The 72,089-nt window shown below is 44.6% G+C and overlaps 1 long non-coding RNA gene across 1 annotated transcript; it reads left to right on the top strand.

Annotated features, from left to right (window-relative positions):
• The first annotated feature begins 41,033 nt into the window (after positions 1–41,033).
• LOC116970927 lies at positions 41,034–58,952 on the top strand. The gene is made up of 4 exons (XR_004411359.1): positions 41,034–41,142; positions 51,658–51,768; positions 53,235–53,368; positions 58,842–58,952. It is a non-coding gene; the product is annotated as an uncharacterized LOC116970927 (long non-coding RNA).
• Positions 58,953–72,089: the final 13,137 nt, after the last annotated feature.

Below are 72,089 nucleotides of genomic sequence, written 5' to 3'. Positions count from 1 at the left end.
TCTCCTTCCAGTGAAGGAACCACGTCTGGCGCCCGCGGATCCTGATGCCCCACCGCTCGTGTTTCCACCCTCGCCTGTTGCAGCCGTCCCATCACCTGTTGCAACTAAAGCCCCTGTCCCACTTACGTGTCCTTGGCACGCAAATTACGCGACCTCGTAGTCGCGTTGAGGAGCGATAGTCCCGCGCGACTTCATTCGCCCGCACAGCCGTTTGGAGCACGTGACGTCATATGAAGATAGACACAAAATGCAGGAGTAACTCAGCGGGACTGGTAGCATTCCTTGGAGAGAAGCAATGGGTGATGTTTCGTGTCGAGACTCTTCTTCAGTCTGAAAGAAGGGTCTTGACCCGAAACGTCATCCATTGCATCTCTCCAGAGATGCTGCCAGTCCCGCTGAGTTACTCCAGCATTTTGTGTCTATCTTCAATTTTCTTGGCCCCGCTCTGGGAGTAGAAGTGGGGGCGGATCCAGACGGCAACGGCTGTGAGCCCCAGGCCGAGTTCGGCGATCGTTTGCCTGCTTCTGCTGCTGTTGGAGGTGAGACGTTGCGTCACGCCAGGGTCTTGGGCCTGTCCCACTTTGGCCATCAGTTACGCGACAGGCCGGTGGCGCGCGAAGATTTTGTTCACTACAAAAATTTCGGAGCCCCTCGCGATGTTGTGCACAACTAAATACCCCTCCGTGCTTCTCAGTGGGACCGGCACCGCGCGGCCACACGATGCCCGTGCGCCTCAACGCGACTGCGAGGTCGCGTCATTTGCGTGCCAAGGACACGTAAGTGGGACAGGCCCTTAAGACAACACACTCCCCGCGTCAGTCTGCCCCTGCGTCTCCCATTGTAACCGGTGCCCCGGGCTCCCCGCGTTGGTCTACCCCCGGTTCCTCCCTGTGGCGACCTCTCCCTATAAGCCCATCGGGTCACCAGCGGTATCACCAACCCCAGTCCCCATCTTTTTGGAAGGATAGGGGGAGGAGATGGCTCCCTACCGCACCTGGACCGGGCGGGCTAGCAGACCACCCAATAGATATAGCGATTTTGTTTAATCTCACTATATTCCCTCAGCATATTGTTTAAATGTCATAGTTGCTTTTCATTTCTACGAGAAGAGATGTAGATTGGCTATTGCATGTTAGATTATCAGAATTCTTAGTAGTGATAACCCCACCTATTGCATGCTTCATAGTGTTAAGAACTCATTTATTATATTCAGTAGATGCCGCAGATTGAACATACAATGTACTGCAGATCTGACACTGGAATGTTTATTAAAGATGCTTACACCTTTACCTCTGTGTGAGTCACGTAATTACAGGTTCAACAAGATTGAACAAAACTGGATATGACTAACGTGGAACTTCCACCGTTAGCCTCTGATGCATCAAAAAGGAAAAAAAAAGTGTGAAAAATTAAGCTGCGTTAATCATGAAAAAGATAAGGGCAAGTCCCTAAGTTTTGATCCATCTGCATATATCTTGACGGCCCTTCAACACCTGAGTTTTACGCACACTTTGATAGGGAGAATACTGATGTGCCTTCCCGAGCCCTCATTCGCTGTGATGGTATTTCAGTCTCAGTCACAGAGGCCGACGTCAGGAAATCCTTCGGAGGGGTGCACCCTCTAAAAGCGCCTGGACCTGATGGTATACCCGGTCGTGTTCTAAAAACCTGTGCGGACCAACTGGCTGGAGTTTTTACGGACATTTTCAACCTCTCACTTCTGAGGTCTGAGGTCCCCACCTGCTTTAAAAGGGCATCAATTATACCAGTGCCCAAGAAGAGTAAGGTGACGTGCCTCAATGACCATCGACCAGCGGCACTAATGCCTGTGGTGATTGTGCTTTGAGAGGTTGATCATGGCGCAAATCAACTCCTACCTCGACAAAAACCTGGACCCATTGGCGGCGCTGTTAACAGCTGTGGCTCGCCTGCAGTCCGTCTGTCTTTACTTTTTTCTGTTGTTTTTTTTGTCTTGTTTTGGTTAAGTTTTAGTTTGTTGGGTTGTGTTAGAGGGGGTGAAACATGTTCTCTGTCTGTTCCTTCGGGGGAATGCGACTTTTTCGTGTCGTATCCCCCTTTTCTGCCTCCGTCTGCGCTGAGGCCTAATGGCGGAGCTGGCGGCCTCCAACCTGTGACCGACCCTGAGGCTCCGGAGGCAGAGCCAGCCAGGACTCACCAACGAGAGGCTGGCCGTCTTTGGGGCTAAGGCAGCGGTGGCCCGACTTGTTGGTGCGGCGTACTGGCTTTCGGCGGCGGCCTGGAGCTGATGCTGGGGCGGCGGCCCGGAGCGGAGACTGCGGGACCTGGAACGGCGACTGCGGGACCCGGAGCTGGGGCGGCGGCCCGGAGCTGGGGCAGCGGCCCGGAGCGGAGACTGCGGAACCCGGAGTTGGGGCGGCGGCCGGAGCAGAGACTGTGGGACCTGGAGCTGGGGCAGCGGCCCGGAGCGGAGACTGCGGGACCCGGAGCTGGGGCGGCGGCCCGGAGCTGATGCTGTGGCGGGCCGTCTCGGAGCGCAGACGGCGTTCCGGCTTTCGGCGGCGGCGACATCACCACGGAGGTCCGCTGGACTGGAGAGCGGCATCTTTGGCCTGGATCGATCGCCTCAGCGCAGAGGGAGAACAAGGAGGGAAGAGACGGAGACTAAGACTTTGCCTCCATCACAGTGAGGATGTGCTTGGTGAACTCACTGTGGTGGATGTTTAATTTGTGTTTATTGTATGTTTTGTTATTATTGATTCTGTGTATGACTGCAGGCAACATAATTTCGTTCAGACCAAAAGGTCTGAGTGACAATAAAGGATCTATCTATCTATCTATCTATCTATCTATCTATCTATCTATCTATCTATCTATCTATCTATCTCAACAGATCAACGGTGGATGCGATCTCACTGGCCCTCCACTCCGCTCTGGACCACTTGGACAACAAAAACTCATATGTCAGGCTGTTATTCATTGATTACAGCTCGGCATTTAACACAATCATCCCCTCCAAGCTGGTTACCAAACTCGCAGAACTGGGTCTCTGCGCATCACTCTGCAATTGGATCCTCGACTTCCTCATTCACAGACCACAGTCTGATCGTATTGGTGGAAATGTGTCAGCCTCGATAACAATCAGCACGGGAGCACCTCAAGGCTGAGTGCTCAGCCCTCTGCTGTACTCACTCTATACTCATGATTGTGTAGCCGGTCACAGTGCGAACTCCATCATCAAGTTCCCTGATGACACCACTGTTGTGGGACGTATCACTGATGGGGATGAGTCAGAGTATAGAAGAGAGATCGAGCGACTGTCCATATGGTGCCAGCACAACAACCTGGCCCTCAACACCAGCAAAACTAAGAAACTGATTGTGGACTTTGGAAGGAGTAGGATGGGGACCCACAGTCCAGTTTATATCAACGGGTCGATGGTTGAAAGGGTCAAGAGCTTCAAATTCCTGGGTATGCACATCTCTGAAGATCTTTCCTGGTCCGAGAAGACTGATGCTATTATTAAGAAAGCACATCAGCGCCTCTGCTTCCTGAGAAGATTACAGAGTCAGTTTGTCAAGGAGGACTCTCTCTAACCTCTACAGGTGTACAGTAGAGAGCATGCTGACCGGTTGCATCGTGGCTTGGTTCGGCAACTTGTGCGCCTTGGAGAGGAAAAGACTACAAAAAGTAGTAAACACTGCCCAGTCCATCATTGGTTCTGACCTCCCTTCCATCGAGGGGATCTATCACAGTCGCTGCCTCAAAAAGGCTGGCAGCATCATTAAGGACCCACATCATCTTGGCCACACACTCATCACCCAGTTACCTTCAGGTAGAAGGTATAGGAGCCTGAAGACTGCAACAACCAGGTTCAGGAATAGCTGCTTCCCCACAGCTATCAGGTTATTAAACTTGGCTCGGACAAAACTCTGAACAATAATAATCTATTTTCTGTTATTTGCACTTTACCAGTTTATTTATTCATGTGTGTATATATTTATACTATTGTATCTGGACACTGATCTGTTCTGTAGTCGTGCCTACTATGTTCTGTTGTGCTGATGCAAAGCAAGAATTTCATTGTCTGATCAGGGACACATGACAATAAACTCTCTTGAATCTTGACTCTTGAGTCTTTGATGAAGGGAATGGAAAGGTGCTTTGGCCATTGACAAGCTTCATGGAATCATTTGTGCTTTAATGATGCCAGCTACCGTAAAACCTAAGGGAATGATGCAAGTTCGAGTGAGAAAGAGTGTTTTGTTGGATGCATAAGTAATGTGTGCCTGGATCTGTCTGATTGTGTGTGCGCATACTTACCTGTTAGATTTGTAATTGTTTTAGAATCTAAGAATAGGTATTGGCTTGATTCCACTGGGTGGATGCGAATCTTCAGAAGGTTTACAGATATAGGAAGTGTATTCAGGAAACCCTGGGCAACTAGCTACAAGAAACATTTTTTGCTATTCACATTTGGCAGCTTATGGCTTTCATTGTTTAAGAGCAATAAAACAGCATCCTGGATCAAAGGTTGGTTCTTGTAAATAAAGTGAGTTATTTCAAATTCTCATATTGCTACTAAAGCCACACCTCCAATGGATGACTGCTGTAAAGTGATGGTGATCGTGACTGTGAAATGTTTCTGGTGAAGGTAAGCAAAGGCATTGGAGAAAGGTAAATAATGTATATATGAAGGACATAGTGAATGCATGTCAGGGCTTAATTGCAGCATTGCAACCAGGTCAAATTATGAGCAAGTCAAATGGATAGAAAGGGTGGTGGAATGAGCAGATAATTGGCAGATGAAATTTAATGCTGAGAAATGAGATGGATTATATTTTGGTGGGAAGAATCAAAAGAGATAATAAAAATTAGATGGCATAATTCTAAAATAAGTAGGACAGAGAGATCTGGGGATGTAGCTGCATTGCTCGTTGGAAGTAATAGGTCAAAATGAGAGGATGGTTACAAATAGGATATCGGATCCTGTGATTTATAAATAGAAGCATAATAGACCTAGGCATATAAAATTAACTTTTACAAAACACCCGTTCAGCCACAACTAGAATATAGTATCAGTGGCTATGCCCTAGGCACCATATATCATACGTGTATAAAAGCATTGGTGCGAGTTCTGATGGTAGTAGCAAAATCTTTTCCAGGTATGACGAACTTTAGTTATGTGGATATACTGAATGTTTTCTCCATGGGACAGAGAAGGTTGCAAGGAGATCTGATGTTTAATAAAGACAGAGTGGACGAAGGGAAACTGTTCCCATGTGGGAGAGATCAAGTTGTAGAGGACAAAGATTGAAGGTGATTGTCAAAAGAGCCTAAAGTCACAAGAGGAACATTCTTGCTTTGAATATTTAGGATCTGAAAAACACAGCCAGGGATAATAATGATGCCATATCCAATTAAAGTTGTTCAAAAGGGAGTTGAATAAATATCCAAAAGCATGGAATTTGTAGAGCTGTGGGTAGAGGATAGGGGTCCTACTAGCTGGATTGATCATGCATGGAATTGGCACAGTCGATGAGTTGAATATCCTCGTGCTGTATTCATTCAGTAAATCTGTAACACCGAGGATAATTAGAAAAATATTCTCATCCAATATATGTTGGACTTTTATCAAAATCTGAATGCAATTGAGTACAGTGTACTTTCAGATACTTTAAATTTGGACAAACACCTACATGCACACCACTGGACATCTGCAACCATGCAAAATAATTTGACAAGACTCTTCCAAATTTGTTCTGTGAATGTGCTCCTTGTGAATGGCTTAGGCTTTGCACACATAAGTAGGCCTTAACCAGATGGCCAAGGCTTGCTTCTGAGTTAGTTAATGAAAACAAGGGATCTGTACCAAGGAGTCCATCCAATCCCTCTGGGTAAGTTTCCCTTTAAGTAGTTTTCTTCATTATTCCCACTATCCATCCCCACTCATTGCTATCCTCTGGCATTCCTGTTTCCCCAAAGTTTGCTAGCCACACTTCAATCCTAATCTCTGATTGCCCTCCCCTGACTGATTCCCCCCATGTCCTTAATTATCCTTTCCCTGCATGGGGATAATTCCCCGCAATGATCTGTTTTTATCCAAAAACAGATAATTGTTGGGTGGAAATCTTGAAAGAATCGTTGTATAGAATTTTAATGTGGAACGATTTAATCGCATTAATATCTTTAATCAATTACTAGATTGTTTTCCCTCCTTTGGTTTTACAGAGGGAGTTTATGGATACATGATTTTCGTGCAGTGGAAATTAAAGTTAATAATTTAATATAAAGGTTTAATTTTCACATGGTTTTGATTAGTTGCCCATCTTAGGCTAAAGCTTTATTTAATTGCTTTCATTAATTTTAATCTTATGTTTTATGGTAGGTTTGGTGCTGTATCAAATGAAAATATATTTCAGAGTCTGAAAGGTTTTCTTCCACTATAGAATAAAACTTGATATGGTGGACCTTACATTGTGTATGAATTTAACTTCTGCTGATAAACTTTCATGATGATCTTCCAGGACACTGATTTATTGTATTGTATTGTATTCAAATTTATTGTCATTGTCTCAATTAGAGACAACAAAATGAATTTCCCTTTACAGTCAGTATCATAAAAATAAATAAATAATAAATAATAAAACATATTAAAAATAAAATAGAATTAAAAAAAAAGCACAAACACAGAAAGTTGGTGAGGAAGGCACCATAGTCCAGCCAGCCTCCCCTCCGATCTTCCCAGATGTTCACCCGTGGTCGGGGCCTTCCGAGCACCCGCAGTCACCACCCCGGGCGGCCCGATGCTCAGGCCCTCTCGCCGGGCTGATGGAACGCCGACGCCGAACCCCAACGGTGAAAATCCTCCTCAGCGGCCCGGACCTCCCAATCAGCCGCCTCCCACCGGAGTCCGCAGCTCCCGAATTTGTAGCCTTTATTTGTGGCATTTAAATATGAAAATTTGATATTGTTCGGGTCCTAATTGTGGTTCCAATACTAGTAAGTCATTTTCAAAGTATTATCTTAACTTGCAAAGGGCATTTGCAGTAACAATTATGGGTGCTTCTTAAAAACTTGTCCCTTGGAATCGAGGATAACCTGCTCCCATTGGCATTTAATTGGCTTTTAGATAGGCATATGGATATGCAAGGAATGAAGAGACATGGAACATATACAGGCAGAGGTGGTTAGTTTATCGGCATTATGTTCAGCAGGGAAATTATGGGCTGAAGGGCCTGTTCCTGTGCTATACTGTTCTATGTTCTCTGCTGGTTTTGTGGCTTCTGGTGTGGCTAATGGGGCTACTCTGGGAACGGCAGACACTTCTACAGATAGGATGAATCGGGAGTTAGTTTGTAAGCTGCTCCATTCCTTATACTGCTGATTCAGGAATTCCTTATGCTTCTCTTGAATGGGTTCAGTAGGAATGCTACTTTGAGTAGTTATAAACCAGAAATGTCCAAGAGTTGGTGAGGATGTATAATATCTTCATGGAGACCCTGGATCTTCTCCTCAGTCCACCTAGTAATCTCCTCTCGTGACACAGCTTGGAATAGTGGGTTTTTATCTAGAACTTGGTGTTATACATGTGACCTGTCCAACATGGGTGACTGAGTATTACTAGGTGGTCAAAATTGGGAGAGCACATTGGTTTACTTGTTCTTCCAGGAAATTTGGAAGAATTTACGGAGACAATGTTGGTGGCACTTTACTAGCATCTTGAGATGCTTGTTGTAGGTAGTCCAGGCCTCAGAAGCATAAATAAGGTCAGGGACCACTGCTACACGATATCCATGAGTTTTGAGCAAAATGTTGGTTTTGATCCTTCTCTTCAATAAGGAAAGGCTGTGCTGGTGCATTGAAGATGATGGTGAATTTCATCATTGTCGTCTGCCTTGTTCACGGGTGGTTACCACAATATGGAAAGTGGTCCATTTTGTCCAAGGACTCGCATTGAACTATGATTGTCCAAAAGTAATGTGGCGCTGCAGGGGAAGTTGAGGGTCTTTGTCTTGTGGATGTTGAGTGTACAGCCCAACATTTGCTTCAGGAAAAGCTTTAGAAATGGCTTTGAGATTAGCCAACAAGCATCTGCAAACAGACGCATTGTTTGCTAGGCTGCAGAAGCATGTTTTACAAAAGAAAAATAATAAATTCATATCCCATTTGCTGCATTAGTTAATTTTGGTGGATTCACTTTTATTCCCCTTCTTGCCCTGATCTCCCGGAGAAAACTGTGGCAGAGTTATTCTATCTGCTGTGCAATTAATTAGTTGCAACATCAGCATGAGGGGAAGCCTTTTCCGTCAAAGTACTGCAGCAGGAAGCCTTGACTTATATTATCAGCCAGGCAGTGTGCAATATATGCAGGGAAATAATAACCGTTGGTTTTATGGGACAACATCTTTTCTTACTTATGCAAAAAGCCTATACTAAATAGGATTTACAATTTTTAATGTTCAATTGCATTTCCTTGAGAGCTTAAAGCGATAGGTGGCTTTTAAATGGGCATCAAGACACCCAATATTATTGTTGGGAACCAGATCAATTTGTGCCTATTTTATGTGCAAATCATGTATTTAGTCCGGGTTAGTTCCTGGTATAAATAATTTCAGGGAGAAATCACTCCCATTCAGAAAATGGCCTGGGTACTTCCATGCACAATTGACCTTATTGATTACCTTATTTTTTGCAGTATCACAAATGCAACCAATTACATTACAAGGCATACAGTACTTATCGCTTACCAGTATAAATTTCAGCTTTCGAGTGAAACCTGCAACCTTAATTGAAAAGTCACAGTATAGATAGGGAAAGATAGTGGTACATTCATACATTTTATGAGTATTTTACAGAGATGCTTTGCTTACAGTGTGAGACTTGACGAAGTAGCTTCCAAACTCACTTAAGATTGCTCAAAAATCTTACCTAGAGTTCATAGTGTAAGCCTAATCTGACAGGGAGTGCTTCCAACATGTAATTGTTGACCTACTCATTCAATGAATACCCTTGGCAATACTCTGGAGGAATCCTTCATAAATGAAGCACGTCAAGGTGAGCAACTGCCAGACCTGTTATTTATTATAAACTTTCGGTAAAAATTACACACCTTTGCGCCTTTCCCTGCTCACTAACTTATTAGTGTGATTTGAAGTCTTATATGTCATGATGTCCCCTACATGTTTGCAATCTGGCCTATCACTTACTGATATCATTCGTGACCTTTGAGAAACCCTTGATTAGATGGGGACCAGATGATTGCACATGATAAATTGATGGAGCAATCTGGTATAGCTGGATGTGGGCACAGCTGAGACTTTTGCTCATAGAATAATGGGGCTTTTTCACGGGGCGACTTGACGCAAGAGTTAACCAGAGTTTAACATCGTGGGAACCTCGTGCGATAACAGTACGGCATTCGTGGACCACCGTGGACCACCGTGGCGCTAACGGCAGGTAATCGTGTAACTTGGTGACTCGGGAGAAAATTCAAGCAAGTTTGAATTTCTCCAAGAGTGACTTGTACACTTGTGGTTGAGCATTGCAACATTATATGAACGTAGTGGCCAGTGCGATATCCATGCGATATCCGTAATAACTCTTGCGGTTACCGTGGGAACTCCTGCGAACGGTAAACCCGGAAGCTGGACAGAGGGGACAAAAGGTGAGTAAAAGTTGTCTTCTGTGGGATTGAATTTAAAAAATAAAGATTTGCATCCGCATATGGACATCAACTTATTCATGAGTTATGTTAATGAGATTCAAGAATCTTTAAAAGGGACTTTACTGAAAGGTCCCGCATTTTTAGGGTCCGTGAGAAATTTTTCACATGTACTTCTTTGAGAGATACAGCTCAGAGTCCTCGCCGACTAGCGATCGATGCCTTTCCGAAGCAGGGTCCGGAACGCTACCAATCAATGTTCTCCAGAGACCCGTGTAAGGAGTGAACTGCACATGCTGGTTTAAATCGAAGACGGACACAAAAAGCTGGAGTAACTCAGCGAGTCAAGCAGCATCTCTGGAGAAAAATAGGTGATGTTTCGGGACGAGACACATCTTCAGACTCAATTCCCCCCCCCCCCCCAAACTCCCACCCACACACACAAATGCTGGAGAAACTCAGCGGGTGCAGCAGCATCTATGGAACGAAGGAAATAGGCAACGTTTCGGCCCGAAAAGTTGCCTATTTGTTGTGCATGTGTCGGAAGGAACAGCAGATGCCGGTTTAAAGAGAATGCTGGAGTAACTCGACGGCAGGCAGCATCTCTGGCGAGAAGGAATGGGTGACATTTCGGGTCGAGACCCTTCTGATATGCTGCTTGTCCCGCTGAGCTACATGTTGTGTCTATCTTCGTTTTAATCCAGCATCTGCAGTTCCTTCCTGGCCGAACCCGATTGAAAGATGCGAGGCTGGGCGATAGAGCACTGGGTGTGACAAGGATTAGGCTTCAGTAAGCAAAGTAAAGAGAGGTGGCAACGTCATGGAAATGAAGCGGGTAATCCGAGTGATGGCGAGACGGTATCCTCTAATGTGTCGGGAAGAACTGTAGATGTTGGTTTGCGCCGATGATAGACACAGTAATACTGGAGACAGACATAAAATACTGGACGGGCAGCATCTGGATAAAAGGAATGGGTGACGTTTCGGGACGAGACTCTGAAGAAGGGTCTCGAACCGAAACGTCACATATTCCTTCTCTCCAGAGATGCTGCCCGTCCCGCTGTGTTACTCCAGCATTTCGTGTCTATCTTCCGTATGCTCTGTGATGGTCATCTCGGAGTCAAGTGGCAACTCTGGTCTGTAGACACGAGGAACTGCAGATGCAGGAATCACGAGCAAAACACAGAGCGTTGGACGAGCCTGACCCTTTGAGTTCCTCCATCACTTTGTGTTGAAGTCAGGTCTGGACATTGCTTGGCTCAGTCTCAGGCGCCGGCTAACTAGGAAGGTCGAGTCAAAGTCCAGCACTAACACTCAAGAAATAACGTTTGCGGCCTGATGTTCACAATATTTAATTGAAATCATTAATAAAGTAAATAAATAGATACCGGTCTAATCAGTATCTACGGGATTGGACAGGCTAGATGCAGGAAGAATGTTCCCGATGTTGGGGGAGTCCAGAACCAGGGTCCCAGTTTTACAGTCTACCGTGGGAACTCTTTAACTCAGTAAAGTAAAGTAGCCTTTATTGTCATATCAGCGCACAGGCAGCAGTTGATTGTTGCTCTATTCAGTTTCCCAGGGGGTCGGGACGGGACTGGAGTTGGGAGGGAAAGGTGGGGGAGTCGAGGGAGAGGAGGTGGGAGACAGATGGGGGTGTCTTCATTTACTGGCGGCGGGTGTCTGTCACTGAAACTGGCAGGTGAGATTTCACATCCACCTTGTGTGTGCCTCTCTCTCTCTCTCCCTCCCTCTTACACAGGCTGAGAGACTCTGCCTCTGTGAGTGTACGTCTCTTTCTCCCCCTCTCCCACACAGTAAGACCGAGGTACTGTGCTCAGTCCATCTGTGTCTCCCACATACACAGTAAAACATGTCTCCAAATGAGCCAATTCAACCAAGGGAGGATATTTATAGTGTGTGAAAAAAAAGTGACATCATTTGTGCCACGTGATGATTTGACAACACTTCACAATGTTCATTCAAGATTTAACGGGAAAGCTCGGGAGACGGACAAGTCACTCGCACAAATAACAGAAATGCCGAGTACCCGTGGGAACTCTTTATCTACCCGCCGTTATATCGTGTGATATCGTGCTAGAACACGACCACTTCACTCTGGTTACATCTTGCGTCAAGTCGCCCCGTGAAAAAGCCGCATTAGGGTTGGAGGTGAGCTAAAGCATGCACACCCTTATCAAGGCTGCTGCTTATATTTGAGGCTGCAGAATGTCTGTCCCCCCCCCCCCCCCTCATATGTTGTTTGTTGTCATGGTCTACAGGTTTTGTTGCAATACTCAATTGGATATTCCCATTCACGGTCTGCAGCTTATCTGGGACTAATTCAGTTCAGTTCACTGTGGCCACTTTGTCCCAGCCTTAATTTGATACAAATACATCGATAGATGCTCCTGAACACATCATCAGTGATGTAACCTAGGGTCATTGGGTGTTTCGGGTCTTTCAACATCAGACACCCTCACCCAGGCGACCCAGCCGTGGTTGATCAGACCACGACTTGTGTTCAGGTGGCATTCGCTCCTCCCCATGGACCTCCTCTCTTGATCCAGAGCCATCTTGATGCCTTCTCCGCTGTCTCTGTGGTGTTCTTGATGGCCCTTCGCCTTGCCACTCCGTTGATGCCCAGTGCATTCAAGGCTTTGTAGAGCGATTGCCCTGCAAAACCTCTGCAGCCAACCTCGATGGGCATACACATTGCCTTCCAGCCCTGCTTACGGCAGTCTATGACCAGCTCTTCATACTTGGCCATCTTCCTCTCGTGGGCCTCCTCCAGACGGTCCTCCCACGGCACTGTCAGTTCCAACAAGACAATGTTTTTGGTCGCCTCTGAGACCAGGAAGATATCTGGCCTCAGGGTGATCGTGGCAATGTGCTGTGGAAACTTCAGCTGTTTCACCAGGTCTACGGGAAGCTGCCAGTCCTGCGCAGTCGCCAGGATTCCTGACTGATTCCTGGCTGCTGTGGTTCTTGGCAGCTGCACTCCGGCCTTCACGAAGGTGATCATCTGGGTGGTGGGGCGTTCTCGTCTGCAGCTGCTGATTCCCATGCTGATGGTTTCTGCAATGGGTTTGAGAACCTGGTCGTGATGCCATGTGTACCGGCCCTGCCCAACAGACTTTGGGCAACAGCTCAGGATGTGTTCCAACGTCCCCTTGCCTGAGCATTGCGGGCAATCTGGAGATTCCGCTTTGCCCCAGATGAAGAGGTTCGATGGGCTGGGCAGGACATCATACACTGCCTGGACCAGGAACTTGATGCGCTGTGGTTCAGCCTGCCAGAGCTCAGTCCATGTGACTTTTCGGTCCATGGCCTGCTCCCACCTTGTCCAGGCTCCCTGCTGCCTCAATCCAACTGCTCTGGTACACCTCTCCTCCTCCACCACTGCCCTCACTTGCTCCTGGACCAGCCTGCACCTCTCCTTCCCCTTGGCCTTGTCAAACTGGGGAGATGGGAAGATTCCCAGGCCTGCTCTTCCCCGAGTCACTGCTCCCACCAGGACTCTGTGGCGTATCCGAGACTCTGCTTGCAGCACGGCTTCGCCGGCTCTTCACTTCCTCCCAGTTTTCACCTCCACCCCTGCTTGAGCCACCTTGGGGTCGCTGGAGTCCCTGTACATCATCACCTCTCTGGCCCGAGTCACCTTGAACTCCTCCTCCAGGGACTTCAGGGGCAGCTGGAGCTTGGTGTTATTTCCGTAAAGGGCGATGCTGCTAAGGCTCCTGGGCAGTCCCAGCTACCTTCTGAGAAAGCTGCTGACTTTCCTCTCCAATCTCTCTACGATGGAGATTGGGACTTCGTAGACAAGCAGTGGCCAGAGCATCCTTGGCAGGATACCATGCTGGTAAATCCATGCCTTGAACTTGCCGGGAAGCCCCGACTGGTCCACTGCTCTCAACCAGCTCTCCAGCTCCTGACAGGTTGCCTGGACAGATGCCGTATCCTTCAGGCTGCTGTTAAACACATTGCCAAGACTCTTCACTGGCTTTTAGGAGACAGTTGGGATTGGTGACCCTTCGATGCTGAAGCGGAACCTGATGGAGCAATCTGGTTGCTGGAGCAATCTGGTATAGCTGGATGTGGGCACAGCTGAGACTTTTGCTCATAGAATAAGGGTTGGAGGTGAGCTAAAGCATTCACACCCTTATCAAGGCTGCTGCTTGTATTTGAGGCTGCAGAATGTCTGTCTGTCCCCCCCCCTCCTCATATGTTGTTTGTTGTCATGGTCTTGCCAAATTGCACAAGTGGAGCATTCTTTTCCTACAGGTTTTGTTGCAATACTCAATTGGATATTCCCATTCACGGTCTGCAGCTTATCTGGGACTAATTTAGTTCAGTTCACTGTGGCCACTTTGTCCCAGCCTTAATTAATTCAGAACATGGCATCTATTCATTCCTTCTCCCTCTCTGGCCATCAGTTATACTTTCAAGATGAAATCAGGTTACTTATCATTACATTAAATTTGCTGTTTACTAATTAATCATGAAGTAAATATGTTTACAATTTCCATAGCTGCTTAGTGGAGTGACGTATTGTCCTTACCAGTATAATTGGATATTTGAATGAAATTACCTCAGGATTTATAACAGAATCAGTGCCACTTGACTAGTAGAAATGACCTCTTTGGAAAGTAACCCTACAGTATGTGGTATGTGACATCACAGGGTTGTTATTTCCTTCTGTTTACAAACAACCTTTAGTTGTAGTCTTAATTAAATTTGAAAGAGTCAGTTGTATTTAATTTTTGTAAATATATATAACGAGACTAAGTGCAGACCCATTGGGTCAGCTCCCCAATGCAATATTCCACCACTCACCTGTTCCCCCAACGCAACCCGTTCCCCAAACGCAATATTCCACCACTCACCCATAGCCCCAACTGCACTGCGCAGCTCATTTATCTTCATCCCCAGCACCCCCTCCCCTTCCTCTTCACCCCCCCCCACTTCTTTCCCCTCTCCTCCTCCTCTCCCTAAATCCCTCCATCTCCTTTTCCCTACCCTCAGTCACTCCCTCCCTCCCACCATAACCCCTCTTTCCTTCCTACCAACTCCTATCCCTCTATCCTCCACCTCCCCCCACTCCTTACCTCCCCTACCCCCCCCCCCCCCCACTATCCCTCCTGACCTGGGGGGGGGGGGGGGGTATTGGCACACCAACTGCACACAAAGGTAGCCAGGGTTCACATTCCCACTATCACCCTTTCCATTACCCCTCCCTCCCCATCTCTCCCTCTATCACCCTCCCTTATCCCACATCTCTCCACCTTCAACCCTAGCCCCCCCCTCTCCCTCACCTCACCTCTCCATCTCCACTCTTCACACCCTACCTCCACCTGTCCTCCCTCCCTTACCCCACATCTCTCCAGCAGCACCACCCATCTCTCCCATTACCCCTTATCCCAAACCTCCCTCTCATTCTCCCTCTCCACAGATGCTGCCTGACCCGCTGAGCATTTTCTGTTTTTATTTTAGGTTGCCAACCTTCATAGATGTTTTTAAATGTTCACATTCCACTCTCCCTGTGTTTCCCTACTCCTTCTTTCACCACACTCTGCCGCCCCACCTGCCTCCTCTAGCATTTTGCTCCTCCACCACACTCCATCCTCCACACCACTTCCCCTCTCATCTACCTCTTCCACCCAACTCCCCCACCCCATCTTCATCTTGTTCCCTCACCCCCCACTCCCTCATCCACCTCACACTCTCACCCCTCTCCACCAACTCCTCCGTCCCATCCCCCTCTCCAATCCACTCCACACCATTTTCCTCCCCCCATCCCTCCCCATCACCCTCATCCACTCCACTCTATTCCTCACCTCCTTCATTCATCCCACACTCTAGCCCCATCTCCATCCCCATCTCCCTTCTCCGCCCACTCTCCTGCCCACTCTCCTGCCACAATTCCCTCCCACCCCATAGTTCTCCTCCACCATCACCTCTTTTCCATCTCCCTCCTCCACTCCACATCCACTCCCTCCTCCACTCCACATCCACTCCCCCACCCCTATTCCCTCCACTACATCTCCAACCCTCACCTCATCCCCATCTCCTTCCTCCACCCCACTCCCCCCACCACCCCTCCCCATCTTCCTCATTCACCACTCTTGACCCATCTCCCTTCCCCCCCCCCCCCATCGCCCTCTACCACCCCACTCCCCACCACATCTCCCTCCACCCTATTCCCTCATCCTCCTCCCCTCACTCCCATTCCCTGCCCCAACACTTACCCAGGTCGTAGAGCAGCGCCAGGGCCTGGAACTTGGCCTGGTTCTTGTACTCGGCCCGGCCCTGGCTGTAGGTGGCTAGCAGGCGGCCGAAGCATTTGCAGACCTGGGCCTCGATGGAGCCGGGCTCGCTGTGCCGGGGGCGGGGTGAGGATGGCGGGCGGCCGAGCCAGAGCTGCCCGCAGAGCAGGACGCGGAGGTTGTGCTCCAGGATGGCGGCGGCCGGGCAGCCCCCGAGGCGCTGGGACACCATGTCCTGGCAGACGCTATGCAGCCGGTCCATCATGGACTACGGGCCACGGATCGGGTTCAGGCATAACTCCAGCCCTCAGCTCGGCTGCCACCTGGGCTCCAGTCCAGGCCCTGACTTCATCTCTGGGCTCGTCCCTGATCCAGGACCCAGGCTCGTCCTTCGTTCCAGCCCATTATTTCTCGGCCCCGGTCACGGTCCCATCCCAAGCTCCAGGCTTGGCCCTCACTCCAGCTCCAGCTCCAGCCCCAGGCTCGGCTCCTGCCCAGGCCCAGTCCCCGGGCTTGTCCTTGGCTCCAGCCCGGGCCCAGGCCCTGTCCCCGGGCTCGGCCTGCGCACCACTTTCCCCACTAGGTACCGCACAGCCCGCAGCAACAAGTCGGGCAGCCGCAGCAACAAGTCGGGTGGTGCAGCAGCACATCGGGTGCCGCCACCTCGCCGACCGCCGCCACTCCTTCACCGCCGTGCTGGTGGCGACCTCCAGGTGACTGACAGCGGACGCAGCCAATCAGTGCAGCGATGGTGCGATGGAGCAGGAAGGGACGTTGCTGTCCCGGCTGTGGAATTGACTGTAAGGAGAGGAGACCAATCTGCATGGCGCTGACTGACAGGAGAGGAGACCAATCTGCGCCTGTGTGGTTTTTAAGAATTTTAAACCGTAATAACGTTTTAAATATACCATCGATCAGAACAATACTTGTTGCACTCGAGCACAGGAGAATGGTGAGTAAGGTGGTGAAAAATCGTAGCACTATCGTGTACCATTTTTGTGCAAATAGATATAAACCACGCAAACTGAAAGAGCACAAGATCAGAGTTTTAATTATGTATTATGTATAGATAGATAACAAATATATCATAATGAAACCTCAACATCCAGAAAAACACAATTTCCTCGTTCTCAGAATGTGCTTTCCAGAATACGTCCATTCATTGCAATGAACTTGAGGCAGGTAAGTGAAACACTGTGCAGGAAGGAAATGCAGATGCTGGTTTAAACCAAAGATAGACACAAAATGCTGGAGTAACTCAGCGGGACAGGCAGCATCTCTGGAGAGAAAGAATAGGTGATGTTTTGGGTCGAGACCCTTCTTCAGACTGATGTCAAGGGAGAAGGAGATACATAGATAAAATGTAGAATAGATCATCGTTAGCTGGGAGAAAGTAACAACAAAGCAAACAGAGATAAAATTTAGTTGGACACCGTAAGCCTTGTCGGAGAACTGGGAAGGGGGAGAGATGCAGAGAGAGGGAAAGCAAGGGTTACTTGAAGTTAAAGACGTCAATGTTCATACTGCTGGGGTGTAAATTGCCCAAGCGAAATATGAGGTGCTGTTCCTCCAATTTGCGCTGGGCCTCACTCTGACAATGGAGGAGGCCCAGGACAGAAAGGTCAGTGTGGGAATGGGAGGGTGAGTTAAAGTGTTTAACAAGCGGGAGATCAGGTAGGTTTAGGCAGACTGAGAGGAGGTGTTCAGCGAAACGATTACTGAGCCTGCGCTTGGTCTCGCCGATATATAGGAGTCCACACCTGGAACAGCGAATACAGTAGATGAGGTTGGAGGAGGTGCAAGTGAACCTCTGCCTCGCCTGAAAAGACTGCCGGGGTCCTTCGACGGAGTCGAGGGGGAATGTATAGGAACAGATGTTGCATCTCCTGCGGTTGCAGGCGATAAAACCTGGGGAGGGACTGGTTTAGGTGAGAAGGGACGGGTTTACCAGGATTTGCGGAGGGAACAGTCTCTGCAGAAAATGGAAAGGGGTGGAGATGGGAAGATGTGGCTAATGGTGGGATCTCGTTGGAGGCGGCGAATATATCGGTGGATTATGTGCTGTATGCGACGGCTGATGGGGTGGAAGGTGAGGACTAGGGGAACTCTGTCCCTGTTATGACTGGGGGAGGGGGAGCAAGAGCGGAGCTGCAGGATATGGAGGAGACCCTAGTGAGGCCTCATCTGGGATGGAACCTATAAAACATATATATGTCCAATATGAGCAAATCTATACAAAAATACTTTTTCAACATGAAAACTTTGAATACCATGTTGATTCTGTTCCTATTTTAAAAGTAAAATTTCCCAATAAACAGGAACTCTACGTTACATGCTGCAGTGGACCTAAGCTGACAGGGGACTCAATTCTACTCCATGCAAGTGCAGTTTGTCACAAGCTAACTTCTGTGGATGTCAGTTGGACAGCAGCTACAGATACTGGAATTATAGCACTCGCTCATTCATCTTCATGGTATGTCCCATGTACTTTGTTACAGTTGTATTATGAACTCTGCTTGTAATAGGTGGAAATAGCAGTTATTACTGAAATTCTTCATTGTTCAATAAAATAACGTTGTTTATATGCAGTACATAACAAAAATTATGTGAATGAAAATATTTTTTGGTATAGTTCTGTATGCATTTTGTATAGTTTTGCATAAATTAGTATAGTTAATATGTGAATTATGGTGCCCATAATTTTCTACTGTGTTTGCTGTGGGCCTGCTATATTGATACAGGGACATATACCATCAGATTCAACAGCATGTAATTTTTGTCTGGACATCATGGTGATTTTCATCCACAAATGAAAGTAATTTGAGAAAGGACATTCTTGCTATTGAGGGAGTGCAGCGTAGGTTCACAAGATTAATTCCTGGGATGGTGGGACTGTCATATGATGAAAGAATGAAGCGACTGGGCTTGTATTCATTGGAATTTAGAAGGATGAGAGGGTATCTTATATCAGATTACTATCTAACTGGAGTCAAGTTGGGAAAAGGGGAAGTACAACGGGATCTGGGGGTCCTTGGACATCAGTCTATGAAAGTAAACATGCAGGTACAGCAGGCAGTGAAGAAAGCGAATGGCATGTTGGCCTTTATAATAAGAGGAATCAAATACAGGAGCAAAGAGGTATTTCTGCAGTTGTACAGAGCCCTAGTGAGACCACACCTGGAGTATTGTGTGCAGTTTTGGTCCCCTAATTTGAGGAAGGACATTCTTGCTATTGAGGGAGTGCAGCGTAGGTTTACAAGGTTAATTCCCGGGATGGCGGGACTGTCATATGCTGAGAGAATGGAGAAGCTGGGCTTGTACACTCTGGAGTTTAGAAGGATGAGAGGATATCTCATTGAAACATATAAGATTGTTAAGGGCTTGGACATGCTAGAGGCAGGAAACATGTTCCCGATGTTGGGGGAGTCCAGAATCAGGGGCCACAGTTTAAGAATAAGGAGTAAGCCATTTAGAACGGAGACGAGGAAACACTTTTTCTCGCAGAGAGTGGTGAGTCTGTGCCTCAGAGGACGGTGGAGGCAGGTTCTCTGGATGCTTTCAAGAGGGAGCTAGATAGGGCTCTTAAAATTAGTGGAGTCAGGGGATCTGGGGAGAAGGCAGGAATGGGGTACTGATTGGGGATGATCAGCCATGATCACATTGAATGGCGGTGCTGGCTCGAAGGGCTGAATGGCCTACTCCTGCACCTATTGTCTATTGTCTATTATAGAAACATGTAACATTATTAAGGGATTGGACATGCTAGACCATGTGAGCAGATCATTTATGGTAATCTGCTGCAGTTATATCCTTTAAGTTAAATGCCCACCCTTGCAATGGTTCTTCCTCAGTTTCCTCAACTTCAATCCCCCCCCATGCCCTGTACCTCAGGGATTGGCAATGAGACCCTTACTGTTAGTCATAAACATGAACAATTTGGAAAAAGAGACACAAAGTGCTGGAGTAACTCAGCAGGTCAGGCAGCATTTCTGGAGAACATGGAGAGGTGATGTTTTGGATCGAGACCCTTCTTCAGACTCTGGACCTGAAAAAATGTCCTGACTCAAAATGTCAGCTATCCATGATCTCCAAAAGTACTGCCTGATCCACTGAGTTACTCCAGCACTTTGTCTCTCTTATTGTAAACCCGCATCAGCAGTTCCTTGTTTCTACATTAACAATTTGGACGTGAATTAAGGATATATAATTAGTACGTTTGCAGAAGACACAAAAAATGGCGATGTTGGTAATAGAAAGGAAGATAGTCTTAGTTACAGGAAGAGATCAATCAGTGTACAATATGGGTGGAACAATATGCAGATGAAATGTAATCCCAACAAATGTGAGACGATACACTTTGGGAGAAATAATAAAGATGGTCTCTCGGGGGTATTGACAAACAGATGGTGTATATATCCATGAATCCCTGAAGTGAAGGTGGCAGCACAGGTCAATAAGGTGTGAAAAAGGTATATGGATATTAACCTTCATTTGCAAGGGTATAGAATTTAAGCTCAGGGAGATTTCTAAAATATTGGTTAGACCCACAGCTGGAATACTGCATGTGTTTGTAGTCACTACACAACAAGAAGGATATAGTGTTTAAGAAGGAACTGCAGATGCTGGAATATCGAAGGTAGACAAAAGTGCTGGAGAAACTCAGCGGGTGCAACAGCATCTATGGAGTGAAGGAAATAGGCAATATTTCGGGCTGAAACGTTGCCTTTTTCCTTCGCTTCATAGATGCTGCTGCACCCGCTGAGTTTCACCAGCACTTTTGTCTACCAACAAGAAGGATATGATTGCACTGGAGAGGGTTCAGAGGAGATTCACCAGGGTATTGAGGAATTATTGGGAGATTTGAAGGTTTTCAACAGGGGGAAATCCTCAGCTAGTGCACGGCAAAGTGATCTGGCGTATAGAGGGACTCCGCTGAGCACTTTCCTAATGCTGTCTTTATAGTAAAAGATCTGCATTAGTTAGGTTTGTGAAATCACTTAAGCGATATCATGTTAATAAAATCTATATCCTTCTGTTAGTTCCTGCCAAATGTAATACAGCAGCTGTCACATCCTCAAGGCTATGTTATAATTGGATAGAATAGGAGGCACATTTTGAAGAACTCCAATGGCTAATAGCTGTGAGGGCCATTCCTACACTACTGCTGGAATGGGCTTTGGCAGCTGGTTTGTTTAGGATTGAATAGCATCTGTGGGTGCTGTAAAGCTATATTAATTTGCCAGTGATGGAGCGTTTTAATTATGAGGTGCAGTTGGATAGGCAGAGCTTGTTTTCCTTGGACTAGAGGTGGCTGAGGTGATCATGTTTGAGCTTTATAAAAGTAGATACGTATAGTGAAGTTACACAGTAGGGAAATGTTCTTGAGAATAGAGGTGTCAAAAACACCTAGGGTAAATGAGAAGAGGTTTAGAGGGGACCTGAGGATATTTTGGAATCTGGAATGTTTTTTCTGAGTGAGTGGTGGAGAAAGACACTCTTATACTATTACAGAAGATATTTAGGCAACCAATTGAATTGCTAAGACATACAAGGCTACTGACCATGTGCTGATACATGGGATTAACATAGATGGTAATTAATGATCAACATAGAGACGGTGGGCTGATGGGCTAGTTTCTATTCTGTTTGATTCTGTGGCTACAATTTTCTTGCCCAAAGTGGGTGACTTTTCAAAGGTTGGATATTTACATTAGTTTATACGTTTGTCTTTTAGCATTTGAAATGACAGAAAGACAATGGTTAAAATATCAGTTAGCTGACCTTGCATCTTGGAAAGGATTCTGATGTCAATTTATTGCTGGAGATATTTAATGTTAGCTTTAAAATATGGTGAGAATTTGTTAATGAAAGATCTGTAGAAAAGCTCAGGGAAACTCCGCATTTCCGCAAATTATTAAAATCTGTGCTTTCTGTCATTGTGGAGAGGTAATACATTCAAATAATTACATAGTGTTTAAACTTATAATTTCAATATTTCAGATTGCACTTCAAAGTTAAATTTATTTCCAGATTTTTGTTATTTTAATTAAAATCTAAAGTAAATATAACTGACTTCCACAAAGAAATCAAAAATAACATAATAATTGTACAAATAATGTGCGTGAGTGTTGTGTTTATATCTCACCCCAAAATATCATTTATTGTAGTCTTTACAGACTCCTCGTCAATGGATGCCATCTCACAGATGAAAGTATCAATATTTTGATTAAAAAGCATGGAAAAAGGTAATGCATTTCCTTCATTGATTTCAGTGCAGAAATAGAAGCAGTACAAGTTTTTCTGGATTTTTTTCCCTGTGTAAAAACATAAGTGAATGAGCAGAGATTATCAGATTATACTTTGTTTTGCAATTGGGCATATTGGACCACCTGGGCTCAGCACAGTTGGAAAGTTCAAGAAGGAATAATTGTAGAAACATAACAAAACACATTAATTTCTTAAGGAGAATGCTTTCATGCAAGCATATAAATTAGGAGTAAAGGGCCTGTCCCACGAGCATGCGACTACATGCGGCGAGCGCGACCTAATGTGGTCGCTTGAGCAGTACGGCCTCGCGGGGCCGGTCCCACTTCGATCGCCGGAGCCGTATGGAGTTGTGTGGGGCTGGTCCCAACATCGCGCGGGGCTCCGAAAAACTGACACTGTCCAAAAATTCCGCACGGCAACGGCCTGTCGGCCCGCAGCCGCATTGAGGCCGTACGCAGCGCCTCGACGGGCGTATGCAGCGTCTCGATGCCGTACGCATTGTCTTGACGGCATACGCCTAGCGCGTGGCGTTGCGGGATGACGTCACCGCCTGCCGTGCCGTTGCGTGATGACGTAACCGCCCGACGCCGTGCGACGTCCAAATTCAGTCGGCCCGCCTCCTGCCCAGCTGATTGGTGAGTATGATGTCAGGATCGGCCCCGCACAACTCCAGACGGCTCCGTGGTTGGAAGTGGGACCAGCCCTGCGAGGCCGTACGCCTCAAGCCACCACATGTAGTCGCGCTAGACGCATGCAATCGCATGCTGGTGGGACAGGCCCTTAAGAGTGAGCCACTCAGCTGTTTGAACCCGTTTCAACATCCAAGAAGGTCATGGGTGATATGACTGTAGTCTCAACCCTCATTTCTGCCTATACATGATAACCTTTCACCCTTTGCTTATCAAGAATCAATCGAACTCTTTTTTAACTTTTCAAAATCTGCTATGACTATCTTTGCAGAAGAGAATTCCAAAGAAGTTCACATCAATCTGACTTAAATGGATGACTTTTTATTTTAAATAATAACCACTAGTTTGTCACTCTTCACTTCTCTTCACACCCACCCTTTCAAGATGTTTCATGATCTTCATCATTTTAAATTTCAGTGAATACAAATCTTGCCTGTATAACCTTTCTTCAAAAAAGGGGCTTCCATTCCAGGTAATAGTCTAGTAAACCATTTCTGAGCTACTTCCACACATTAACATCCTTCTTTAAAGAAAGGAATCATCTGATGATTAAAGTGAGATTACCTGGATTTTTTTCCAAAGCAGATTTTTTTCTGCTTGCCAATTTCCAAAAGTATTTTTTCAAGGATTTTCTGATTCATGACTGAAATTGCATTATAACTAGTTCATCCCTTGTTATACAAATATCGTGTTCTATCCAAATTGCTTTCGTATTGGTTTATTACTATTGTCATGTTTACTGAGAACCTGTGAAAACTTTGTTTTGCATGTTATCCAGGCAAATCATGCCACACACAAGTACATCAGATGAAGTAGAGTGCAGGATATAGTGTTACAATTACAGAAAAACACAGGCCAATAATCTTTCAGGAGATTGCAGAATATATGAGGATTTCCTCAATACAAGGGTAAATCTTCCATTGTAATTACAACCATGCATCTCAGAACACTACTCTCAATTAGACAGAACAAGACAGGTCTTCCTCATTGACAGCTATTCGCTGGGTGTTCTAATGCACTTTTCCATTGTTTCTTAACACTTCACATGGATGTGGAGAGGATGTTTCCACTAGTGGGAGAGTCTAGGAATAGAGGTCACAGCCTCAGAATTAAAGGACGTTCTTTTAAGAAGGAGATAAGGAAACGTTTCTTTAGTCAGAGGGCAGTGAATCTGTGGAATTCTTTGCCACAGAAGGCTCTGGAGGCCAAATCAGTGGCTATATTTAAGGCAGAGATAGATAGATTCTTGACTAGTACAGGTGTCAGAGGTTATGGGGGGAAGGCAGGAGAAAGGGATTAGGAGGGAGAGATAGATCAGCCATGATTGAATGGTGGAGTAGACTTGATGGGCCGAATGGTCTAGTGCTACTCCTATCACTTATGACCTTATGACCACAAACCCCGTTGAGATTAATGGAGAATTAAGCCTTTGTTCCAGATCAAACAGTAAGTGGCACTGAGGAGCAACAGAGTGTTCTTGAAGAAACAACATCAAGCAGCTCTCAGCAATTTTTGGATTTTTCTGTTCGTGCATTCTCAAAATCAAACACGTTCTGATATTTACATGAGAAAATACAGAAGTTTCATGCAGAATTACTGCCATTTTCCTGGTAAATCCAACCCAATATGTTTTAAGCCAATGGAGTTGTTTCGGTATCAGGAAACATACGTATGATGCAATGCCTTTCCTAGGACTAGAATGGTTAATGAGGCATTGTTCAGAAGGAAAACGATAGGAAACCAGCGAGGTGTGGGGCAGGTTGTTTACATGGAGGGTGGTGGGAGCCTGGCATTTAAGATGCTTTTAGATGGGCACATGAAAGTGCAGGGAATAGAGGGATATGGATCATGTGCAGGCAGATGAGATCAGTTCAGCTGGACATTATGTTCGGCACAAACATCGTGGGCTGTAGAGCCCGTTCCTGTGCTGTACTGTTCTATTTTGTATTCTATAAAATTAACTTGATGGTAACAATCAGAGGGTGGTGGAGGATGGTCATTTTTCAGATTGGAACCTTGTGACCAATGATGCATTGCAGGGATTGGCGCTCAACCATTTGTTATTTGTGATATATGTGAATGACTTGGACACAAATATAAGTGACATGATTAGTAAGTTTGCAGATAACACTAAAATCGAGGTATAGTGGACAGTGAAGTAAGTTGTCTAAAGTTCCGTGGCTATTTATTTATTGCTAAATTGGGCAAAGGAATGGTAGATGGAATTTAACTCGGACAAGTGCAAAGTGACATACCTAGAGAATGGCAGGGTTCAGGGATGTGTTGTTGAAGAGACCTTGGTGTACAAGGTGTATGAAATGCACATGGCACGTGTGTCCTCATCACCCGAGGTACTGAATATAAGAGTTGGGATGTAATGTTATAGTTGTACAAAACATTGGGTAGATTGCCCATGGAGTTCGGTCACTGCACTGTAGCATGCACATGATCAAATTAAAGGGTGCAGTAAAGATTCATAAGGGTGTTGCTAGGATGGAGGACTTATCTGAAGAGATTGGATCGGGTATGCTTTCCCTCAGGAAGTGACATGATAGGGGTATATAAAATCATGGGTGACACAAATTGGGTAAGTAGCCAGTGTCTGTCTCCCATGACAGGGGAGTCTAAGTCCAGAAACTAGAGGTTTAACATGTGAAGGAGGAAGTTTAAGGGGGATCTGAAGGGTAGTTTTTTAATGCAAAGAGTAATTGATGCCTGGAATAAACTACAAGGTTGGTGATGATGGTAGGAACAGTAACAACAAGTTAGAAGCATGGACATGTACTTGAATGATCTAAACTGAGTGATATGGAATTAGATTTATGTTTAGGTTTATTATTGTCCCGTGTACCGAGATACAGTGAAAAGCTTTGTTTTGCATGCCGTCGAACAGATCAGATATAAGTATGACATAAAACATTAATGTAGGCAAGTGTGATTCGGAACCACAGAAAAAGCGAAGAAAATCAATTAAATTCAGAAGAATTAACTTCTGTTACTGATGAAAATGATAACTATACAAGCTTCCTTGTATTTCTATTCCAAAATCCTGAACTTCTATTCAGTCATTATGCAGTGGATGTTTGATGTCAAACTGTGACTATGCTTTATAGAACCAAAGTAGTCCAAGTATAAGAGAACAGGCTTAAACCAGCTCACTATGACATTACTTGAATCCTTGTGTGGGAGTCCATTCCATATGGCATTGATAGGATCACCTCTGTTGCAAAACTGGACAAACTACTGATCAATATTCATAGAAGGCTTTCCCTTTTTACCCAGGTTCTGTGTTCTGTGTGCTTAAGCAAAGCAAGAATTTCATTGTCCTATACAGGGACACATGACAATAAACTCACTTGAACTTGAACTTGAACTTGTATGCTAGTCCTCTTTTTTTGCATCCATATTTGCCATCAAATTACTGTTTGAGAAGTGGGATGCACGCTCCAGTATTTATCTTGGCATCCTTTATACCAGTTCACCCGATACCATCCTATGTCCCCACCCTTATACCAATTGTGGTAGTAAGATTTATTTTTGGTTTGCATGTGATTCTCAACGTCATGCGCAGTCAATGCACAGTCAATACACGCAAGCATTCAAAAGATTGTGACTAACATTGCTTAATTCCTTGCACAATGTGCGTTACCAAAAGATGTTCAAATGGCACAGGAACAAACTAGCGCAGATTTTATTATAGTATTATTTTATCATCTGTTTCCAAGTGAATGTCAGCATCTTGGCTATTCCCGTTCTTCACCTATGATGGATCAGATAAAATAAGTAATGTCAAAGTAATGTTTTCTCTTTTGCAAACTGAGGACTTGGAACATGCAAATCAGCCGTCGCAATGAATGAGCATAAACAATAGAGCATGTGCTTTTGTAGCTGTACTGCTTGTACGGTACGTTTTGTAAAGCCAGTCAGTTCAAAGCTACACTCTTCATGAAGTAAAATTGGTTATATACACTATAATGGCATAATCACTTTACAGTCTACCATGGGTGGATTTGACAAAGCAGTCCACAAGTCAGAACAAGGGTGTGCATGCCATAATTGTGATCAGGGGGTCAACAGATCTTGTAAGAATCTTCTCTTCATTGTGCAAATATAGATAATCTTACAAATTGTTGCTACTACAACGGACTGCAACAAAAAAATCTAAGAACGAAGTGGAGGACCACAGAAGGGGACTAAATTCCCTGGTAATCCTAAAATAAGCTAATTTCCAGTTCAGCAACTTTGAGTCAAATGGCATCTGATGAGTTTGTCCATGTGGTTTTCCATAATCTTTATTGTCCATGACAAGAGAGAGTCAAGAGTGTTTTATTGTCATATGTCCCAGATAGAACAATAAAATTCTTACTTGCTGTCGCACAACAGAATATGTAAACAGTACACTGTAAACAATATATTAAACGAGAGAGAAAAAAAAGTTCAGTGTGTATATATACACACTCACAAGTACACACACACACACACACACACACACACACACACACACACACACACACACACACACACACACACACACACACACACACACACACACACACATATATATATATATATATACTAGACCAAGTGCAGACCCGTTGGGTCCGTTCCCTCAACGCGCGGTTGCGAGGGGATGGGGCGGCCTGAGGCGTCACACACACACACACACACACTAACCAACCTCTCTCACACACACACACACACACACACTAACCACCCATCACACACACACTAACCACCCCCATTGATAATATCTAAATATTATTAATTCCCTCCTTTTACCCCATGCCCTGCCCTATCCACTCACACATAGCCCCCAATTCTCAGGCACGGAGGGGGAGACGGAGGCACAGAGAGGGAGACAGAGGCACAGAGAGGGAGACAGAGGCACAGAGGGAGACACAGAGGCGCAGAGAGAGACACGGAGTCACAGAGGGACACCGAGGCACAGAGAGGGACACGGAGGCACAGAGAAGGACACCGAGGCACAGAGAGGGACACCGAGGCACAGAGAGGGACACGGAGGCACAGAGAAGGACACCGAGGCACAGAGAGGGACACCGAGGCACAGAGAGGGACACGGAGGCACAGAGAGGGACACGGAGGCACACAGAGAGGGGCACAGAGGCACAGAGAGGGGCACAGAGGCACAGAGAGGGACACGGAGGCACAGAGAGGGACACGGAGGCACACAGAGAGGGGCACGAGGCACTCACAGAGAGGGCCACACAGAGAGGGACACACAGAGAGGGACACACAGAAAGAGACAGTGCCAGGGGAGTTTCCTGCCTTTTGGAGCTGGGGATTCCGGGTATCCGCTGCCTTTTGGAGCTGGGGTTTCCGATTTGTGACGTGTTTTGAGCGGGCGACCCTGCTGCTGCGAGCGGGCGGACGATCAAAAGCAGCAGAGGGCCGGCCGATCGTGGCTTCCGCAACGGGAAGACTTTACTCACTGCGCCGGGGAGAGAGAGAGAAAGGGGGAGAGAGAGAACAGGGCCCGCCTGCTGCTGCTGCGAGCGGGCGGACGGTCAAAAGCAGCAGAGGGTTGGCCGATCGAGAGAAGGGGGTTGGGGGGGAAGAAGGGGGGAGGTGGGAAGAAGGGGGGGGGTGAGAGTGGAAGAAGGGAGGGAGGAGAGGGGTAGGGCCGCCCAGCAGCTGTCGGCCTCAGAGTGAGCCTCAGCTCCATGGCCTCGCATCCTCGGCGCTTCAGACCCCGAGTACGGGGAGGGGGGGGGGGGGAGAGGGCGGAGTGGGGGTGAAGGGGGGGAGAGGAGGGGGAAAGGAAGGAGAGGATGGGGGAGAGAGGTGAAGTGGGGGGGGGGGGGGGTGTTGGAGTGTGCGGGCAGGCAGGCGGGTTGGAGTCCAGCAGCGGGAGCCATGGCGCGAGCGTACTTGGAGGCATACTGATTTCCTCATCTCAGTCCTAAATGGCTTACCCCTTATTCTTAAACTCTGGTTCCTGGTTCTGGATTCCCCCAACATCGGGAACATGTTTCCTGCATCTAACGTGTCCAAACCCTTAACAATCATATATGTTTCCATGAGATTGCCTCTCATCCTTCTAAACTCCAGAGTGTATAAGCCCAGCCGCTCCATTCTCTCAGCATATGACAATCTTGCCATCCCAGGAATTAACCTCGTAAACCTACGCTGCACTCGCTCAATAGCAAGAATGTTCTTCCTCAAATTAGGGGACCAAAACTGCACACAATACTCCAGGTGTGGTCTCACTAGGGCTCTGTACAACTGCAGAAAGACCTCTTTGCTCCTATATTTGATTCCTCTTATTATAAAGGCCTGCTGTACCTGCATGCTTACTTTCATAGATGTACAAGGACCCACAGATCCCGTTGTACTTCCCCTTTTCCCAACTTGACGCCATTTAGATAGTAATCTGCCTTCCTGTTTTTGCTACCAAAGTGGATAACCTCACATTTATCCACATTAAACTTCTGCCCACTCCCCCAAACTGTCCAATTCACCCTGCATTCTCAGAGTATCCTCCTCACAGTTCACACTGCCACCCAGCTTTGTGTCATCTGCAAATTTGCTAATGTTACTTTGAATCCCTTCATCCAAATCATTGATATATATCGTAAATAGCTGCGGTCCCAGCACCAAGCCTTGCGGTACCCCACTAGTCACTGCCTGCCATTCTGAAAGGGACCCGTTAATCCCTACTCTTTGTTTCCTGTCTGCTAACCACTTCTCTATCCATGTCACCACTCTACCCCCAATACCATGTGCCCAAATTTTCCCCACTAGTCTGCTATGTGGGACCTTATCAATTGCTTTCTGAACGTCCAGGTACACTACATCAACTGGCTCTCCTTTGTCCATTTTCCTAGTTACATCTTCAAAAAATTCCAGAAGATTAGTCAAGCATGATTTCCCCTTCGTATAGCCATGCTGACTCGGACCGATCCTGTTATTGCTATCCAAATGTTTGGCTATCTCATCTTTTATAATTGACTCCAGCATCTTCCCCACCACCGATGTCAGGCTAACTGGTCTATAATTCCCTGTTTTCTCTCTCCCGCCTTTCTTAAAAAGTGGGATAACATTAGCTACCCTCCAATCCACAGGAACTGATCCTGAGTCTATAGAACATTGGAAAATTATCACCAATGCAGCCATGATTTCTAGAGCCACTTCCTTAAGTACCCTGGGATGCAGACCATCAGGCCCTGGGGATTTATCAGCCTTCAATCGCATCAGTCTATCCAACATAATTTCCTGCCTAATGTGGATGACGCGATAGGCTGGAACACAGGAGACGGAGGGTGTGACTTTACAAAATAATATAAGTTCATGAAGGATATTGGTAAGGTTACAGTCATTTTCCCAGTGTAGGGAAGTCTAAAACTGGAGGGTATTTATTTAAGGCAAGAAGGGGAAGATTTAAAGGTACCTGAGGGACAACTTTTTCACAGAGGATGGTGGATTTGAGGAACGAGCTGCAGAGAAAGTGATACAGGCATTTAGGCAAGTACGTGCATAGGGTATGTTTAGAGTGATATGGGCCAAACACAGCAAAAGAGGAGCTCTGGTAGGCATCTTGGCTAACATGGATGAATGAGGTTAAAAGGCCTGTTTCTGGACTGACTGTTGAATATTAGACAGGAGCAGACTCGCTATTCTGAATGGCCTAATTCTGCTCATGACTTATCATCTGCATCCCAAGATTTTGGAAGGGTACAACTTTGCAGATAATACCTGCGGTGATAGTCATCTTCTAAAATTATATTGTTTCCACTAATTAAACTATAGCAAATATAGCTCCCCAATTTAAGAAAGAGGAGAGAGAAAGAGGTTTTTAGATAGCTTCAGAAGAGTTAGCCTGATAGTAAGAGTAGGGAAAATGCCCAAACCCATTAGCAAAGCGGCTCAGAGGAAATACTTTTTGGGTTGTGGAGAATTAACATGGATATTGAAAGGGAGTTTGCTTTCCACTACTCGACTTTAAATGTTTTTATAATAAGCGGAATGGATATGTTTCTGGGAGGGAGGGGGGGGGTGCATGGGGAATGATTGATGTAGTGTATTGGGACTTTCATAAAATATTATGCAAAATTATTCAATAAACTAGGGTGCACTCTACCAGGGCTATTGTACTGGCAAGACTAAGGACTGATTATCTGACAGAAAATAGATGAGGAATAAACAGATTTTCGGTTGGGAGACTGTCACAATTGCAATGCCCTGGGGATTGGCTGCAACTGCTCACAATCTTTATTAACAATTTGGAAGAGTGAATCACAGTGAGTAGATTCAAGTCTGCTGAGGGCGGAAATATCAAATACTAGAGGACATAACTTTAAGTTGAGATGTTCAAAGTTTAAAGGAGATGTGGGGGGCAAATCTTTTGTTAAATGCCTGGAACATGCATTTAGCGGTGGTGGTGGAGGAAGCAAAGATGATCCATCATTTAAGAGGCGTTTAGATAGGTGCATGAAAATGGACGGAATGGGGGGGTATCCAGATCATATGCAAGCAGATGGGATTAGTTTAATTCGGCATGATGTATGGCATAAAGGTCACCTGCCTTTTTCTGTGTGCAGTTCTTTGTGACTATGACTCTAATTAACTCAACTTGGGCCCTATACACAGTTATTGAAGAGTAGGAAAGGTTAAACATGCATGATTTTATTAAAAGCCTATGTCGTTATTGGATCTAATTGTTATCTTTATTTTCGTACACAGTCTAAAAGAGCTGGAACTGTTTGGATGTCATGAACTAAATACACACTGCTTGACCCACATGGCTCAGGAATGCTTAAACCTGCAGATTCTGAACATCGGTCGAATCCCGAAGCTTACAATGCCTTGTTTGATACAGATAGTGACCAGTTTGAAAAATCTAAGAGCTCTGTATTTATCTGGTTTGAATGCGGTAAGACTACAAAAAATTGAAAATTTAGATATCATGGTGGAGAAATTGGTATCTTCGGCACTCATTTTGTAAGCAGTAAATGGCTTTTTACATCTGGTATATAGGTTCTTAATGAACTGTATGTTGTTTACCACCTTGGGATATGCCAAAGCTTGGCCATGCATTGCGAGGCTTGACATAGGAGTTGGGTCTTTGCTTATGCAAGTAAAAAGCCTGGTGTCTGGCAGAAGGCATCACTGCATGATGAGTTTATGCTTTAAGCAACTACCTGGTAGATGTAAGGCCATAGGGTTATGTGTTTAAATATTCTGACCAGAATGAAAAGCTGCTTCTCCAAAACCAGTAAGTTTTCTGCTTTTCTTTCTTTCAACCAGTAAGAAAGCAGCTACTGAGAATTTATTAACACGTTTCCATAGATGATTAAGGCCTCTTTCTATGATGCTGTGTACTTCACTAAATTTCATTGATAAATTTAAGGAATCCATATGTAAAACAAAATCCATATGTAAAACAAAAAAATGTGATTTTTTTTTCTATTGACAATCAGTATATATCATATAACCATATAACCATATAACAATTACAGCACGGAAACAGGCCAACTCGGCCCTTCTAGTCCGTGCCGAACACTTATTCTCCCCTAGTCCCATCTACCTGCACTCAAACCATAACCCTCCATTCCTTTCCCATCCATATACCTATCCAATTTATTTTTAAATGATAAAATCGAACCTGCCTCCACCACTTCCACTGGAAGCTCATTCCACACAGCTACCACTCTCTGAGTAAAGAAGTTCCCCCTCATGTTACCCCTAAACGTCAGTCCCTTAATTCTCAAGTCATGTCCTCTTATTTGAATCTTCCCTACTCTCAATGGGAAAAGCTTATCCACGTCAACTCTGTCTATTCCTCTCATCATTTTAAAGACCTCTATCAAGTCCCCCCTTGACCTTCTGCGCTCCAAAGAATAAAGATCTAACTTATTTAACCTTTCTCTGTAACGTAGTTGCTGAAACCCAGGCAACATTCTAGTAAATCTCCTCTGTACTTTCTCTATTTTGTTGACATCTTTCCTATAATTAGGCGACCAAAATAGTACACCATACTCCAAAGAGGTTGCACACATTTTGCCTCAGATGATTCTGATTTCCTAAGGCAACTATAGCTTTTATATAAAAAAAGCTTTGCTGGTTCTTTTTTCGCACTCTTTTTGTGTGCCTTTAGGATAAGGCTGGCATTGACCAGCAGACCAAGCTTAAAGTAAATGCTGTTTCTATTTGTCACATACACATACATGTACAGTGAAATTAATTTAGCTATGCTTGTGGGATTGTGCAAAACAACGGAACAGAACAGAACCAGTATTTACATTAAAGACACAACAGTATTTAGACCCTGGTGAGATCAGAGTTTACAGTCCTGATGGCCTGAGGGAAGTAACTCTGTCTCATCCTCTCTGTTTTTGGTGCGTGACATCGGAGACGCTTGCCTGACCGTCACAACTGGAACAGTCCGTTGCTGGTGTGGCAGGGGTCCTTCATGATCTTGCAGTCTCTGGATCTGCACCTCCTGGTGTATAGGTCCTGCAGGGTGGGGAGTGTAGTTCCCGTGGCTCGTTCGGCCGAACGCACTACTCTCTGCAGAGCCTCCTGTCCTGGGCAGAGCTGTTGTCAAACCAGATAGAGATGTTTCCGCTCAGGATATTTTCTACAGCACCAGAGTAGAAGGATTAAAGGATCCTCAGAGAGACTGAATTTCCTCAGCTGCCTAAGGTGGTAAAGGCGCTGCCTTGCCTTTCTCACCAGTGCGGCAGTGTGCATTGTCCATGTCAGATCTTACTTTATTTCTGTGAAATTCGGACAACATTGCATTCTAGATCAGAAATGCATCACTTTCTCCTAAACTGCTTTAGCTGATTAGAGTAGATGATAGGTCAAAAATCTATCATCGTATTAATACCAATGGGCAACAGAGTGGTACAGCTGGTAACTCTGCTTCCTCACAGTGCCAGAGTCCTTGGTTTGATCCTGACCTTGGATGCTGTATGTGTGGAGTTTGCACGTTCTTCCTGTTACCACATGGGTTGCCTCCAGAGACTCTGGTTTTCTCCCCCATCCCAAAGACATGCAGGTTTGTAGATTAATTGGCCTCTGTAAATTGACTCTAGGGTGAAGGGAGTGATTGTGAAAGTGGGATATAAAGAACTAGTGTGCATGGGTATTCGATGGTCGGCGTGGACTTGGTGGACCAAAGGACCAGCTTCCATGCTGTATATTTCCATCAATTCAATCAATCAACCCTGCTCCACCATCAAATGGAGTCATAGCCACACAACATGGAAACAGGCCCTTCAGCCCAACTTGTCCATGCCGACCAAATTACTCCATCTAAGCTAGTCCCATTTGCCTGAGTTTGGCCTATATCCATCTATGTATCTGTTCAAATGTCTTTTAAATGCTGTTATAGTGCCTCAACTACTCCTCTAGCAGCTCATTTTATACACCCACTATTCTCCAGTGAGTGAAGAAAATGCCTTTCAGGTTCCTAGTACATCTTGCCACCTTCACCTTAAACCTCGATCCTCTGGTTCTTGATTCCCTTACCTTGGGTAAAAGACTCTGCATTCACCCTATGTATTCCCTTCATCTTCATTTACACCTCTGTAACATCACCCCTCATCATGCTACACTCCAAGGAATAAAATCCAAACCTGCCCAACCTTGCCCTATAGCTCAGGCCCTTGAGTCTCAGGAGCATCCTCGTAATTTTCCTACAGCAGAATGACCAAAACTGCACACAGTATTTCACGTGTGACCTCACTGATGCCTTGTACAATTGTACATAATGTCCCAACTTCTTTACTCAATGCCCTGACTGATGAAGGCCAATGTACCAAGAACCTTTTTTACCATCCTATCTACCTACGATGCCACTTTTAGGGAACTATGTAACTGTATTCCTGCACCCCTCAGCTCTACAACACTGATGGAGAATGCGGGCAGAATCTGCTACATTCTGCAAGTTAAATTTCATCCCAATTAACAGGAGTTATTGATGTTTAAGTGTATGCAAAATAGAGCATGCCTGTTTTTGCACTACATTGCACTTTCCATTATATGCCCATGACAAAAATCCTCTATTTGGTAACTAAAAAAATATTCATTTTGCAGAGAGTTTTGAGTTAAAATGATGCACACTAGGATTCTATCCAATTAATTCTGTTTCTCTCCTCAAAATACCATTAGCTCACCAATGCCTGGAATGTGCATAAGCAATAATCTGAAGTTGTTTGAATTCACATGGTTCGGTACTTCTTGAACCTACAAACAAAATGAATGGAGATAAGGTTGTGAATGAGCTGGAATTTTCTAATTTTTGTAGGTTTGTGATTCGGTTGTGCATCACACTGCCAGACAATGCCCAAAAATGGACCGCCTCATTCTCAGCTCCTGCCCTCAGCTGACAGACATCAGTCTTTTTGAAATAGGAACCTATTTGTCTACCATAAGGTAAGAAATCAAAGAAACGCTTTTAATAATCACTCGGTACAATTTCCTGGAAGTCTGGTGCACACATTGTTGTTGGACTAGAACGAGCTCTGCATTTAGGAATTTCCAATGAATATCATGTCAGTCACCAAAATATCAACATTTGCTCACCTCTTCAGAAGTGATATACCAACATACCCTTTGGGTATTGATTGATTGATTGATTAGCTGTAGCTGGAACATGGGTTACCCCAGCTTTGTGGTTTAGCCAAAATTCATGAGGGCTAAGTATCTCAGCACATGTTCCACCAAGATGCAGGACAGAATGCCCCAAGAGATCCTTCTTCCTTGGGGCTATCAAACTTTACAACTCCTCCCCCTTTTGTTGTGTGGTAGACCCCACATACCCTCCCCACCTCCTAAATCTATGCACATGCCCCAAGCCTTTCCACTCATCACTTTAATTTCATGTTTCATGTATTTTGTGTTTTTTATGACTGTTGGCAGATCAATTTCCCTCCTGGGATAAATAAAGTTCTATCGTATCGTATTGAACCTTATTGTATCATATGAAATTTAAACCCCAAAAATATTGTCTCCATGAAATGCTGTGATTTGAACCTGTGGGGAGGAATGTCAATTGCAGTGGGGGGAAGAAGGAGGGAGAAGGAGTGGAGACAACTTTTAAAAAGCTAGCCAACTATTAAGAAGACAGAGATACACGGCTGTGAAGGTTGCCGGACATTTTACATTATCAGTCGGTTATCCTTGGTTTTGAAAATTACTGCGTACATTTTTTTTTCCCAATGATCCAATTAAATTTACCGGATTTCATGTTGAAATATTTGCTGCGACCATTATGAGGCTGCGACTAGTTCCCAGATATGCGGGAACTCCTCATGACCATGAAGGCCACTCCCCGGCAACCACCCGCGAACATGTGGCGACCATGTGGCGACTGCATAGTCTCCTGCAGTTGCCTAAAAATGATGATCTTGTTTGCCACCTCTTTTCTTTGGTACTTTAATTGGACCAGGAGGTGTCCTTGCAACACTTCACCTCTGTCAAGTTTGCCCATGGAGTTTCTGGGTACCTGCGCCTGGTTAAAACTAGATCCCCTGCTAGCTTCCTGCAGTGGAATCTTAGGACATCAGCAGTGATGGTCCTCTTTCAGTCATGAATTCTTAATGTCATTTACTGCTGGATGCTTTACAACTCTTGTCAATAGTGGTGCTCCATATTAGTACTGAATACTAAGTAATCAGTGAACCAATGCATCAAGCCTCGATAGTACTTTAATAAACAGGCACCTATTTCAAGGGAGAGAAAATATATGTGGCCTATACATTTTCTTTCTTTATAACACCAATTTGTGATAATCAAAGATTTTCCTTCAACAGTTTAGGAACAATTGAAGTCACAATTAAAGGGTCCCATCCCGAAACGTCACTTATCCATGTTCTCCAGGGATCTGCGTGACCCGCTAAGTTACTCCAGCATTTCGTGTCTGTTTTTGTGAACCAGCATCTGCTGTTCCTTATTTCTATAATTAAAGTCACATTTAAAGTATGAACTTCCTTTATCCATGCTTTAAATGTATTCAGAGTAAACAAGTTGCTCTTAGAATGGACTAAGTGTTTTACAAACTATAGAAGAGAATGTCAAATACAAGCATCATAGTGGTGAAGCTGGGCATTCAGAACCCTCGACATTGATCGGGACTGCCACGTGACCGGGTGTTCGTTCGTGAGCTTTTGAGAGTAATCAGTAGTTAGTGGTCCTCGCATCGACAGGATCTTTAATCGTTAACTCTTGACTAGGTATGCGGTAGTTTGAGCATTTGTTATCGTTAATAAAGAATATTTCGCTCAACCTGCCTGGTCTTACTACAACATATCTTCTATACTTATAAAAGAGGAACGAGATTTTTCTATATTTTTATCTGTGTTTGTTCTTTTTAATCAATGCCAAACAATTAAGTAAAGATCTGGATAATTGTACCTACCAGACATAAACACACTGCGTAAATAGATGATTCTGTATAAAAATAAATCAAAACCTTGCAATTTCTCAGCATTTTAACTTAGAAACATCTATCACAATTTTAGAATTATAAATTCAAATAAATTGAAAATTGGTTAACTCACAGAATGACTATAATTCCTCGACAATGCCGAGATTGATCTACACCCTGCAGGAATCATCTAAACAAATTGATTAACGTAGGCTCTACAGTAAACAGAAAAACAAGGTATTTAAAGTTAAAAATATCTTCCAGGCTTTAGATTTTTGTTGACAATGAGAATTGCTGTTCAGTTGTCCATAAAGGAATATTTTCTAAGGCCTGAAGGCTGCCATGGTAATTATAATGATCATTGATTTCCAGAAATCATGTCGTTCAAGCACATTAGATTGGATTTTCAAAGGTGTGAGTTGATGACTGGATGTCCATTTATTCTCACTGTAACCCTTTCACAATCTTTGGATTCAATTGCTGTATGTACAGGCGAATATTCTCTTGCAGGGGTTCCTGTAGCGGCACCTAGTTGTGAAGCTGGGCATTCAGAACCCTCATCATTGGTCGAACTGTCACATGACCGGCGGTTCTTTCGCGGGCTTTTGAGAGTAATCAGTAGTTAGTGGTCCTCGCATCGACAGGAGCTTTAATCGTTAACTCTTGACTAGGTACACGGTAGTTCGAGCATTTGTTATCGTTAATAAAGAATATTTAGCTCAACCTGCCTGGTCTCACTAAATTGGTGACCCCGTCGATCCAAACGTTTTTTGGGTCTGATCATGAAAGCCGCCAAGAACCTCGACACCAGCAGAACGCGGTTTCGCTTAAACTGCCCGTTTTCTGGGCAGTCCAACCTCCAGACTGATTCCTGGGATGTCAGGACTTTCATATGAAGAAAGATTGGATAGACTCGGCTTGTACTCGCTAGAATTTAGAAGATTGAGGTGGGGTCTTATAGAAACTTACAAAATTCTTAGGGGGTTGGACAGGCTAGATGCAGGAAGATTGTTCCCGATGTTGGGGAAGTCCAGGACAAGGGGTCACAGTTTAAGGATAAAGGGGAAATCCTTTAGGACCGAGATGATAAAAACATTTTTCACACAGAGAGTGGTGAGTCTCTGGAACTCTCTGCCACAGAAGGTAGTTGAGGCCAGTTCATTGGCTATATTTAATGGGAGTTAGATGTGGCCCTTGTGGCAAAAGGGATCAGAGGGTATGGAGAGAAGGCTACTGAGTTGGATAATCAGCCATGATCATATTGAATGGCGGTGCAGGCTCGAAGGGCCGAATGGCCTATTCCAGCACCTATTTTCTATGTTTCTATGTTTCTATGTGTGGTTCCAACACATTGAGGCCCAGTTTCAAATCCGGCAAATTGTTGCGCATTCCACTAAATACTTTAACATGGTCGGCACGCTCAACCAAGAAACCACCTTGCTTCCTTACCTCCAAAATCTACCTGCCGACCACAAGTACGAGGGCCTCAAGAAGCTGCTGCTGCGTATCTTCGGGCTCAGCCACCGCGATTGCACCGCCAGGATCATGCACATGGACGGCCTCGGTGACCGCAAGTCATCGATGCTGATGAGCGAAATGCTTTAGCTGATGGACGGTCAGGTCACCTGCCTTGTCTCCTCTTCGAGCAGGCTTTCATCGACTGATGGCATCCACCTGCTCCTCACCGGTATCGGCTTCACCGACCCTCTACAACTCGCCTAGCGGGCGGACGAGCTGTGGCTCACCAAGCAGCAGGTCGGCGCTTCCATTGGCCGGTTGTCTACACCTTTGAGACGGCCTCGACGGTCCATTCCACCCTCTACCGACAATGCCACAGACAATGCCGAATCCCTGTGGTGTTACTACCACCAATGCTGGGGTGCGGAGGCCCGCCGATGGCGTTCTCCCTGCTCGCATCAGGGAAATGCTTTGGACGATCGCCAGTAGAGGCTATCGCGGTTCGGCCAGAAACATCGCCTCTACGTCTAGGACTGCCATTCCGGGCTCAGATTCCTCGTGGACACGGGGGCCGATACAGCCCCTGTCCGAGGTCAACACCCATTCTGGTAAGCGAGGCCCCACCCTGACCACCATCAACGGCATTATGGGATTCGTACTGTTTCCCTTGTTTTCGGCTCCCGCCATTTCACGTGGCCGTTTACCATCGTCGATGTCTCCCAACCATTGTTAGGCGCCGATTTCCTATGGGCCTACTCCCTATTGGTCGATGTCAAGGGCCAGCACCCCGTTCATCCCGAGACCCTCCAGCACGCATCACCGAGGCCCGTGGCCCCCTCCTGCCCACACCTCGGTTCAGTGTCTGACACGGACGATGCGTATGCCCAAATTCTGGCCGAGTTCCCTGAGATCCTGAACCCCCAGTTTAAATCAGCCACCCCTAAACACGGTGTCGTTCACCACATCCTGCACATTTAGGATTTCAAGGCCCACTTGGACGGGGCTAAAAAAAATTCTAAAGTCGATCTGGTATGCGGGTATCAACAGATCCCCGTCCACCCTGATGATGTGCCTAAGACCGCTATCATTACCCCTTTTGGCCTGTTTGAATGGTTGCGGATGCCGTTTGGACTATGCAGCCCAAGCCTTTCAGTTTGGTGCGTGTACAGAAGTGGTGAAGATGTCACTGTTTAGAACATATTGCACACCACTCTACACCTGTGGTCAAACTACAGATAGACAAGTTTGCAGAGACTAATGGTGGCCTATAATGATGCCATGAGAACACTGCTAAGGTAACCTAGATAGTGTAGTGCTAGTAACATGTTTGTGGCTGCAGGAGTCAGTACTTTAGAAGCTATCCTAAGAAATCATATGTATAAATTAATTTGCAGGATAAATGACTCTAAAAATGTAATTATCGTGGCCTTGTCAAACATAAGGTTTTGCACTACACGCTACGAATCCCAGTTGTAGAGACACTGGTATCGCTGACTCGTTGTAGGACTGAATTTTCTTTTATATTCTGGATTTTAAATCATGTATTGTTTTTTTTTATATATAATTTATGATGCTTTTATAAGTGATATGCTAAGACTTTATATGTATTTTATGATCTTTTTATATGCAATGTATTTTTATGTAATGTTGTCCCTTGCCGGACCTTGAGTCCGAAATAAAGTTTATTATTATTATTATCCTTGGGAGTTCTATCAATGCCTTTCATGATTTTATGCACTTCTGTCAGGCCTCACCTCAACCATCTGGTTCCAGGGAAAACAATCCAAGTCTGAGTATATAAAGAAGATATAACAGGCCTGGGCTGTTCAAATAGATTTCTTAGTAATATATTGAGGCAAATGCTCTACCAGGATGCAACCAGATATGATGGTGGATTAGCTCTTAACTGAGCCATCCCTGAATGGCTGAAACGCTGGACCCGGAACATCACACTGTCCAGGTGCCTTCCTAGCTCCGCCCTAGCCTGCTCAACCTCTCCCTATAGCTCAGGTCCTCGAGTCTTGGTAATATCCCCGCAAACCTGAGCAATAAAATGTAGCAATAATAATGTAAGGTAATAAATATTAGAAATAATTGATATCGCACTTTAATGTTGTTGAAGGTGAAAGAGAGATTTGCATTGTGTGCTGTGAAATGTTGCCTGACCACAAAATAATATACTTCTACAGTAATAAGGCAGTTACCAATATATTTCAATGAGATGACCGACCTTAGGTTGTGAATTGCATTATTGCACTTTGTATGTTCAGCTTCTTCTCCCTGAACTGTTCTTTTATTACCTCTATCCAGGTACCTTGATGTCAGTGGCTGTAAGAAGGTTACAGATACAGGAGTTCAGGCTATAGCTTTGAGCTGCCGCAAGTTGCAATATCTGGACCTTAGTTCCACGGGAACTGGCAAATATGGGTGAGTGCTGGTCAGGCTATGATCAGATTTCTTTCCCTCTTTTTCTTCTCCTTTGTTTAAGTGCAGTAGCCTGGAAATTAACGTGAGATATTTCCGTATGAAATGTTGATGTATGACATTTCAATGAAAATGTTGACAAGTTCATTTTAAATAGTTTAATTCTTACATCAAAATAGGAAACGAGGACGTTCAGAATGAAGACATTTGGTATGTAAATTACAATGAACAGCACAATTCCCAGGCTTGTAAGAGCATGGAGAGTAATAAAAGCAATGAGGATAGCCTTATTCATAATTATAGTGAATGTGTAATATTTACAGTTCAGAATTATCATACGCGGACCGGGACAAAATGTTCTTATAATGGCACTCAGAGGAGAATGGTGAGAAGGTGTAAAGGAGATTTTCCCTTTGTATTCAGAATATAATTGGACATTAGGTTTCACTCATATAATGCAGTGTCACACGTTCCATTCGGTGATTCATTACTCTTCTTCTTGCCCCTTTGCCATTCAGAACATTCTAATGCCAGCATGTTTTATAATCTGATTATACCAGCTGCTGGAGTACTAAACCTTTGTCCTACCTGGCTTATCAAAGCTGCGTTTGTCAACTGGGTGGGACATTACAATTTTACACATTGAGAGATCATTAGTATCAACAAATAGTCATGTCTGCAAACAGTTCAGTAGGGCAGGTCGTTCCATACTTTTCCATTGAAGTGAAGCACATAAGGGGTCTCACTTCATACCATCAAACATTCAAGACAACAAAAGTAGCAATCACCAACTCGTGTGAATATCATCAGCCGCATAATAGATCTATGCATACCTGTATATTCATCCCACTATAATGGCCCATCTCATGGAGGTGTGTGTGTCAATATCATCACTCTGCACTCTGGACCCTGTTTTTCACTGTATATTGTGACTATTCTGGGCTCCTCCTTCATCTGTCTTGGACTTCGACATCAGTTCTGTTCAGTTTCAAAATAGCTATTCAATGTTCATGAGATTTTAGAGGGAGAGTGTTCATCTCACTACTCTATTATAACTGTAAACCACAACATCAGAATATTTTGAAGTGACATTTCACACTTCAGACAGACAAAATAATTGGGCCAGCTGTCAGTTCCCATTATATTTTTTCATGACTGCCATTTTTGTTCAGTCAGTACTGCCAATTAAACTTCCTGAAATGTTTTGTAAACCTGGGGTAGTTCAGGTTAGGAAGTTTATGCCCATTCTTAAAGTTGCTCACCTCCTAAATTACAACACTTTAAGCTGGGCTCTAGGTGACCCAAGTTGCCTTGAGGTGGACCTTATTTAAAGCACAGAATGTTTTTGGAAACATTGATGTTTGGTGATCTCAATAAGGTTATTTCAACGTAACCCACTTTATTTGCACAACTTTCACAAAGTTTTGCTGGCAATAATTCTTTTACTTGGGAAACATTTTGAGAATGATTCATAATAACAGAAGGAAAGACCCAAATAATAATACATTGGCAGGATATCCAGATCAAAAAGAAATGCTCCGAGAATTGAGAATGAATGAAGAGGCTTTGTTTCTGATTTCTGAGTTGCGTCAAGCAAAGAGTAGAGCTGTGATTACATTTTTACAGCTAACTATGCTTTGTGTGTGTGACAAAACATGGTTCAGACATGCAGAGTGCTTTACTCTTCTCACTCCACTTTTGTGGAGCTAGTTACTGTAGTTGGGTGTGGTATAACGTGAAAGACAGTAAGACAATTTTTGTAATCGGTTTGGAATAATTATATTATACATTCTACTTAGTTTATCAACAGTTTTTAACATGTACAATTAGCACTAAATACGACTGGTCTGGTCATAGAAACATAGAAACATAGAAATTAGGTGCAGGAGTAGGTCATTCGGCCCTTCGAGCCTGCACCGCCATTCAATATGATCATGGCTGATCACCCAACTCAGTATCCCGTACCTGCCTTCTCTCCATACCCTCTGATCCTCTTAGCCACAAGGGCCACATCTAACTCCCTCTTAAATATAGCCAATGAACTGGCCTCAACTACCCTCTGTGGCAGAGAGTTCCAGAGATTCACCACTCTCTGTGTGAAAAAAGTTTTTCTCATCTCGGTTTTAAAGGATTTCCCCCTTATCCTTAAGCTGTGACCCCTTGTCCTGGACTTCCCCAACATTGGGAACAATCTTCCTGCATCTAGCCTGTCCAACCCTTTAAGACTTAATGTGTGAAATTAAAGCTCTTCTTCATACTGATCTGTACTGTGAGAAAGACTCATTATACAACAGGAGGTTGAAAAAATGGATTTTCCACTGATAGATAGGAATTCGCCTTTCAACTAGGATTGTGAGTGGTGCCAATGAGTTTTGACCATAAAATATAGATCTTAGATTTTCTGGTGTCAGGAATAGAAAAAGGAGTACGAAAACACTTTAGCTTGAGAACTGCTTATTGTTTAGAATAATTAAATGGACTTTTATTTGCACTTTGGTCATGAGTGGTATCAAGGGTTATTGAAGACTTACAATTTGTGTTGCCAAGGACTGCTAGTAATTAAAAGGAATGTCAGAGCTGTACGTACTTCAATAAAGCAACATTTTCCTTGTCATTAATTAATAGATGAAATGCTTTTCTCAAACATATTGATCGGATCAGAACTATATGGTACTCAATTAGCATTTTGCATGGCATTAGTTGAATTTTAAAGGTGCTTTGTCCACCATCGTTTCTCGATTTGCACTCCTCATAAATGTATGCTCTCCTCAAAAGATAGCTCCCAAATTGAACCTATCTATTTCTTTGAATATACATTATTCTGGGGAAATTTCTATCATAGTGACAGTATTGCCATAGAGGGAGTGCAGAGAAGGTTCACCAGACTGATTCATGGGATGTCAGGACTGTCTTATGAAGAAAGACTGGATAGACTTGGTTTATACTCTCTAGAATTTAGGAGATTGAGAGGGGATCTTATAGAAACTTATAAAATTCTTAAGGGGTTGGACAGGCTAGATGCAGGAAGATTGCTCCCGATGTTGGGGAAGTCCAGGACAAGGGGTCACAGCTTAAGGATAAGGGGAAAATCCTTTAAAACCGAGATGAGAAGAACTTTTTTCACACAGAGAGTGGTGAATCTCTGGAACTCTCTGCCACAGAGGGTAGTCAAGGCCAGTTCATTGGCTATATTTAAGAGGGAGTTAGATGTGGCCCTTGTGGCTAAGGGGATCAGAGGGTATGGAGAGAAGGCAGGTACGGGATACTGAGTTGGATGATCAGCCATGATCATATTGAATGGCGGTGCAGGCTCGAAGGGCCGAATGGCCTACTCCTGCACCTAATTTCTATGTTTCTATGTTTCTATTAATACCCTTGGTTTATGTAGGAGTTGATACAATCGCTTTCCTTTATTTCCATGGTAGATTAGTAAGGTCACTGGAGAAGCAATGTAAATTGTGGCATTGGTGACACAGTGATGATAAGCCAACGTATTCATAGAAACATAGAAACATAGAAACATAGAAATTAGGTGCAGGAGTAGGCCATTGTAGCTAGGTGCGTTATTATGGCAAGAAAGCATTCAGAGGAAAGCTAGGGTAAAGATGCAATCCTATTTGATAGCATTTTCACAGAGATTGGATTAGTTTTGGACCTGTTAGTTAAGATCATAGCTAGCATGCTATGAAGAGGCATACAGAGTAAGTAGTAAGTAAGTAAGTTTTATTTATATAGCACGTTTTAAGTCAACTCGCATTGACACCAAAGTGCTTTACATAAAATAAATAATAAGTTTCCAAACAAACCATAGAAAAAGGTTAAAATAAATAAATAAAATGGACACAACACATTACAGAGTTCAACACAAATGTCCCCTCACAGCAGAATCAAAAATTTCCACTGTGGGGAAAGGCACCAGAAAGTTAAGTCCTCTTCCTCTGTGAAACACCCGAGGTCGGTGCCCATTTGTGGCCTTGCAGCCTGTCTGATAATTTTCAGGGCCCTCTTGCCGTGAAGATGGAACTCCAGCGTCGGGTGAAACATTCCTCAGCTGCTTGGAAAGTCTGGAGCGGCTGCCTCCTCCCCGGAGACCGGGGCACTCGTAGTCCTCAGGCCGTGCCGGTTGGAGCTCCGACCCTGGCGAACTCGATCCCAGGCTCCGCGGCGCTCCAAATCCAGCGCCGCCCGTGGCCGGACGCCCGCAGCCACAGCTCCGCGATGTTGGGAGTCGACGGCCACAGCGCTCCGGAGCTTACCGCACGGCGACCCGGTAAGGCATCACCCGCTCCATGATGGTGTCCCAGCGCTGCGCCGCCGCTGAAGCTGTAGTCCCGGCTGGTCCCGACAGGAAACGCCGCTCCATTCTCGATGGTAGGCCGCGAGGACGGGGCGAAGAAGCAGCTCGGGGGGATGCTGCCTCTCCGACCAGGTAGGGGACTAAGAAATAAAGTTTCCCCCTTCCCCATCCCCACCCACCACACAAAAGACCTCTAACTAACATTTTTTGACCGGACTTAAAAATAAAAAAAAGGTGAAAAGACGGACTGCGGGCAGGCTGCCATACACAGACGGCGCCCACTCCTGCACATCCGCCATCTTGGAAGAGTTGATGGAGCCTTGCATTTAACATTCAGGGGGATGATCACAGTTATAAGTCAAGGCAGAAGATGGCACAGTTCATTGTTGACTTTAAAAAACATTTCACTTACTTTGCATAGAACCCAATCAAACAAAAAATGATTCATCAAATGGACATCTGGATAGCATTCTTCTGATGTCATGCTTTGGTCTGTGGAAATGCTGACTGTTACAGGTTTCTGTTGACCTTCTCTGGAATAATGCTAGGATGTCAGGATTCCCTCCCTCCCTTAACCAAGAGATTCTATGGCAGTATTTTTGGGAGAATAGGACGTTTGAATAGAGCCTGCTCTTCTTTCATTAAAAATAGTGACACAGATTGGTTATTTGGAATTCAATGTACTTGGTGTCCAACTTTTAGGAAGATAGGCTGTCAAATTCTAAGAGGTAATCCCATTTATATATATAATTGTATAACAAAAATACACCCTTCCAGTGCAAATAAAGTACTCTTAGAATACTAAAAGATAGAAACATTATTAATGGATAATTTAATTTTCAATCAATGCCTTTATCCTCCGAAGTACTATACTAGAGTCTGATTGCTTCTTTATGTGAAATGCACAGTAAACATAGTTTTAAACCTCAGCATGGGAACCTTGGGAGCTCTTTAGCACCTCAAATCTCAGAAAAGTAATCCCCCAATATTTTTTTCCATTTTCCATTTATTCTAATAATTTATTACATTTTAATATTATTACCCATACAATGATTAGAAATTTAATTTGGAGTTTCTTATTCAATACAATACAATAATCTTTTATTAGCCAAGGATGTTTTGCAACATAAGAGGAATTTCATTTGCCAAGTCAGTCTTACAAATAAAAAGGAACGGAACACACAAAATACATTTTAACATAAACATCCACCACAGTGACTCCTCCACATTCCTCACTGTGATGGAAGGCAAAAAAAAGTTACACCTTTTAGAAACATAGAAACCTAAAAAATAGGTGCAGGAGTAGGCCATTCAGCCCTTCGAGCCTGCACTGCCATTCAATATGATCATGGCTGATCATCCAACTCAGTATCCTGTACCTGCCTTCTCTCCAAACCCCCTGATCCCTTTAGCCACAAGGGCCACATCTAACTACCTCTTAAATATAGCCAATGAACTGGCCTCAACTACCTTCTGTGGCAGAGAATTCCAGAGATTCACCACTCTCTGTGTGAAAAATATGTTTCTCATCTCGGTCCTAAAAGATTTCCCGATTATCCTTAAACTGTGACCCCTTTTTATGGACTTCCCCAACATTGGGAACAATCTTCCTGCATCTAGCCTGTCCAACCCCTTAAGAATTTTGTAAGTTGCTATAAGATCCCCCCTCAATCTTCTTAATTCTAGCGAGTACAAACCGAGTCTATCCAGTCTTTCTTCATATGAAAGTCCTGACATCCCAGGAATCAGTCTGGTGAACTTTCTCTGTACTCCCTCTATGGCAAGAATGTCTTTCCTCAGATTAGGAGACCAAAACTGTACACACTGGTCTCACCAAGGCCCTGTACAACTGCAGTAGAACCTCCATGCTCCTATACTCAAATCCTTTTGCTATGAATGCTAACATACCATTCGCTTTCTTCACTGCCTGCTGCACCTGCATGCCTACTTTCAATGACTGGTGTACCATGACACCCAGGTCTCGTTGCATCTCCCCTTTTCCTAATCGGCCACCATTCAGATAATAGTCTACTTTCCTGTTTTTGCCACCAAAGTGGATAACCTCACATTTATCCACATTATACTGCATCTGCCATGCATTTGCCCACTCACCCAGCCTATCCAAGTCACCTTGCAGCCTCCTAGCATCCTCCTCACAGCTACCACTGCCCCCCAGCTTCGTGTCATCCACAAACTTGGAGATGTTGTATTCAATTCCCTCATCCAAATCATTAATATATATTGTAAATAGCTGGGGTCCCAGCACTGAGCCTTGCGGTACCCCACTAGTTACTGCCTGCCATTGTGAAAAGGACCCGTTTACTCCTACTCTTTGCTTCCTGTCTGCCAGCCAGTTCTCTATCCACATCAATACTGAACCCCCAATACCGTGTGCTTTAAGTTTGTATACTAATCTCTTATGTGGGACCTTGTCGAAAGCCTTCTGAAAGTCCAGATATAACACTTCCACTGGTTCTCCCTTATCCACTCTACTAGTTACATCCTCGAAAAATTCTATACTCCAGGTGTGGCTATATTTAAGAGGGAGTTAGATGTGGCCCTTGTGGCTAAGGGGATCAGAGGGTATGGAGAGAAGGCAGGTACGGGATACTGAGTTGGATGATCAGCCATGATCATATTGAATGGCGGTGCAGGCTCGAAGGGCAGAATGGCCTACTCCTGCACCAAATTTCTATGTTTCTATGTTTCTATAAGATTCGTCAGACATGATTTACCTTTCATAAATCCATGCTGACTTTGTCCAATGATTTCACCACTTTCCAAATGTGCTGCTATCCCATCTTTAATAACTGACTCTAGCAGTTTCTCCACTACCGATGTTAGACTATCTGGTCTGTAATTCCCCGTTTTCTCTTTTCCACCCTTTTTAAAAAGTGGGGTTACATTAGCTACCCTCCAATCCTCAGGAACTACTCCAGAATCTAAAGAATTTTGAAAAATTATCACTAATGCATCCACTATTTCTGCGGTTACTTCCTTAAGTACTCTGGGATGCAGCCTATCTGGCCCTGGGGTTTATCGGCCTTTAATCCATTCAATTTACCTAACACCACTTCCCGGCTAACCTGGATTTCACTCAGTTCCTCCATCTCATTTGACCCCCGGTCCCCTGCTATTTCTGGCAGATTATTTATGTCTTCCTTAGTGAAGACAGAACCAAAGTAGTTATTCAATTGGTCTGCCATGTCTTTGTTCCCCATGATCAATTCACCTGTTTCTGACTGCAATGGACCTACATTTGTTTTAACTAATCTTTTTCTCTTCACATATCTATAAAAACATTTGCAGTCAGTTTTTATGTTCCCTGCCAGTTTTCTTTCATAATCTATTTTCCCTTTCCTAATTAAACCCTTTGCCCCCCCCTCTGCTGGACTGAAGTTCTCCCAGTCCTCTGGTAGGCTGCTTTTTCTGGCTAATTTGTATGCTTCATCTTTTGTTTTGATACTATCCCTGATTTCCCTTGTTATCCACGGATGCACTACCTTCCCTGATTTATTCTTTTGCCAAACTGGGATGAACAATTGTTGTAGTTCATCCATGCAGTCTTTAAATGTCTTCCATTGCATATCCACCGTCAACCCTTAAAGAATCAATTGCCAGTCTATCTTGGCCAATTCACGTCTCATACCCTCAAAGTTTCCTTCTTTCTTCTCAGGGGCCTCGAGCCTTCCATTGACGGGACAATCTTACTCTCGTAGCCGGCGGCGTTTGGGCCCTCTGCATTGGGGCAATCAGCTCCTGCATCGGGGGGGTGGGGGGGGAGGGAATCTCGGCTCCCCAGCGCCAGAGATCGGATCCCGGGTCGGGGCTGGTTGAAATCTTCTGCGTCTGTGGAGCTTTCCGACGGCTTCTCCCGACACTGCATGCTTTGTATTCAAGAAACAAGAAAGCTTTCAAATAAAAATAGATTCATGTTGGATCACTGTTCGTTACATTCAAGCATGACTATTAGTTGTTAGAAGGAAGAAGTTATTTACCACCATTGCAACTATTTACTCCTTGCTCAACAATTGGACTACTTACTCATTATAGATTAAAATAGCAAATGGAGCTGAGAGAACTGCCCATTTTCATTTTCCATTTCTCAATTGCGGTGAATTAAAATGTGAACTTGCATTTTCAATGTCATGACAACTGCTTCCCCTTTGTCCTCCACAGAAGAAGCACCTGATTAGTATTTCTCAGCAATATTTGCCTTGATCTTTAATTTTGCAAAGAACTACAACACTTCTGATGAATTATGTACTTATTTATTGGTCTCATCTCAGATGTTATAGTTAACATAATCCTAAAGCAAGGTCATTCATTTGGTCAATTACTACATTGCAATTTCAGTATATCTCTGTGCAAATCTTTAGCTTAGTTGCTCCTGAATAGCCTTATTGTTAAATTTGTAATCACTCTAAATTGATGCAACATGGAAACAGGCCCTTCAACCCATCAAGTCCACACTGACCATCGATCACCCATTCACACTATAGTAAATCCTCATTAGAATGAACCTTTGTTATAATGGACAACGGAATGGTGTCTGTTATTGCCGATTGTCCGCTATGATAAAGTAAGATATTATCATTGTATATAGTTGAAACAAAGAAGTGCAGATAATGATTAATACACAAAGGGACACAGAGTGCTGGAGTAACTCAGCAAGTCAAGCAGCATCTCTATAGAACATGGATAGGTGATGTCACGACCACTTCTTCAGACTGATGCAGTCTACTGAGTTACTGCAGCACTTTGTTATTTCACCTTAAAACTAGGCGCCTTCGTCACTGCAAGGTCCGGTTACACAGTTGATGTTGTGAGCCCCTGGCAGCACCTTCTTCAGGCTGCCGCTACTGACAGGATGCCTCGCCCTCGCCAGCTGCCGCATCTTGCTGTCGGCCGCCGCTTTGTCCGCTCCCCGCTCCACCGTCACCTCCTCCATCTTCTCCCCCGTGGTCGCTGACAACTTCCAAAGAGGTGTATGTCAGTGATTCCAGGAGAGAAGGAGGTGGCGGTGGAAGGGGGAGAGATCGACTGGACAGAGCAGTGGGGGAACGAGGAGGATGCGGAGGTGGAGGGGGAGCAAACAAAGTGATGACAGAAAGAAGAAGTGGCAGCTGGTGAGAAGGGGGGAGCCCATGGTGACCGTGTGCATCCTGCCGGTGGCAGTGGCCTGAAAAAGGTGCTGTCTCCAGGGGCTGCAACGTGAGCCGTAACAACAGCCTCATCAACTGGACCGTGCAGTGGGTGAAGGGTTCGCTGCACCTTACGAGCAGGAGGTGGCGTCGGAAGGTGGGACTGTAAGTGGCCGGGGAGGCCGTGTTAACCTAGGTGGCAATGGCAAGTCCGTCCACGATAACCAAAACTCATTATAAAGGGGGCCCATTAAAACAAGGGTTTATTGTAGTTCTATGTTGTCCCACTTTCTCATCAATTCCCAACATACTAAAGGCAATTTCACAGAGGCCAATTAACCAACAAACCATCATGTTCTGGATATGGGAGGAAACCCATGTGGTATTTCTTTTCATTATTATTTTCTAAGGGCCTTATTTCCTGTACTTTTCTAATTGATTCTAGACTTTCCCTACCACTGATGACGTTAACTATTCTGTAATTCCTTGTTTTCTCTCTCCTTAAATAAAGGTTTAAGAACATTGCACTCAGTGGAAACTTTGCTCTAATCTGCGATATTTAGCTGATGACAGCCAGTGAATCCATCATTTTACTATCCATCTGTTTCAAATCCATTGAGCTCATCTGGACATATCTGAGCAACTGTAATAGCAGCTGGTTATACTGTACATTCATTGATAAACAGTATTTAGTTCAGCGTATTATGGTACTGTTTGACCTTTATTGGAATGGATCATCATTTTAGAATCTGTTTCTGGTCAGATTCCCCGCTCCCCCCTTACTTGAAATGGACAGACATAGAGCCATAAAGGTATACAGCATAGAAACAGGCCCTACAGTCTGCCGAGTACAATGCCTATGTGAACTAGTCCATTCGCCTGTGTTGGGTCCATATCGTATCTATGTACCTGTTCAAATGTCTTTTGAATGTTGTAATTGTATGTGTCTCTGCCACCTCCTCTGGCAGCTTGTTCCATATACCCACCTGAGTGTCCTAAAGCAATGTCCTAAAGTAAATGCAAGATCTCTGAAAAAAATCATAATTATATAATTTATTCTTTTTACCCTAAAAATAGAATTTGTTTACTTGCATCTTATTGCAATCAGAACTTGGAATGTGTGAAACTCAGCTTCTGCAAAGAAATAACTGAAGATGCCTTAAAAAAATTGTGTAGAAACTGCAAACAGTAAGTTTTATCATTTTACTGATGTGAATTAGTTTGAAATTGAGGTTGGCTGTTGATGAATATTAGTGTTTATATATTCCAAGCATAAATATGTTTTCCAAATCATGATATTGCAGGGGGATTGAATCCAGGTTTGTAGCATGATCTTTGTGGTAAGTGTGCGATATCTTCTTGATGACCCTTCTCAGCATTGGTGTACAGAGGGATCGTGGGGTCCTAGTCCATAACTCCCTGAAAGTAGCAACACAAGTAGATTGAGTGGTAAAGAAGGCATATGGAATGCTTGCTTTCAAGTTCAGGGCATTGAACATAGAGTGAGGAAGTCATGCTGCAGCTTTATAGGGCTTTATTTAGGCTGCATTTGGAGTATTGCATGTAGTTCTGATCGCTCCACTGCAAGAAGAATGAGCAGGCTTTTGAAACGATATGGAGGAGGTTTACCAGAATGATGCTTATATCAGAGGGTATTAGCTACATGACACTGGGGGTTTTGCGAGGAGACTTAATGGAAGTATATAAAGTTATGAGAGGCATAGATAGGTTAGATAAACATAACTTATTTCCCAGGATAGTAAAATCAAATACTGGAGGGCATAGCTTTAAACTGAGAGGGGCAAAGCATAAAGGAGTTGTGCGGGAAAACGTTTTGATACAGAGGGTGGTGAGTGCCTTGAATGCGCTGCTGGAGGTTGTGGGTGAGGAAGATACGATAGTGGCATTTAAGACATTTTTGGATAAGCATATGGATATGCAGGGAATGGAAAGATATGAATTATGTATAGGTAAATAAGAGATGGTCTTGGTTTTGTGTTCTGCACATACACTGTGGGCTGAAGGGCCAGGTGTAGGCCTTTTGCTGTTCTATGTTCAATGTTCTGCACTTTTTGGAGGGAATAATGAGAAAAGACCTAAATTCTTCACAACAACATGTAGAGATTCTGTAATGCCTTTTTTGTTCAACTAATTAGTTCACCAACCAAACATTTGGATGGACAGTGTTATCTGGAGAGCTAAAGATCAGTGGAAATTATTAAAATATATTATATTAAAGTACAATGCTTTTTGGTATATGTGGCATGAGCAATTAGTGTTACATTTCTGCATCAATACCTGAACATTTAAAATGTTAGAAATAGTTCTTATTTTCAACTCTCCAATTTGCTCATTAGTTCAATTCCACTTTCCAGATTAGAAAACACATTGCTCCAAAGTTTTGTAATACAGTTGATGTACGACAATATTGAAAGTTTCTATCTATTTCCTTGAATGATCGAATGTGCAGTCAATAAATTAATTGTACGTAAATAAACTGAAGAGGCACTGAACAAATCAATTCTACTTAAGATGCTTAAAACAAAAAGTAGTATCTATAACTCCAGCTCTACCAATCTGTGTTTAATTTCTGTAAACCTTAACCCATACATTTGTATTTAATATATCAGTGTACACTTGCTTTTTGTTTTTAGACTAAAGTTGGTTCATCTCTATGGATGCCAATCTGTCCATAATCTGAAGGCAATTCAGGCCGTGAACAAGCAAGTGAAGTTGCACCATGATCGTCCACCCTGCAGTGCCAAAGATCAAGAATGTTAAAAACATGGTGATTCTTTATTAGGTTGTAGTGATGAACTTACTGATGTTTGTGCATATTCACCTTATAAACATAGGAGAAATGTTTATTCTTTTCTTCATGTTGTAGGAGAGAAAACTAACAAATTTTATAAAAAAGTACTTTTAGTTTACAATAATGTGACATATTATCATCTAATTTTGAAAATATACCAATGTCCCGGATGATGTTTCAAAGATGCCACATGGCATTTTGCTCTGAGATTTTGCATTCAGTTCACTTGTACTTGTTACAAGGGAACAGGTTCAAGGATCTGACTCGTAGAACAGAAAAAATGCACCCTCGTCTGTTAAGTTACAAATCAGCTTTATTGTCATGAGAGAGAACACAAACAATACATATCTCGGTATGCGCGGGGCCCATTTTACAGCAGCACACCTCCTTCTCTCTCTGCCTCCATCCACGGCTCTGGTCGTGACCCAGCCCGTCGGTGAACCCCTCTCATCAAGAACTACCTTATGGCTTACCACCGCTTGCCTTTATACAGGCAGAAATCAGTAATTGAAATGATCGCCGGTAAGTCCTGGCCAATAGCGCTGCTTGCAAATTCAAACTACAACCAATGGCAGGGGACTGCATCCGAGCAAGCCCCCCCCCCTTTGGAAACAAATGTTATCAGCCACAGACCTGGCGTGCAAGGTAATACAGACTGGGCGCGTAAAGCAATACATATAGCGCTACAGACATGGTGCGCAAAGTTTTAAACAGAGCGCTGTCATGTGGTACAGGTACTATTACCCAGGGAAGGGCCCGTCCCCTCATCGTTACAATGACAGGTACTTTTACTGGACTCGCCGGTCCCAGTTAGGCGGAAGCAGGGCTTCCTTCCCACCCGGGTGTAGTTGAATGGTGGAATGTACCACCTGTCAAAGCAGTGACACTGGCAATCAAGGGTGGTTCGGTGGCAGTTCTTAGCCGCACTATTCCTGGTCTTGTTACAAAAAGACCACACAGACAATTGTTCGCTATGATTTAAGGGGACTGCCGATGCCCCCACTGTGGTACTGGATGTGTGTACACACCCAGCATGCTGAGACATTTAGCCGTTGGGCAAATTTATAGCTTAGGGTGAGAAACTAGTTTTGAACAGGAGATACATTAATGTAGGCCGAGGAATCCACATTCCTTCCGAACACCGCAAGCAGGGAAGCAACGGTATACCAACTTAATAATTCACCCTCGTCCTTCCTGACAATCATTTCCTACCCACAAATCTCTGTCTCCACCTTGGAGGTGGGCACCGAGGCATTCAGGATCTTTTTCCTGGCCTTTTCTGGACTTCCGCGGTGGCCCAAATGCTACTGTATGCCCAAGAAAACAACATTCTGGCTAGGTCCCTGGACCTTATCAGGGTTAATGTACCACTCACGCTCCTTGAGCCGTATCATCAATGCATCCAAGGCCTCGACGGTATCACTAATCTCCGTGGTGCTGCCAGGTATGCGATACCGCTTGGTGCGAATCACTCTTGTGGGAGGTGGGATGACCAATGGGTCCCACTTGGCCTGTCCCACTAACACAGTGGCTTGGGCAATGCCAAAGGTGAACACCCCCCTGCTGGTTTGTAAGGACCGGCTTCGCAACACGTTCATTCCCAATATGCATTCGGGGAAGGGGGTAAAGAGGAGTGAAGTACTCACAGGGGGCCCGCTTCCAATGGACACGGGAAGGGTGGTTTGTTGGGCGGGGTTGAGGGTGCCCCCTAGCCCCTCTACCAGCACCCTCGGGCCGTGTATCTTCCCAGGATCCCCTGGGACTATGGTGTGTTCTGCCCCAGTGTCCACTAGGGCCACCCAGTACATTCCCCCCAATGTACTGCAACGGGTACGTATGGCCTCAGGTCTCCCGGCCAAGGAAGAGCTGACGAATATTTCTGCTGGGGGACCAGGCCACACCCCTACTGGAGCGGGACAGGAGGTCTCCATCCCTCAACTCCTCCCCCTGTGGATGTGACCCCACGGGTATAGCAACTGACTGTCTGTAGGGTGTCAGGGGGAGGGTCGAGAGAAGACCTCCATCCCTCTTTCCAGGTAATGTTGGTTCCTTTCTCTCCAGACTCGCTCGTCCTCCCCTGACAGTGATCTTTTCACAAAGCATAGATGGCGTGAGTAAGTATCCCATCCACCCGCTCCTTAGGGACCCCGAGCCTCAACAAAGCCATAAACATTTCCTTGAGGCTGAGACAGATTGTTCCCTGGTCCCCACTTCTACCATGTTCTATCTTACACACCCGGCTACTGTGAGGACCCACTCCTGCAGAACCAGGGCCTCCCCCACAGATTTCACTACAGACGGTCCCAAAAGAGGCAGAAGTATATCCTTCAAGTGGGAAGCCACTGTTTTCACCAGGAATCCTACCATGGTGGAGATTAGCGCTCGCTCCTCAGGGAATCCCAGCTGGCCATTATAAATGCCACTGTTGAGGGCCCACTGTCTGAGAAGACTGCTCCCCTCCTCCACCGTGGACCACTCATCTCTAGACTTCAGGTCCCAAACCAGCAAAGAGGGAACTTTCTCGCGATCGATGCAGTGGTGCGCTGGCATAGACTAAGCTCTGCTCCTCTATCCGACCGCGTCGTATTATTTACCCCATAGTTGCTTGAGAAGCCCCCTAATACTGACAGTTCCACATCTGATAACAGCATTCCTTCTCCCCTGTATCCCACATCCTTAATAGCCAGACCGCTAAAGATTTGCCTACCCTTTGGCGGAACCGGTCCCCCAATTCCACTAGGGCTTTATGTGGGAAATCATGTTTTCGACCAAGGTCGTCATGCGGGTTGGCCGGGCCTACTTCACTTCCCCTCCTTTATCTGAATAGGGGGCCAATGGGACAAGTGGTACATATGCGGGCGTGGGAATTACAGGACCTTTGACCAACAATTCCTGTTGGTCATCCTCATCATACCATATGTCCCCCTCCCACATGTCCCGGTCCTCTACCCTTTTTACATTGACTGGGTTGGGAATCCAATGGGACCCACTTGCGTCTTCTTGTTTCACATTTATTAATTTACATGCCATATCAACGTTTTTGTCTTTCATTTCCTGGGCTTGAGTTTGTGCCCAGCGAACAGAGTCGGTCATGGTTCAGCAATGTTGATTCAATTGCTCTAAATGTTGCTCTAATTCAATTATTCTCTGCTCTTTCTTCTCCATGGCCTCATGTTAGTTCCTAATTATGGTGGTTAGAAACCAGAAAGCCCCCCGTTGACTCCCCCTTTTTGGGGGAAAAATAGGTTGGGGATCAATTGAGATTTATTTTCTTTATTGGTAACATTTGACCCGGTTCTCCATTTTGGAGATATTTTCTGTATAACCAAAGCAGATATGATCTCTTGACTCTAGCCTATTGTGAGTTTTCAATCACACTACAGACTGTGGGTAGTATTTCTTCCAATATCGGGAATTTTCATCCAATGTGCATTGATAAGAATAGCTTATGGCTGCAGGAATCGGAAACGCGAACCCAGGATGGAAATGACGGGAAGCAACTTCGCAAGAAAGTAGGGGGCTGGAATGGGGATGGGATTGTGGGAGGGAGAGGGGTGCATTAGAATTAATGAAGAGAGGCAAATGCAGAAATAACTGAACAGTTTAAAAAGGAACCAATGACAAGGAACTTACGTAGAACATAGAAAAGTACGATGCAGGAACAGGCCCTTCAGCCTACAATGTCTGTGCCGGACAAGATGGTCGTGAGGCAGAAAGAGTGTGCTGATTGATTGATAAAAAGAACATGCAAACACAAATAGTTGTGGGTGGGGGTGTGTGGGGGAGACGGATAGGGGGATGGTGGGGGAGGGAGGTGAGCAATAAAACATCAGCGAAAAATGGAAAATAACCCAGCTCAGAGCTTGGACTGGGAAGGTTGGAAACTTATTAAATGTTTGATGAAAAAAGTGTATTAAACTGGGAACTAGGCATGAAGAACTGATGGTTTTGAATTGGGGCAGTTGTGGCTAAGAAATTATTCTCTTGTCGACAAGTTAAAACATTAGTACATGGAAGGTCCGTGCCATGTTTTTACCCGCAAGCATTGCCCACTGTAGAAAAGGCTTTACATGATCAACAAGCTCAAGGGATATAATCCTCCTTGTCAACAGAGAAGGTTGCAGAGAAAATGTTGGGCCATGGATTAGGGGTGACGGGGCAGTGAGAGGAATTTGTAGATTAGTAAGGGTGTTCAGGAAAGATGAGGGGAGAATCTATAATACAGACCACGATGGTAGTTGAAGTTGCGCTGGTAACTGCGATTAGGGGGAATAATGGGATGGTTGGAGAGAAGATCATGTGTGGGGGGGGGGGGGGGGGGGTTGGTTGGGAGTGATGGGGAAGCATGCAGTCATTAACAGGGCATAGGGTGAGGGGTGGAATAATTACTAACAATGAAAAGAAACTGAAGCGACATATCTGGAGGAAGAAAATTTTCTAGAATTTACTGACAGTGACATGTGGGATTGAATAACATTGAAGGAGGGCTCAACCTCTGGTTAAAAACTCTGTCCTCTGGTCTTGATGACATGATGTGTCCCATAGTGATTCCCAGTAGTGTTCAGATGCCTATGAAAATCCAGTCATTGAACTGGATGTGAAGACACATTGAAAATCCAGAGTCTGCAACTGTGTACATACTCTTCAAATGCAGGTGTACCTTGCTTAGTACTACCCTGCATAGTGCTCTTTCACTTTGGAGACTGACTTTTTTCCAACAAATATAATAAAGAGACCATTTTATAAATAAATAAACAGCATAAAGTAATTTGCGATTCAAACAATGCAAGAGTCACACAATAACTCTGCATGGGGAAATCAAAGCTCCTGTTGGTGAATCAAAACTCAAAGTACTGAAGTACAGAAGTACTGGAGCTGCGAATGGAAGTGAAATAAATGGGTAAACATCCGGCGTAAACATTGTGGTAAAGCGTACAGATTTACAGATTAGTTAGCAAGAGCTAGCAATAAGTGAGTTTAAATTAATTTATCAGGATTGCATCTCCATTTATGCTGTTTATAATAACCCCGTGGAGCACAATTTAATTTCGCACTCCATTTTCTAGGAACATATCTAGTTCTAGGAACATATTAGTGCCACTAATCGAGGCACTATTCTATATCTTTCCATACAGAAATGCTTCATTCTGATTTATTTCAATGATCTCATATAGTTTTATTGTTGGTTGCTTATACTAAAAAAATTATGTTTTAATATCACGATAATTAGTAAGAGATATTCCTGGCAAATGTACGTAGGTATGACCAAAGTATTAGCCTGTTAGCATGTTGAGCTGTTCAAAATCAATTCAGCTGCTATTTATATATTTTTTTACCTTGCATGGACCTTTTGCGTTCTGAAGGGAGTAATCTAGATGTAATCTGAAGAGATTGTACTATATTTGGAAAATGAAAATATCTTACTAGGTATTTTCTCCTTTCTTTCCAGCATGTAAAGATCACTGATGTAATGCCATATTTTGGCATAGGTGCTCCCACACAATGCATCACCATGCCAACCATGAAGAGATTCTTACTGTGGTTGAAAGGAACTGTGCTATATACCTCTCTGTTGTCCATTTTAACTCCATTTAATGTTTAGATGGGGATGCGGGAAGTCTTTTTTACTCATCGATTAAATATAAATAAATTTAATTGGAGCAAACTATTTTGACAAGGAATTTATTCTGCAATATTTGCTTTTAAGCACAATGCGCATTATTCATTATACATTCATTTGCTTACAATGAACACAGACAGACATGCATATTTTGCTCAGTGGAATCTTTGATTATTTTCTTACATCCACATCCTATGCTTGGATCACATAGAGCATGCAGGGATGACAACAATTTCTGATGAATTGCCCAGATGGTGCGATGTCACCAACCATGTTCAGTTGGTGACATTGCATGAAATTATATCATGAAAACATAATCAATGTACAGTGTATATTTTACCATATTTTATTTATCATGTCAGAGAGAATTGGACTTGGAAGGTAGACACAAAATGCTGGAGTAACTCAGCGGGTGAGGCAGCATCTCTGGAGAGAAGGAAAAGGTGATGTTTTGGGTCAAGACCCTTCTTCAGACTGATTTGGACTTGGATATCTACTTCTTGCTTCCTTATTTCTAGGAATATTTCTCATATTCCTCATGGCATAGTTGGTTACTCTTAAAGCAATCCCATTCTTTTAGTCATACAGCAGGGGGAAAAGCCCTTGAGTCCAACTCGATCATGCTGACCAAGGTGTGAATGGTGTAAATGAGGTGTAAATGTAAATCGAAAGTGGAATCCAATTGATGTATTGTTAATGGGCGGCACAGTGACCCAGTTGCCTCATCGCGTCAGAGAACCGTGTTCGATCCTGATTTCTGATACTGTCTGTGTGGGTCCTGTAACTGGGTGGGCTTCCTTCAGATGCTCTGGTTTCCTCACACATCCCAAAGATTTGTGGGTTATATGTTAATTGGCCTCTGTAAATAGCCTCTGGTTTGTATGGAGTGGATGCAAAAGTGGGATAACATAGAATCAGTGTGAATAGGTGACCAATGGTTAGTGTGGACTTGGAGGGTTGAAGGGCCTGTTTCCACACTGTATCTCTAATTGAAACTAAGCTAAACTAAATTAAATATTCCTTTTCAACAGATACTTTATAAACTATGTGGTAGTTTTTAACACATTCTCATTGCAGGAAATTTAATTAGCTTAAGCAAGCCACTGAGATATTAGTACCATGGCAATGGCTGTAAAACAAGCTTGTGAAACCATAGAAACAGTAAGCAAAGGCCACATCCTGGAGTTCTGAGACAGAGAAGAGTATGTCCTGTACATTGTCACGCCTTAAAACAGATTCAAAACATTCCAGGTCTTTAAAGTGTTGGCACAAAATTAACAAAGTGCCTTCACTTAAAACAAAGTTTTGAATTAATCGCTTAGAAAATGTAGAATGTTTCTTAAAAAGTAAGCTAAGGAGGTATTTCAAAGAATTATTTTGTTATTCAGGAAAACTAAGCAGAACTAGCTTTGATACATCATACACAAATGACATTATGCAATCTAATGAAGTTTTGACAGTATGTTGTGCTACAGTAAACAGAGAATATAAAGTTTGCCAAACGGCTTTTAATAAAGTTCCAAATACCTTGGAAGTTTCATTTCTCGCACGTCATACCTTCTAATGAAATAGAAAGAGGCCCTTTGGCCCATTAATTCTATGCCAGTTCTTGGAACTCCCGAGACTCAGACGGACCAAATTACACAGAGGTAACATTGTAGCCAATTAACCGTTGAGTGAACTTTTAACACATTTAAGGAAATAGGCTACCTGGGAAAAATCCATTTCATCAAGGGGAGAATATGCAGACTGCACATGGAAAGAACTCAAAATCAGGATCGAATTGCCACACCACTGAGCAGCCTGGAGTTATAACAAAATTAACTTCCTTGCACTAAAGTATCATGCAGGCGGGCTCATGGTGAAACATGTACCTCATTCAAGTAAGGATTTAAATATGATTAAATCACAGCCTTATACCTTTGTAAAGTAAAGTAAAGTAGCCTTTATAGTCATTCAGACCTTGTGGTCTGAACGAAATTCAGTTGCCTTGCAGTCCTACATATAGTAAAAATGACAAAAACACCCAATAAACACAAATTAACATCCACCACAGTGATTTCACCAGGCACCTCCTCACTGTGATGGAAGGCAAAAGTCTTAAGTCTTTGTCTCTTCCCTCCTTATTCTCCCTCTGCGCCGAGGCGATCCAGGCTTCGGATGTTGTGACCCCGCCGGGTGATGGTAAGTAATGTCGGTCCCGCGGCTGAATCCGAGCTCCGCGAACGGGCCGGTTCAACTCCGCGACCCGGGGTGGTCGAAGCTGCCACCCTCCAGTCCAGCGGACGCAGCTGTTGTTGCGGGAGCTCCGGAGAACAGGTCACCAACCTGGGACCTGCAAGTCGTCCACTGGGCCCGTGGCCGAGTCCACCGGGCTCGCGACCGATCCTCTGAGGTCGGGTCGCCGCTGCCGCCGGAACACTGCACCAGCTCCGAGGTCGGGTCGCCACTGCCGCAGCCGCTGCCCCAGCTCTGAGGTCGGGTCGCCGCTGCCGCTGCCGCTGCCGGAACGCTGCCCCAGCTCAGAGGTCGGGTCGCCGCTGCCCCAGCTCCGAGGTCGGGTCGCCGCTGCCGCCGGAACACCACAGCTCCGGAGTCGGACCGCTGCCGCTGGAACGCTGCCCCAGCTCCGAGGCCGCCAGCTCCGCTATTAGGCCTAGATGGAGACGGGGGATACGACAAGAGAAGTCGCATCCCCCCGAAGGAAGAGACCAAAAACATGTTTCTCCCCCCCACCCACACACATACACAACCTAATAAACCAAAAATTAACTAAAACAGGACCAAAGAACAACAACAACAACAACAAAACAGACCAGATTAAACACCAGATTAAAAAAAGTATAATTCTGTTCAAATGATCCTCCAAAATGCATAGAGGTTATTCATATATTTGCTAATATCTTTTCATATTGTGGAAATATGTGTTTTTTTTATGTGACTGGTTTCTACTTAAATTGGCACTACTTTGGAAGTTGATATTCCTACCATGTTGTATCCAAACTACAGCTTTTCAGTGAAATTGTGCTTTCTTCCTTTGGACATTTATTTACTGTATTAACTAAATTGATTCAGGGCCAAAGATAAATATTGCTGTACAAGCTGTACAATTACAACGTGCCTATTTGCACCTATGTTTGTCGCTCAGTATTGGCATGTTTACATTGGCAACAAAATTCCTCTATTGCCTGGGATATCCTGGAATGTGCGCTTACATATTAAAATATTGCATCTTGGAAAAGTAACAAACCCCGCATGCTGTAAAATGTAATTTATATGCAATTTTCACCAGATGGAATTTGCATTAGATTGTGGTTAATGCAAAAAAATTCAGAAAAATTAAAATCCCAATATAGAATTTTAGAATATATTAGTTATCTTTTACTTTATTTCTTTTTCATATAGATCAATTGTCCCTCAAATGTATTATTTTGTTTGATTTGGTCCTGCAAAATAAAGAGAAGCATATAGCTGATGGGTATAGTGGGACTAGTGTAGATGGGACATTTCAGTCGTATGGGAAATTTGGGCCGAAGGGCCTGTTTCCACACTGTAAGACTCTATGAGAAAAACAATCCTTGGTGAAAATAGAAAAAGATGGCTTTGGTTGGGAGAAGGCATACATTTACTGTAAAACTTTTACTAATAAGTTAAAAGGGAAAAGTGACCTGTAATTTATGTATGCAGAGAAATGTTGGAATACAATATGTTATTTATTGTAGAAATTAATTGAAGAAGAGGCAACATAATTTATTTTTGGAAAGTATCGACAAATGGTACAAGATAATTGGAAGAATGTAGATAGCTAGATTTATTTTTGGTTTGCATGCAGCTTGCAAAGGCCTGTTGGGTTAAAAGGCCTCTTTACTGTAAATCATTACAGTTTTAAGCATTCATGATGCAGAGATATTGTGGGAGGAATCTGAGGTGGCATTTACACTATGCCATTCTAAAATATCTAATTGGTAATGATACCATTTAATAGTGCATTTATGTTCGGAAGGCATTGAGCAAAAGAAGAGGCTGATTGAAGGATTAAAGTAGCCTGCCATATAGTCATGCATATAGTACGTGTTCTAGATTGATATATAACTATGGTTTAGACAATAGAGAATAGGCAATAGGTGCAGGAGTAGGCCATTCAGCCCCTCGAGCCAGCACCGCTATTCAATGTGATCATGGCTGATCATCCACAATCAGTACCTCGTTCCTGCCTTCTCCCCATATCCCTTGACTCCGCTATCTTTAAGAGCTCTGTCTAGCCTCCTCTTGAAAGCATCCAGAGATCCAGCCTCCACCATCCTCTGAGGCTGAGAATTCCACAGACTCACAACTCTCTGTGTGAAAAAGGTTTTCCTCATCTCCATTCTAAATGGCTTACCCCTAATTCTTAAACTGTGGCCCCTGGTTCTGGATTCCCCCAACATCGGCAACATGTTTCCTGCCTCTAGCGTGTCCAAACCCTTAATAATCTTATATGTTTCAATGAGAGACCCTCTCATCCTTCTAAATTCCAGAGTATACATTCCCAGCCGCTCCATTCTATCAACATATGACAGTCCCGCCATCCCGGGAATTAACCTGGTGAACCTACGCTGCACTCCCTCAATAGCAAGCTATCCTCAAATTTGGAGACCAAAACTGCACACAATACTCCAGGTGTGGTCTCACTAGGGCCCTGTACAACTGGAGAAGGACCTCTTTGCTCCTATACTCAACTCCCCTTGTTATGAAGGCCAACATGCTTTCTTCACTGCCTGCTGTACCTGCATGCTTACTTTTATTGACTGATGAACAAGGACCCCCAGATCCTGTTGTACTTCCCCTTTCCCCAACTTGACTCCATTTAGATAATAAACTGCCTTCCTGTTTTTGCCTTCAAGTTGGATAACCTCACATTTATTCACATTAAACTGCATCAGCCATGCATCTGCCCACTCGCCCAACCTGTCCGTCACCCTGCATCCTCATAGCATCCTCTTCACAGTTCACACTGCCACCCAGCTTTGTGTCATCTGCAAATTTGCTAATGTTACTTTTAATCCCTTCATCTAAATCATTAATGTATATTGTAAATAGCTGCGGTCCCAGCACCGAGCCTTGCGGTACCCCACTAGTCACTGTATTTATGTGTAGGAAGGAACTGTAGATGCTGGTTAAAACTGAAGTAAGACACAAAATGCTAGAGTAGCTGCATTTCTGGAGAGAAGGAATGAGTGACGTTTCTGGTCGAGACCTTTCTTCAGACTAGTCTGCAGAAGAGTTTCGACTCGAAACATCACCTATTCCTTCACTCCAGAGATGCTGTCCGCTGATTTACCCCAGCATTTTATAACTAAGATATATATTCCTTCATTTTGATTTCATACTGGAAAGGTAAAAATACTGACTCCGTGAAGATGAAGGAACTGTATAATATGACCGGGTATAATAGTGTTGGAGGGGCTATTTGAAGTAAATGGTATTCACTGTTGGACTTGTCTGAGCGTACACTAAAGCTGCATTACACTCGCATTGGTCTATTGATTTGATCGGAATTTGGTGACAGGAGCACTAATGCAAAACTGTACACTGCTGGGCATTGCCTGGTGCATCATGGGTATTGCCTTCCCCACTATTGAAGAGATCTACAGGAAGCGCTGTCTCAGATTGACAGTTGATATCATCAAAGGAAAACATGGTTATGCTCTCCTCTCATTGCTACTACCGGGAATTAGTTAAAACCATGGATTCTGTCTACACTTCACGCTGCCTCGGTAAGGCCACCAGCATAAACAAGGATGAGTCTTATCCCGGTCACTTCCACTTCTCCCCTTTCCCATCAAGCAAGAGATACAGATGTTTGAAAATGCATACCTCCATATTCAGGGACAGTTTCTTCACAGCTGTTATCAGGCAACTGAACTATCCTATCACCAACTAGAAAGTGATCCTGACCTCTGTCTGTCTGTCTGTCTGTCTGTCTGTCTGTCTGTCTGTCTGTCTGTCTGTCTGTCTGTCTGTCTGTCTGTCTGTCTGTCTGTCTGTCTGTCTGCTATTACTAAAACTCTTCGTCTTGTTTGTGGCTGTCTGTGTGTGTGCCAATTTCTATTTCCCTATTTCCTACCAAGCGCTAGGCCACAGCCTTCCCATTTTCACACATTCCACTCACATTTTTTAGGTCGAGTCGATAAACATCTTCCCTTCAGATTCCTACCTATATTTGTACACTTTTTAATCGTTTAAAGTTTAAAAAAAAACCCGAATAACATCAGAATGGACTCGCAAGGCAGGACACGACACTCCGGGAGGGAGGAGCACACCAGCGCACTCGCGTGGCAACCGCTGCCGGCACCCGACACCTGGTGGCGAGGGTGGTGCCGTGGGCCCTGGCTGGAGCTGAGCCTGGTGCTCGAGCTGGAGTGAGAGCCGAGCCCGGGGTCGAAAAAACAGCCGCCGCTGGAACCAAGTCAAGGCCGGGCCGAGTACGAGAATCGTGCTGAATTCCAGGCCCTGGCACTGCTCTATGACCTGGGTAGGTCCTGGTGCAGGGAATGGGAGTGACGGGAGGAGGATGAGGGAAATTAAGAGTGAGATGTGGTGGGGAGTGGGGTGGTAGAGGGAGATGTGGGGGTGGAGGAGGGAGATGCCCCCTCCCAATCTAACCTCACTCTCACCCTCTCTACCCCCTCCCCCTACCCCCCTCCCTCTCTACCCCCTCCCTCTCTAACCCCCTCCCTCTCCCTCCCCCGCCGTCTCCCGCTCGCAGCCACCCGAGCTGCTTCTATCCTTGGCTACAATGCTGTGTTTCCGCGCCCAGAGCATCGCAGCAGCGGTGAGTGAGTGAGTTACTGGCATTATCCCCGACCCCCTCCTTCTCAACACTCCTGCCCTCCCTGCAACTTTACCCCTGGCACAGACTCTCCACACGCTGTGAAAGGAACTCTCCCCCCAATTGGTCCCTTGAACAAGTGTTGTCATTCAATTAGATGACAACTGATTCAACTTTTCCCTGTACTCCCATTTTTCCCACCATCTCTCCACCTGCCATCACCCTTCACCCCCATCCATTAAGTAATTCAGAATAAAGGAGACTAGGAAGCCTTGGGCAAATTGAATTGTTACTGTTTTTATTTTCATTTTTTATTTTTACGGAGAGAACAATCTGCGCATGCGCGGTTTAACAAAAGCCGACTGACAGCCTACCTTGAGTAATTACTCACGGCACGTGCCTGCTCTCTTCCATCCCACCCTCTCTAGGGATTGAAGAGGGAGGGTGAAGAGGAAGAGGAGGGAGTGCTGGGGGTGAGGATAAATGAGCCTCGCCTGCGCAGTTGGGGGCTATGCGTGAGTGGTGCAATATTGCGTTGGGGGAACAGTTTGCGTTGGGGAAATGGGTGAGTGATGGAATCTTACGTTGGGAGAGGGTCTGCACTTAGCCTGCACAGTCATGCCTCCATGTTCTATGTCACAACAGCAACCCGTCAACCGCGCCTGCACATTTGGGAGCTATGGGTGAGTGGTGGAATATTGTGTTCAGGGACCAGCCCTCCCGTGTGATGCCGCACCCCCCCCTCCCCCCGTGTTGCGGGACGGGACCCAACGGGTTCCACTTGGTCTGGTAGATAATAAAAGTTATGGACATATCAGCTGATAATTACCTGGTGGCACATTCAGGAAAACACATGTTTACATGGTTGGCCCAGAATTCTAACAAAGGAATTAAGATTATTGACATTAAATGGAATTTGTCCCATTGATGTTTAGGTATAATTTCCCCCTGTACACCTTGGAGTGCAGAGGAGGTGTCAAAGCAAACCATCGTTACCATTATAACGTTGGATAATCCCAGGAGTATGAAATTTTGCAGCACTAATTGATGTAATGTTTGGACTACTTAAAAGTAATGTGACAGGTAAATCTACTCATTGCTGGAGGTCAATGTGCAGATTGTAGAGGTGAACAACAATGACTCCCAGGCAGGGAGTGAACACTGCTTCATTATCATTAACCTTGAGTCCCTGGTGAAAGAGGTGGACAGCAGTGCCGCACAATGTATCTGATCTGTGCTTCATAAAGCTTCACATGCATTTGCAGCCATTTAATCCTGTTAGATATATCCCGCGTGTACACTCCATTGTTTACAGGACAAGGCCAGCAGTAGATTTGTGGGAGAGGGTGCTGTCTTTGCATGTCATGGAAACTAAGGCACAGGAGACTGAGTAAATTATACTTGGTCAGAACCTGGACTAGATATTTGAAAGATGACAAATGCACTTTTGCAGTTGAAAAGATATCAGAGGACAAGAAGACTATGTATGATCCAAATTACAATTGATTGAATATAACGATGATTATTTGCAAATATATAACATCTATACATAACTAAAACTCTGATCTTGTTATCTTCCGGTTTGGCTGTCTTTCTATTTGAGCAAAAGTGGTTCGCGATAGCGCTAGTTCACTCACCGTTCTCCTGTGCTGCGAGTGCGCCAAGTTTCGTTCCGATCGGTTGAATGTCGTAAAAGTTAGCGAGGTTTAAAAATCTTAAAAACTGTATTCAGTATTCAGTATTTACTTTAATGTCATTTTAACTGAGTACTTACATACACAGATGAAACGAAAACATTGTTTCTCAATCAGTTCCCATCAGTGCGGTTAATAAAAACAGAATAAATACTGTGCGTGTGCAGATCGATCTCTTATCCTGCCAATCGGTGCCGCGCGGATTAGTCTCTTCCCCTGTCACTCCCAGGATGGTCCGCCCATTCCCGCGCCATCGTGTCTTTACTGGAGCTGAGTATGGCTGGCAGAGGTTTCCAACTGGACTTTCGGAGGGACCCGAAACAGCCCAGCCCCGCCCCAAGCTGCAGCCCCGCCCCAAGCTGCAGCCCCGCCCCAAGCAGCAGCCCCGTCCCAAGCTGCAGCCCCGCCCCAAGCAGCAGCCCCGCCCCAAGCTGCAGCCCCGCCCCAAGCTGCAACCCCGTCCCAAGCAGCAGCCCCGTCCCAAGCAGCAGCCCCGTCCCAAGCAGCAGCCCAGCCCCAAGCAGCAGCCCAGCCCCAAGCAGCAACCCCGCGCCAAGCTGCAGCCCCGCCCCAAGCAGCAGCCCCGTCCCAAGCAGCAGCCCCGTCCCAAGCAGCAGCCCAGCCCCAAGCAGCAGCCCAGCCCCAAGCAGCAGCCCAGCCCCAAGCAGCAACCCCGCGCCAAGCTGCAGCCCCGCCCCAAGCAGCAGCCCCGCCCCAAGCTGCAGCCCCGCCCCAAGCTGCAACCCAGCCCCAAGCTGCAGCCCCGTCCCAAGCTGCAGACCAGCCCCAAGCAGCAGCCCAGCCCCAAGCAGCAGCCCCGCCCCAAGCTGCAGACCAGCATCAGAGATCCAACCCAGATCCCCCCCACACACACACCCCTGCCCACACACACACCCCCGCCCACACACACAGCCCCGCCCACACACACCCCCCTCCCACATCCCACCTCCTCCCTCTCCCACACCCCTCCCACCCACATACACAACTCCCCCCACCCACACACCCCCACCACACTCCCCCCTCTCCCACACCTCCCCTCCCCCAAACCACCCTCTTCCCACACCACCCTCTCCCCCTCCTAAACCTCCCCGTTCCATACACACCCCTCCTCCCCTCCCACAGATGAAGAGGAGGGGAAGGGGGTGCTCGGGAATGAGGGGAAATGAGCTGTGCCTGCACAGTTAGGGGCTATGGGTAAGTGGTGGTATATTGTGTTGGGGGAACGGGTTGTGTTGGGGGAACGGGTGAGGGGTGGAATATTGCATTGAGGAATGGGTTGCATTGGGGGACCAGGCCTCCCGTGTGACTGGGACGCAACGGTCTAGTTAGATTGGTTAGTGTAATATAATTCCAGAACAAGGGGTCACAGTTTAAGGATAAAGGGGAAATCTTTTAGGACCGAGATGAGGAAAACATTTTTCACACAGAGAGTGGTGAATCTCTGGAATTCTCTGCCACAGAAGGTAGTTGAGGCCAGTTCATTGGCTATATTTAAGAGGGAGTTAGATGTGGCCCTTGTGGCTAAAGGGATCAGGGGGTAAAAAGAATCTTAAGAAATAAATTAGAAAAGCTAAAAGAAGATATGAGGTTGCTTTGGCAAGTAAGGTGAAAGTAAATCCAAAGGGTTTCTACAGCTATATTAATAGCAAAAGGATAACGAGGGATAAAATTGGTCCATTAGAGAGTCAGAGTGGACAGCTATCTGCAGAGCCAAAAGAGATGGGGGAGATATTGAACAATTTATTTTCTTCGGTATTCACCAAGGAGAAGGATATTGAATTATGTGAGGTAAGGGAAACAAGTAGAGTAGCTATGGAAACTATGAGATTCAAAGAATAGGAAGTACTGACACTTTTGAGAAATATAAAAGTGGATAAGTCTCCAGGTCCGGACAGGATATTCCCTAGGACATTGAGGGAAGTTAGTGTAGAAATAGCAGGGCTATGACAGAAATATTTCAAATGTCATTAGAAACGGGAATAGTGCCGGAGGATTGGTGTACTGCGCATGTTGTTCCATTGTTTAAAAAGGGGTCTAAGAGTAAACCTAGCAATTATAGACCTGTTAGTTTGACGTCAGTGGTGGGCAAATGAATGGAAAGGATACTTAGAGATAATATATATAAGCATCTGGATAAACAGGGTCTGATTAGGAACAGTCAACATGGATTTGTGCCTGGAAGGTCATGTTTGACTAATCTTCTTGAATTTTTTGAAGAGGTTACTCGGGAAATTGATGAGGGTAAAGCAGTGGATGTTGTATATATGGACTTCAGTAAGGCCTTTGACAAGTTTCCTCATGGAAGGTTGGTTAAGAAGGTTCAATAGTTGGGTATTAATGGTGGAGTAGCAAGATGGATTCAACAGTGGCTGAATGGGAGATGCCAGAGAGTAATGGTGCATGGTTGTTTGTCAGGTTGGAGGCCAGTGACTAGTGGGGTGCCACAGGGATCTGTGTTGGGTCCACTGTTGTTTGTCATGTACATCAATGATCTGGATGATGGTGTGGTAAATTGGATTAGTAAGTATGCAGATGATACTAAGATAGGTGGGGTTGTGGATAATGAAGTAGATTTTCAAAGTCTACAGAGAGATTTATGCCAGTTGGAAGAGTGGACTGAAAGATGGCAGATGGAGTTTAATGCTGATAAGTGTGAGGTGCTACATCTTGGCAGGACAAATTAAAATAGGACGTACATCGTAAATGGTAGGGAATTGAAGAATGCAGGTGAACAAAGGGATCTGGGACTAACTGTGCACAGTTCCATGAAAGTGGAATCTCATGTAGATAGGGTGGTAAAGAAAGCTTTTGGTGTGCTGGCCTTTATAAATCAGAGCATTGAGTATAGAAGTTGGGATGTAATGTTAAAATTGTACAAGGCATTGGTGAGGCCAATTCTGGAGTATGGGGTACAATTTTGGTCGCCTAATTATAGGAAGGATGTCAACAAAATAGAGAGAGTACAGAGGAGATTTACTAGAATGTTGCCTGGGTTTCAGCAACTAAGTTACAGAGAAAGGTTGAACAAGTTAGGGCTTTATTCTTTGGAGCGCAGAAGGTTAAGGGGGGACTTGATAGAGGTCTTTAAAATGATGAGAGGGATAGACAGAGTTGACGTGGATAAGCTTTTCCCACTGAGAGCAGGGAAGATTCAAACAAGGGGACATGACTTGAGAATTAAGGGACAGAAGTTTAGGGGTAACATGAGGGGGAACTTCTTTACTCAGAGATTGGTGGCTGTGTGGAATAAGCTTCCAGTGAAGGTGGTGGAGGCAGGTTCGTTTTTATCATTTAAAAATAAATTGGATAGTTATATGGACGGGAAAGGAATGGAGGGTTATGGTCTGAGCGCAGGTATATAGGACTAGGGGAGAATAAGTGTTCGGCACGGACTAGAAGGGTCGAGATGGCCTGTTTCCGTGCTGTAATTCTTATATGGTTATATGGTTATATGGGGTATGGAGAGAAGGCAGGTACAGGATACTGAGTTGGATGATCAGCCTGATCATATGAATGGCGGTGCAGGCTCGAAGGGCCGAATGGCCTACTCCTGCACCTATTTTCTATGTTTCTATGTTTCTATGATTTTAGCTAATTAGTTAACAGGATACATTTTCTTTTCGAAGGGGAGGAGCATAATGTATTATTTATGGGCATTTTTAACGACCGAGTGCACCACATGATGAAATCTTGATATATTGCACCAGACACTACTGTACAGGAGAGTTACTGTCTTCAATAAAGGATATTCTGTTGACACAAGGAACTGCAAATGCTGGACTCCTGTGTAGAACACAAAATGCTGGAGTAACTCAGCGGGTCAGACAGTATCTCTGGAGGACATGTATAACTTACATTTGCAGGTCGGGACCCTGTTTATAGCTCTACTTCTGTCTAATGGCCTTTGCATGGAGCAACATAAAGACACCCATGGAGGCTGTGGACATAAAGAGAGTGCACAATGTTGATTGGTCATTGGTTGAATGCTTTTGACCTTGAAAGCATATGTAACAATGTTGACATGTTCATTTGTTTGTTTCTGGTTTTGTGATTTGTGGGGAAAGGACACTTAAATTATCAGTAGCAGAGAGGTGGTGACATGGGAAGTATGTAACTCAGTTAAGTATCACAGATGGGTGGTGAGGATTATGGTGAATGATAGCTCCTGGGATGTCAGGACTTGCATATGAAGAAAGACTGGATAGACTCAGCTTGTACTCGCTAGAATTTAGAAGATTGAGGGGGGATCTTATAGAAACTTACAAAATTCTTAAGGGGTTGGACAGGCTAGATGCAGGAAGATTATTCCTGATGTTGGGGAAGTCCAGAACAAGGGGTCACAGTTTAAGGATAAGGGGGAAATCTTTTAGAACCGAGATGAGAAAAACATTTTTCACACAGTGAGTGGTGAATCTGTGGAATTCTCTGCCACAGAAGGTAGTTGAGGCCAGTTAATTGGCTATATTTAAGAGGGAGTTAGATGTGGCCCTTGTGGCTAAAGGGATCAGGGGGTATGGAGAGAAGGCAGGTACAGGATACTGAATTGGATGATCAGCCATGATCATATTGAAT

Source organism: Amblyraja radiata, chromosome 3, assembly GCF_010909765.2.
Source record: "Amblyraja radiata isolate CabotCenter1 chromosome 3, sAmbRad1.1.pri, whole genome shotgun sequence".
NCBI classification, from domain to species: Eukaryota; Metazoa; Chordata; class Chondrichthyes; order Rajiformes; family Rajidae; genus Amblyraja; species Amblyraja radiata.
This window is presented reverse-complemented; position numbering and strand designations above follow the sequence as displayed.